The sequence below is a fragment of the Pipistrellus kuhlii genome, unplaced genomic scaffold (genome assembly GCF_014108245.1).
Source record: "Pipistrellus kuhlii isolate mPipKuh1 unplaced genomic scaffold, mPipKuh1.p scaffold_m20_p_3, whole genome shotgun sequence".
NCBI classification, from domain to species: Eukaryota; Metazoa; Chordata; class Mammalia; order Chiroptera; family Vespertilionidae; genus Pipistrellus; species Pipistrellus kuhlii.
The window spans coordinates 3,088,328-3,145,542 of NW_023425529.1; the positions used below are offsets into that span (position 1 = coordinate 3,088,328).

Below are 57,215 nucleotides of genomic sequence, written 5' to 3' on the forward strand. Positions count from 1 at the left end.
CTCCGGGGAGGCGGGCCCCGTACCGATGGGAGGCACGGGGCTGAGTGTCAGCTGGTCTCCAGAATGCATTGGGAAGGGGATGCTGGATGGCCAACTGCTTTCTCTCCAAGCCAAGGGCTTTGTACAACGCCCCACTCTGCTGGCAGCGTCCCTGTCCCCAGGGCCCAGCTCAGGCCCCACGCCGGCAGGCACTTGGCAGGCTTGTGTCATTAGGAAAGTAGGAGTTGTGCGTTCAGGTTTCTCCAGGGCCTTGGTTTCTGCACACGGGCTAAACGTGGCAATGACGAAAGGGTAGTTGTGGGCAGAGAGTGAAATAATTCGTGGGACGCTGGACGCGGCACCTGGCCCGTAGTCCGTGGTCCTCACAGCGTCAGCCAGGACTGGGATGTCCGTGGTCCTCACAGCGTCAGCCAGGACTGGGATGACCGTCATCATGAGGCTGCTGTGAGTGTGAGGGTCACCGCTGCTGCCCCACCCCCACTCCCCCAGACCTGGAAGGGAGAGAGAGAGAGAGAGAGAGAGAGAGAGAGAGAGAGAGAGAGAGAGAGAGAGAGAGAGACAGAAAGAGAGAGAGAGAGAGGAAGGAAGGAAGGAAGGAAGGAAGGAAGGAAGGAAGGAAGGAAGGAAGGAAGGAAGAAGAAAGAAAGGAAGGAAGAAAGAAAGAAAGGAAGAGGAAGGAAGAAAGGAAGAAAGGAAGGTGACCTTTTGTGAGGCCTCCATGTTCTGGGCAGAGCACCTAGAATGAATCTTTCTGCCTTCAACAGCCCATCACCCCATCCACAGGTGACGAGGTGGCCGCCTGGGGGGTCTTGCCAGGTCACCAACAGGTGGAGGGGCTGGGATTCGGCCACCTCCTCTCCCTCTCCCACTGCCGGCTGGATCCTGTCACCGTGAGGTGGGCACCTGTGGCTGACCTCCAAGCCTCCCTGGCTAAGCCTCCAGGCCTTTTCTGGAGACGGGGTGGTGGGGTGGGGGCGGTAGCGCTCGTGTGAAAGGCAGGTTCCCGGAGGACAGGGCGGTCCTCCCATGTCTGTGTGGGAATATGTCCCTCTGCTGCAGCGACAGGCGCGCCCAGGCACACAGACGCCCTCTCTCTGTGGCAGGCGCCCCCCGCCCATGGCTCTCTGACCCCTGGGGAGGCGGCCCTCGCTCATGCTTCCCAGGGCAGCTCCTCCCCCACGCTGTGCCTGGTGGATCGATGGCTGGGTAGGTGACAAGTACAGAGGACGCCGATTGTGCAAGCTCTGCTTTTCAGACCATCCAGCTCCACAGAGCTTACGCCCAGACCCCTCTGTGCACGGCTCTCACCCCTGACGGATGTATCCCGGGACACGTGTGGACCCCACATGCCCCTGCCATTTGCACATAGCAGGCTCCTTCCAGAGCACACGCAGGAGCATGCACATGGGTTGGGACGCATGTGAGGCACCACACAGTAGGTGTTGTGCGGGTACCCTTCCTTACCCTCACCCGAAACTCCTTGCACATCCCGACTAGGCAGACACACTGGGCACGTGCACACACACACACCCACACACACACACACACACGGGGACCCACGGGTCACGGCACATGGGATCTCAGATGTGCAACTTCCTCTTTGGGACAAACACGGATTAGCCTGTCCACACCCGAAAACCCTGGCGCCCGTCCTGTGCTTGGAGCACGCGGGGTCAGACCCACCGTCCTCTGCCACAGCTTTGCTCACTGGCGCTGCAATTCACACTTGTGAATTTCAATGTTCTACTTGTGGCCACACTTGGGATTTCCATGTTCTAGTAGTCACACTGAAGAATAGGAAGCCACGCAGATGAAATGAAGTTTCATAATATACACTGAGTGGTCAGATTATGATGATCTCTGAAGGCATAATAATCTGGCCACTCAGTATATATTTATTTATTTATAAGAGGCCCGGTGCATGAATTCAATTCGTGCATGGGTGGGGTCCGGGTCTGGCCAGCCTGGCCGGGGAGAGAGGACATGGGCAGTTAGCGGGCCTGCCTGCTGGTTGAACTCCTGGTGGATGGGACAATTTGCATATTAGCCTTTTATTATATAGGATATACACTGAGTGGCCAGATTATTATGCGTTCAGAGATCACCATCATCTGGCCACTCTGTGTATTTTCTTTAACCCAACATTGTCAACATGTGACCATTTCAACATGTAACCAATGCCAAAAACTCCTTTCTGAGGTGTTTTACGTTCTGCGTTCGGACCACCGCTTTGAGCCTGGTGTGCGTCTCCGTCTCAGGTCAGCCTGGCCCATCTCAGGTGCTGGAGAGCCGCCTGGAGCCAGTGGCCGCCCAAACGGCAGCACAGCTCTGCAGAACGAGGGAGCCATTCACAGTTCCCACTGAGCAGAAAACGGCCCCAAACCCCACCCTGCCCTCCCCCCTCTTCTCCCCTGTCCCGGAGCACGTGGGCCCCGCCTCCTTTTCTCCCTCTCAGGCCACTGGCTTTTCTGTTCTCACCTGTCCAGGCATGGAGACCCGTGGGAGCCCCCGAGTGCACCACACAGGCCCCTCGGCAGAGCCCCCCGTCCCTGCCACCCCCTCCTGCTCTCGGGGACCAGGGACTGTAACCAGGCAGGAATGTCACCAGGCAACAAGCCTCAGGAGACAGCTCAGGTCTCCTGCACCTGCCCGCCGGCCTCCGGGGTGCCATGGGCGGGGCGGGGCGGGCCGGGGCGGGCACTGCCTGTCTCCTGCCTCCGGACTGTTTACCTGAGCGCAGTCACAGTGCTGTCCTGAGCCTAGCGCAGGCCCATGGCGCCTGGGGCCACAGGCCACAGAGGACAAGGGCCAGACTCCCCGGCCATGGCGCTGGGCCATTGATCTGGCGCTCGCTGGCCAGGTGGGGGCGGGGAGGCCTTGGCCTGGACAAACAGAGGCTGTGAGGTCTGCGTGCAGGCCCGGCACCCACTTGCCAATCCCAGAGGTAAGCGGGGGGCCTCCAGGAGAGGGGACCGGATCTATGCGTGACCCGGGGACAGTGTCCACTCTGAGAGCGGGGCCCGGCTTCCTGGAATTTGAGCCATCTGCCCTGCTGTGAGGCCAGGTGTGCAGGGCCTCCTCGGCCAGGGAGTGACCAGGTGAGCAGTCGGCAAGGGGTCCATGAGCTGGGGCTGGCAGAGCGAGGCCAGGCGTGCGGGCAGCATGGGGCAGTGGAGGAGCTGCCGGCTCCAGGTGTGGGAGATCCGGGTTTAGGCGGGGCTACTGGATTCCGGGACAGGGACAAGGCAGGGGGAGGCCTGATTTGCCGGCTGAGCACCCCATCTTTACCCTGCAGGGCTGGACGTGCTGCCTGCTCCGTACCCAGGTACCCCACCTGGCTGTACAGTGGGGAAGGCAGGCCCAGAGGCCCACACCACTACACAGGGACCTTAGCGCAGGGCTCAGCATTGAATGGAGCTGGGTGTGTGTGTGTGTGTGTGTGTGTGTCTATGAATCTGTGTCACAGTAAGGAGTGTGTGTGTGCCTCTGTGTTTCCATGTGTGTACAGCAGTGTGTAAGCTGTTTGTGTGTGTGGAAGGGACGTTCCCCCACACCCCCACATTTGGGAACACGTGGTCACAGCAGCTCAGAGCAGAGAGTTGCTCTAGGCCCAAAGGGCCTCCCTGGGAGGTGGTAGATGAGGATTCCAGCTCTGCCCTGCCCTGCTCTGCTCTGCCCTGGCTACGTGACCTTGAGGGAGCAATTTTGTCTCTCTATGCCTCAGTTTCCCCATCCATCAAATAGAAACAGCAAGGCAAGCATCCCTGGCTGCGGGAGGCTGAGGGGCACTGTGGCTTGCGGTGTTGCCTGGTACGGGGCTGGCATGCAGGAGGAGGTGCGGCTGGGCCCCCGTGAGCTCAGACTCCAGGGGGCAGACTGAGGTCCCTCCGATGGTCAGAAGGGCAGGAGGGAGAGGAGCAGGTTCCAAGGTGGGGTCCAGGTACTCCCAGATCGGAGCAATTGGGGTACACCTGGTCCCTCCTTCCTGAGCTCACTGTCAGTGGGACAGCGAGAATGCCCCCCACCAAGCTGAAGTATTGATGGATGGGGGTGGCCCAGGACACTGCACAGGGGCACCTGCTCTCCTGGGGCACTCTGGGAGAACTTCCGGGAGGAAGTGAGCGCTGAGCTGAGGTGTGAGAGCCGTGAGAGAGCTGGCCGGGCAGGATGTGGGCAGCCCTGGAAGGAAGGGTGTGTGGGAAAGCTTTCCGTGTTCCAAGAACCAATCCGCGCTCTGCTCTTCGCCCAGAGCTGGCGAGAGCCCTCAGCCAGTATGGCTTTTACCATAGTTATTAGAAGTGATAACCGCAAAGTCCGATGTCACTGAGGTGCAACAGGGAAGAGAAGTGGGGTGAAAGGAGGCGGGAAAAGCTGGCCCGGCCCCGTGTGGGGAGGAGGTGGGATCTTGGCGTTCATTCATTCTGCAATGGTTACGGAGCGCCGAGTTCTGCTCTCAGAGCAGGGCTCACAGCGGGAGCAGAACAGAGCCCCTGCTCCCCGCAAGGAGACAAAGGACACGTGAGCACCTCATGCAATTCAGGCCCAAAGACATGCCACAGAGAGAGGGCCACGGGCGGGAAGGCGTCGCCGACGAGGTCACGTTGGAGCGAAGACTTGAAGGAGGTCAGGGAGCTGCGGGCCATGAGGCAAACGGAAGAAAAGTGCTCCTGGTGGTGGGAACAGCAAGTGGCGTGCTCTTGGCATGTTGATAGTCTGGCGTGTGCTTGGCATGTTGATGGTCTGGCGTGTGCTTGGCATGTTGGTGGTCTGGTGTGTGCTTGGCATGTTGATGGTCTGGCGTGTGCTTGGCATGTTGATGGTCTGGCGTGTGCTTGGCATGTTGATGGTCTGGCAAGGAGCTGGGTGGGGCTGCAGCAGTGGGCAGGGAGAACAGGAAGATGAGCCAGGGCTGAGACACGAAGGCCCCGTAGGCCGTGATGTGGCTTTGGGCCCCGTTCTGGGTAGACAGGAGCCCTGCGGGGCTTGTGAGCGGGGCCCCTGGAGGAGGAGCCACGCTGGCAGTTGTGTGCCCTACTGAGGGTGGCCAGACGCCTGGTGATTACAGGAGTCCGGGTGCCAGCCGTGGAGGCACCAAGATGAGGTTGGGCTTGGGGGCATTTGGAAGGGAGGGCCGCAGGCTTTGTTGGTGGACTGGGCCTTGGAACAATGGGGAGGCCATGGTGTGACAGGGAAAGACGGGAGCAGTGTGCTCATCCTCTCAGCGGGCAGTTGTCACTGCTGTCCCTCTCCTGCTGGGCTGTCAAGCACGAGAGCATGAGAATGGGGTCCAGCACACAGCCCGGCCTCAAGCACATGAGCTCAGCAAACATGGGGTGGCTCTGAAACTGAATCATGACGTGTTCACTAACAGCCCATTTACAGGAAGCACCCAGTAGTGGAAGGAGCAGGGAGTCAGACAGCTAGACACACACACCCCTTACCCTCCCCCCCCCCCCCCTCTTACTCGCTGTGTGACCTCGGGCGAATGGCTTACCCTCTTGGGACTTCAGTTTTTTTTCACTATAAAATGGGGTCAGTGGTGAGTGCTAGATATTCAGATCCCATTGGAGAAATGAGGCCAGGCCGGGAAACCCTGGACTGAGTTACTGCTAAAACACTCTGGGTCTCCATGTCCTCATCTGTCCAATGGGTGCAGAACCTTGACAGGTGGTGGGACGTTTAAGCGGGCTAATCCATGTGATGTGTTCCCAGAGAGTGGCCCTGGGGAAGGAGAATGCCTGGGGACGATGGTCCCCACACCCCTGGATTACGTGAGGTGATACCTGTAGACACTAAGTGAATATTCGTTTTCATCTCCTCCTTCCCCCGCTGAGAGAATTGGGAGCTGGAGGGGAGACAAAAGGAATAGCACTCTGAAGGGCAGATCGGCTGGCCTAGCACGGCCTCGGGCTGCTGGGAGAGCGCTGGGTGAGTGACTGTGTGGGTATGTGGGAAGCCCTGCTGTGGAAAACCAGAAGGCGTGAAAAGCATCCCCTGGGTGAAGGTAGGCGGGTGAGTTGTACCCAGTGTGTATCCCTCAGCTCCATCTGTGGGTACAGGCTCTGGGGGGCTGGGTTCAGGCACGGAAGCCTCCACCTGCCCTCTGACCGCAGAGAGGCTGATGCGGTGCAAAGGCGAGGGTTCCAGAGCCAGACAGGTCCAGCTCTGCCACGCGTGCCCGCTGGGTGAGAGGCTCCGTGCCCGCTCTCAGTGCTGACCACGGGGCCATACGATCCTCCCACTCCACAGGGCTGGCTGCCTTCCCTCTGTGCATCTTTGGCATCTGGCAAAGGCTCCCTTGCGAATGCCAGGACGTTTTCAACCCCGGTCTGTTTCCCTGCCAGGATGCCGGTGGCGGAGGCCCCCCAGGCGGCTGGCGGGCAGGGCGACGGAGGAGATGGCGAGGACGTGGAGCCGGAGGGGATGTTCCAGGCCTCCCGGAAGAGAAAAGTCCGGGGCTACCTCCGCCTGGCGCCTCTGTGGCTGGCCCTGGTCGCACTGGCTTCAGGGGGGTTCCTGCTCTGGTATTTCCTAGGTAACGGCGTGGGCCTGCCTGGAGAGGCACCGGGGAAGAACCTGGGGGTGGTTGTGGGGAGCAACAGCAGAACGGACCAGGGTTCTAGGTCAGCAATACCTAGGCCCTCACCTCTGTCCGGCCAGCACTTCCTCTCTGTCTGCCTTCCTGTCCTGGGGGATGGGAGTGTGGCTGCACCTAGTAGTATGTTCTGGGTCCTGGGGCTCAGGCCAAGCGCTCCCAGTTCTCAACAGCCAGGGAAGGAGTGCTCTCCCAGCAGCTGGTTCTTGCAAACAACAAACCAAAGGAGTATAAACATCGCCTCCCCTGCCGGCAGCCCTCTGGGGTTGCCCTGGGGGCTCTGAGCCAGCTGGCTCTTCGGGAGAAGGCCAAGCGGTGCCCAGGGCTCCTGGCACCCATGAATGCTCTGCTCACTGGAGCCCCACCTGGGAGCTCCTCGAGGGTAGGGCCCCAGCTCTGTCACCTCTGTCATGAATGGGGTGAAGGGGAGGAGGACACGGGACTCGGGCACCCAGGGGGCCGTATACACACAGAGGGCTTTCACACCCCAGCTCGGGCACACGGGGATTTGAACACACAGAGCAGGTGGCGCAGAGCCTCTCCCAGGTTCTGAATTTTGGCCTCCCTCTCTGGTATCACAGCCTTTAATCAGTCCCCTGGAAGCAACGGGCCCATGTGTCCACCTTCTCATTCATTCATTCATTCATTCATGCATGCATGCATTCATTCAATAAACACTCTTGAGCACCTACTATGTCTTTCTCTAAAGCTGATGAAGACTGTACCTCATTCTTCCCACTCTTGGCATGGCTATGGAAAATAATGAATGAATCAAGTTAGATGGAACGTGTGAAAATGCTTCGTGCATACTATGGAAGACTTCCTTCCTTCTTCTTTCATTTCTGAGCACCTCCTACATGCCAGCTCTGTGCCAGCCTCACCATAAAGCATGTCATGTGCCAGGACAGAGGAAGCTGAGGGCCTGGGGGGCCATAGCAGGGACAAATGATCCGAGACTTCCCATTAAATGCTCTTCGAAAGTGAGATTGTATTCTCACTGGCTGACTCTCCTGGTGGAATTTCAGGCCCATTGAAAAGTACTGGGACCCGCCCTAGCCAGTGTGGCTCAGTAGATAAGAGTGACAGCCTGCCGAAGCCGGTTTGGCTCAGCGGTAGAGCGTCGGTCTGCAGACTGAAAGGTCCCAGGTTCGATTCCGGTCAAGGGCATGTACCTTGGTTGCGGCACATCCCCGGTAGGGGGTGTGCAAGAGGCAGCTGGTCGATGTTTCTAGCTCTCTATCTCTCCCTTCCTCTCTGTAAAAAATCAATAAAATATATTTAAAAAAAAAAAAAAAAAAAAGAGTGTCAGCCTGCGGACCGAAGTGTCCTGGGTTCGATTCCAGTCAAGGGCACATACCTCTTGCAGGCTCCTCCCCAGCCTGGGCGCTGGTCAGGGCAGGTGCAGGGGGGCAACCAATCAATGTGTTTCCCTCACATGGACGTGTTTCTCTGCCTTTCCCTCTCTCTTCTACTCTCTCTAAATCACATGTGTCAAACACAAGGCCCGCGGGCCAAATCCGTCCCGCCAGGCCTTGCAATGTGGCCCGCACCATGCTGTCATCACTGCACTCTGCTGCGTTTCCATCACAATAACAGTTTATGACTGTTCAGTAAACCATTCGGCCCGCGATTTAGGCTGGATTTTGGATTTTGGCCCCTTCTCTGATTGAGTTCGACACCCCTACTCTAAATGATCCATGGAAAAACATCCCCGGGTGAGGATTAATAAGAAAACAGAGGAAAGGAACAGGGAGCAGTCATGGGGAGATCAGCCTGGGCCCAGCCCCAGACGGGGTTGGGGGTTGAGGTGATGGGAGTCTGGAACCAGCCTCAGGGCAGGCACCGTTAGGAAACCCAGGTCTGATGTGAGTCTGCCTGCCGATGCTCAGGGTGGATGGCAATTCTGCTCAGGACCGGGCAGTGCCAGCAGGGAGTGGTGCTGTGTGCGTGCCGCCATGGGCAGGAGGCCAGCACGGGCAGCCGAGGCCGCCTCGGGCTGCGGGGTAATTGGTCTTTGGGGTAAACCACGGAGTGTCAGGTGCAGGGCCAGAAGCTCACCTGTCAATGGCCTTTCTTCGCAGATGAGTCTAATTTCTCCTCGTTACGCTCCAGGAGAAAACCACCCCCTGAGAGTGTACTCCAGGGGGCCGAATGCCCCCCAAGTTTCAGCTGGGGGGAGCCAATCCCTGCTCAGAAAAGGGATTTCTAGGGGGGGGGGTGGGGAGGCACTTGAGGAGAAGTTTGAGCCATTCCTCCCGCCCTGGCCAGCGGCGCTCCAAGAACTGGGCACTGGGTGGGGAGATGGGTCAGAGCTGCGTCCTGCCCGTCTGGAAGGGGAGATGGACCACGTCCCAGGACCTGCTAGGATAAGCCCCAAGTGAGTGGCGAGCTAACCCTGAAAGTGGCCCAGGAGAGGAGAGGGCAGGGCTTCCTGAGGCAAATGGGCCGGGGCCCTGATGTAGCCTAACTGTGTCTCCCTGGTCTTCCCTCTCCTGCTACCCTGGGTGATGTTTTATATATATTTGATATTTTTTATAGAAAGGAAGGGGGAGGGATAGAGAGTCAGAAACACTGAGGAAAGAGAAACATCGATCAGCTGCCTCCTGCACACCTCCTACTGGGGATGTGCCCGCAACCCAGGTACATGCCCTTGACCGGAATCGAACCTGGGACCTCTTGGTCCGCAGGCCAAACCTGTTAGGGCTGGGTGATGGTGTTACCCACTGAGCCAAGCCGGTTAGGGCTGGGTGATGGCATTATGCTTTCTTCTCAAATCTCCTGCACCTCCACCCACGTGGCTGCCTGTTTCAATGACAAAATGGAAGGAGTCAGAAGAGAAGCCACCTAGATGTCCTCCCAGCTTCAGCCACGTGCTCTGCCCCCCTGCCCGTCCCCAAGGTGAACCATCCCTGCCCATTCTAAAGCCTCCTGGTTCCCCTGCAATGTTCCTTCTCAACTTGCCAGCACACCCACCTAGTCATCTCTAACTCCGAAATACAGCGGGACTCCACCCACCTCCCCCTCCCCGCACAGCCTGGCCCAGGCTCCACCTCCTCTTACCCAGATGGCTCTCACCTGGATCGCTCTCACCTGGACCCCTTCCTGCAGCTCCCGCTGCTCCTGTCCTTGCCTCCTCAGAGCCTGTTCTCAACACAAATCCAAGTTCTCTGCTCAACATCCTCCAGGGCTCCTGTCTCACTCAGGAGAGCCAAATCCTCACCCACCTCGCCTCCTCCTGCTTTTCCTTTACGCACTCCGCCATTCCTAGCTCCTCACACTCACTCACACACAGATAAGCCCTGCCTCAGGGCCTTCGCACCTGCCGGTCCAGGTGTCTGGAAGGCTCTTTCTACAGATGAACATCCACAGGCTGACACCATCCTTTCTTCTCAGGCCTCATGTTGCAGACCCCCCCTCCCCCCCGATCCAATATCCCCCCGGCCCCCCACTGTCCCTGCCGCCCTGGTTTCCACTTACGCGTCTGTCATTTGTACAGCTGTTTGTGGCTGGGCTACCAGCTCTTTCGGACAGGGGTGTCTTTTCTTTATTGTTATACTGGTCTGTTCCCAGGTGCTCACGTAGTAGGTTCTCCACAAATATTAGCTGAGTGAATGAATACATGACTAGATAGAGATATAAACCCAGGCCATTGGATCTGTCCTCTTCACATCAACCAAAAAGCCTTTGCAGAATGGGAATCGGACAGGGCCATCCCTGATTTTAAACCTTTCGTGGTGTCCCTTGCTCATCTGGTAAAGACAAAACCCTGCCGCGCTGATGTCACCGCCTCTTGCTGCCCCGATCTGACTGTGCCAGCCAAACAGGTCTGGGCCCTCTTCTTCCCCCGATCCCTCTGCCCCAGGGCCTTTGCACACACTCTATGTCCTTCTCTCTCCTCTTCCCCATTTCCACTCCAGTCCTCCCCTCCCAGCTGGAGGGTCCCTCTGACCTGGTCACGTCTAGCCCACTGGTTTCTTTGTCATGTTCCCTCAATTGCACCTCGTGCCGCTTCTCAAAGGCCCTTAACCCTCATGGGAGACATATCTGTCTTTGTTTACCAGTGTCCCCCACATAGTAGGTGCTACCTAGACAACCTGGTGGAGGTTGTAACCCATGAACTTGACCTGGACCCATGGGGTTCCCTGGCCTTTATGTCATCATGTCGGCACTGCATCAGCTTTTGAGACACCACCCACTTCTCTCCTCTCTGGCACCTTGGGGCCAGATTGTCACTAAACAAACGATGGATGTTGATGATGACAATGGCAAGGATGAGCATGAGGATGGGGCCTTGGAGGTCCAAGATGCTGGAGGCCGAGCTGAGGTTCCGGGGGAGGAGAAGGCGTGGGGGAGGCAGAGCCTTGCCCGTGGCGCCGTGGTTAACCTCTGGTTTCTCCCGGGCAGGGTACCAGCCAGAGGCGACCGTCAGCCAGGTGTACTCCGGGAGCCTCCGTGTGCTCAATCGCCAGTTCTCCCAGGACCTCGCCCACCGGGAGTCCAGTGCCTTCCGCAGTGAAACCGCCAAAGCCCAGGAGATGGTAGGGAAGGGACGTGGGGGCCAGAGGGAGACGGAGGGGCCTGGTCATGTCTAGCCCACTGGTCGGTCCATTTGGGGAGCAGAGGCCTGTTCCAGGAGTGATGGAGGGGATGGCGTAGGGTGGGGGGAGAGTCAGTGGACTCTGGCGTCCAATGCACTTGGACTAAATCTTGACTGTGCCACCGACATGGGGCGTAGCCCCGGGAAAGTTAGGGGCGAGGCCTCGGGAAAGGCAGTGCTAGGGCTGTCAGGGCCCGCTTCTCCCCTCCCCTCTATGGCGCTGGCTTCTGTGTGTACCCTGCAGGCTCCCTGTCCAGCGGGGCTGCCCGGAGGTCGGAGGGGCTTCCCCAGAGGCTCACCAGGGGCCACCGTTTCCCCTCCCTTTAGCTTAAGGCCCTGGTCACCAGCACCCGCCTGGGCGCTTACTACAACTCCAGCTCCGTCTACTCCTTCGGGTGAGTGGCCCTCCGGACCCGCCCCCGCTAGAACCTCCAACTCAAAGGAGGGGAGAGGAGTTGGCTTCTGTTGCCATGCCCTCATTTTTGTTTGTTTGTTTGTTTGTTTGTTTTAATGGGGAAATGAAGGCATGGAGAGGCAACTTGGCTTCCTGTGTGTGACCTTCCTTCACTGCCTTGGTTTCCGCATCTGTAAAATGGCACAGAGGTGGGGTAGGGATTCCCTAGCCCAGTGGTCAGCAAACTGCGGCTCGTGAGCCACATGCGGCTCTTTGGCTTCTTGAGTGTGGCTCTTCCACAAAACACCACGGCCTGGGCGAGTCTATGTTGAAGGAGTGGCTGTCAGAAGAAGTTGAAGTTTAAAAAATGTGGCTCTCCAAAGAAATGTCAATCGTTGTCCTGTTGATATCTGGCTCTGTGGACGAATGGGTTTGCCCACCACTGGCCTAGACAATGGCTACGATGTGTTCACCGAGGGCCTGGCTGTATTGGGTGAGGCCACGGGGTGGCCCAGCCTGTCCACTCATTCTGGCTGTGCCACCTCTGCCATGGTCTGTGGCCTTGGTGTCCTCACCTGCAGAATGGGGCTGAGGGGAATACCTGCTGGGGCGGTAGGGGGCCGCGCTGTGAAGGTGGAGGGCCATGTCTGGGGGGCGGTCAGCGCCAGCACGCAGGAGCCCCAGCTGGTCTGGCCCCTCCAGAGCAGGGGGCTGGCCAGGGGGGACAGCAGGCCCCAGGCCCCAGCGCCTCTCCCTTTGCCCGCCTCAGGGAGGGACCTCTCACCTGCTTCTTCTGGCTCATCCTCCAAATCCCGGAGCACCGCCAGCCCATGCTGAGCCCCGAGATGGTGCAGGCGCTGCTGGTGGAGGAGCTGCTGTCCGCGGCCAACGCCTCGGCCCCTGCTCCCTACAGGGCAGAGTACGAGGTGGACCCCGAGGGCCTGGTGATCCTGGGTCAGTACTGGGAAGGCTGCCCACGGGGGCCCCGGGAGCCAGGACCAGGCCCGGGTCGGGGAGGGCTGGCAGGCAGGGGAAACCTCAGCCAGGCTGCCTCAGAGGGCTTCTTCCGTTTTTATTTTCAGTTCACTGACTTACGATTTGTCTTCATTTATGTGTGTGTCCGTTTCCTTTTAACAGAAGCCAGCGTAAAAGACATAATTATGCTGAATTCCACGCTGGGTATGCCACTCCGCTTCTCCACTTCTGAGCTGGTGTTTGCTTGGCTCGGCCGCGTGCCAGGGGGACCGCGTGGCTCCTGTGGTGGGGGCAGGGGCCTGGCTTAGAGTCACCCAGGGGTATCCCGGCGGGCTGGGGCCTGGGGCCTGTGGGGAAGGGGAGTAGGAGCTGTGCATGTGTGAACATGTGTGTGTGTGTGTGTGTGTGTGTGTGTTGTACACAAGTGTGCATGTGTGTGGTGTGAGGCTGTAACTCCACTTTTCTATCACTGAGTTCCATTTGCCCACAAGCCAATGATGGCAGAAAATAATCCTGCCAACTCAAGGTGTGTCGGCCACTTGGGCTTAAAACTTGGTCTCCTGGAGGCATTTCTGCTGCATTCAAGGATGCTCCCTCCACCCCTCCCTTCCCCTCAGCTCCCTCCGCCCCCCCCTCCCTGCCCTATTGCTCCTCACCTCGCTTTTTCCAAGAAGCTCTGCTGTCCTCTGCTGAGCCCCGGGAGGCAAGGCCGCAGCGGGCCATCGAGCTGCCCAGGCCAGGGGCGCCCTCCACGCCGTGGTCCACAGGACCTGCTGCCCCATCTGCACGCTGTGTCCCCCGGTCCTGAGCCCCGGTCCTGAGCCCAGGCCCCAACATGGTTGGGTTCTTCCCACTCTCCCCAGAGCTCCCCGCCGAGCTGAGGCCTCCAGCTTGGCTGAGGGCCTCCCTGCCCTCTCGGTGAGGGAGGCAAGTCTAAATCCTGGCTGGACCTTCACTGACCTTCCCCTCCCCCCTCTGGCTGGTCAAATGCTTACTTGCTTGGTGGATGGAGGTAATGGGGTCAAGTACAGCTTTCAGAGAGTTCAAGTCCTAATTCTCCTCCATAGATAAAGTCAGACAGGTCAGAGATTCACTTTGTGGGTCTGTCATTTATCATCTATCTATTATCTATCATCTCTCTATTCTATCTATGTCTCTATCACCTGTCTCTACCTCTCTATCATCTGTTATTTGTCTACCATATATCTGTACCCTATTAGCTATCATCCTTTTATTCTATCATCTATCTATCTATCTATCTATCTATCTATCTATCATCTATTATCCATCATCTGTCTATCCTATCCATATCTGTCTGTCTATCTATCTATCTATCTATCTCCTGACTATCACCTATCTCTACCCCTCTATCATCTGTCATTTGTCTATCACAGTGGTCGGCAAACTCATTAGTCAACAGAGCCAAATATCAACAGGACAATGATTAAAATTTCTTTTCAGAGCCAAAATTTTTAAACTTAAACTTCTTCTAAGGCCACTTCTTCAAGATAGACTCGCCCAGGCCGTGATATTTTGTGGAAGAGCCACACTCAAGGGGCCAAAGAGCCGCATGTGGCTTGCGAGCCACAGTTGGCCAACCACGGGTCTATCATATATCTGTAACCTATTAGCTATCATCCTTTTATTCTATCTATCTATCTATCTATCTATCTATCTATATATCTATCTATCTATCACTATTATCTAGGATCTGTCTATTCCATCCATCCATCCATGCATCCATCCATCCATCCATCCGCGTACCTTACACTGCATTGGGACTTCGTAGCATGGACCCTTGGTCTGGGATGGGCCTTCCTGTTGCCCTTGCCGTTGCCAGGGGTCCAGGGCCCCCATGTTTCTGGCAGTTTCCCTTGTTTGGTTGCATGAATGCCTGGAGCCCAGCCCTCGGGGAACACAGTCCAGTGGGATGGGGATGATGTTGGAATCCTGTAAACAGTCTTTTGAGCACTTTTTCCATGCCGGCCCCATGCCTGAGCTGGTTCCCCAGGTGGCCATGTCCTCACCCCTGCCCTCGGTGGAGCTGAGCCCCAGGAGGAGATAGACTCACAGACAGCCACTCAGAAGGTGCCAGCGCCAGAGCAGAGGCCCCTGGGGATAGGGCCACCAACCAAACAGAGGATGGGACGTGCCTCTGGAAGGAGAGGGGAGCTGCTCCTGTCTGGGGGGAGGGGTCCTGGAAGCCTTCCTGGAGGAGGGGGTGGCGGGCCCCGGCAGGAATCTGTCAGGCTGAGAAGGGGAAGGGCAGCTGGGCAGAGGGATCCATGTGAGCACGGCGGGGTGAGGAAGAGCATCAGGCAGGCTCCTGGGCTTCCTTCCACACCCAGAGGCACCAGGCTCCCTCCCTCAGGGGGTTGGATTGTCACCAGAGACCAGCACTTGCCTCTCCGTGTAATTAGCCTAAAAAAAAATGGCAAAAGCAAAGCATCAGCTTGGAGCAAGATTTGAGGAAGACAAACACCTGGGGACAGCCAGGTACCTTCCCCAGCGGCTGGCTGAGGCAGGTGTCGCAGGCCCTGTCCCTTCCCTGGCAAATGGCAGAAGTCTCTCCCGGGGGGAGGTCAGCTCCCCACGGCGGGCAGGATGGCCAGGGGTCAGGGCCGGGAGCCGAGCAGCAGGCAGCATTTCCTAGCAAAGCAGCCACCGCCATTGCCTTCTTGTCTGTCAGAACCACTCAGAGACGGAGCTGGGACCGGAACTATGCTGTGTCCGTTGACAGAACTCTGAGTGGCTTAGTGACTGGCCCAGAGTCACCCCGCCTAGGAGAGGGGGTGCTGGGGCTGGGGCTGGGGCTCAGAGAGGACTCCCTGCACCTCAGGCTGACTCCCGCAGCTGGGCCTCAAGCCCACATCCCTTCTGCTCCCTGCCAGGTCAAGCAGCCTCCCTGCTTCACAGGCTCGCAATGAGGGTTAAACACGATGCACATGCTCCACGGACGAGATTGGTTGGCTCCCTGCTGCTCCTTGGTGCCTCAATCAAACAGAGGAGGTTCCCAATGAATGACTGAATGGTGTAGGTCAAGCATGTCAAACGCAAAGGCTGACACGGGCCAAATAAACGATGCATGCGGCCCGCGGGCCGAGAGTTTGACATGGTTGGCGTAGGTGGTTCTGACCGCAAAACTCAGGGATTAATGTGAGAGAGGAGGTGCAGTGGGTGTGTCCATGTGATGGAGGAGGTGTGAAGGGAGGGAAGCCAATGAGACAGACCACGCCGTCTGAGCCTCAAGTGGAGCCAGCTGAAAGGTGAAACGTCACAGGACTTTTTAGAAATATTATTTTATTGATTTTTCACAGAGAGGAAGGGAGAGGGAGAGAGAGTTAGAAACATCCATCAGCTGCCTCCTGCACACCTCCTACTGGGGATGTGCCCACAACCAAGGTACATGCCCTTGACTGGAATCGAACCTGGGATCCTTCAGTCCACAGGCTGACACTCTATCCACTGAGCCAAACCGGTCAGGGCAGTCACAGGACTTTCGCTCCAGTTTCACCTTGGCCCTCTCCCCACAACCAACTTAAGAACAGTCACTGCATATACCGAGCACCTGCTGGGTGCCAGGGACTGTGCCGAGCACCCAAGCGTGCATCACTCCTAAGCTTTGTGCCCATCCTGCCAAGTGATGCCATTGTCCTCATTCCACAGAGGAGACAGCCAAGGCCCGGAGAAGACGGGGCAGAGGTCAGGCACACCGGCCTGTCTGTCCGGCTCTGTGAAATGGGCAATGACAGGAACTATTTCGCTCTGTCTTCCGATGAGGTGGTGTGTGCACAGCCTTCGGCTCGGTTCCAGCCTCTCTCAGACCCGTGCCCGTGCAATGCTCTCCTTCTCCTTCTTCGTTGTCATTAGCTGGAGCTCGCTCCCTCTATCCCGAGCCGCCCAGTCCCCCGGCACACACTCCCCTCTCTCCCCTGAAATGGAGCCCTCACCCGGTTCTCTGATTCAGCCGCCTCGCTGGTCTCCAGCCTCCTCCTCGTGGCTCCCAGCGGCGGGGATGTGCCCGCAACCAAGTTACATGCCCTTGACCGAAATCGAACCTGGGACCTTTCAGTCCGCAGACCGACGCTCTATCCACTGAGCCAAACTGGTGTCAGCATCACCGCTGGTCTTTGTTTCTGTTGTTCCTGGTGCTCCAGGCAGAGCCCGGGCCTTGCCCTGGCACTCAGCCAGCTCGGAGAGGGAGCCGAGGGAGCGCTAAACGAATGAATGAATGAATGAATGAATGAGCCCACGGATGAGCGCGTGCGTGAGGAGACAGAGATAAAGGCACAGGGAACAGAGAGATGGGACCCAGCACCTCCGGGCTGACCCCTATCCAGTCGCTCTTCCCCGCGAGGACCTGCCGGGGCTGGCTCCCCTCCCGGCTGCTAGAGGGCCGGGGCCTGTCCCTCTCCCCCCTCCAGGCTGCTACCACTACAGCTACGTGGGCCGGGGCCAGGTCCTCCAGCTGCAGGGGCCCGACTCCCTGGCCTCCAGCTGCCTGTGGCACCTGCAGGGCCCCGAGGACCTCATGCTCAAGCTCAGGCTCGAGTGGACGCTGGCCGACTGCCGGGACCGGCTGGCCATGTACGACGTGGCGGGGCCGCTGGAAAGGAAGCTCATTACCTCGTGAGTTCCTGGGGAGGTGGGGGTGGGGGGTGGGGGTGGTGATGGGGGGGTGGAGGAAGGAAGTGGCGATGTGAGGTCAAAAGTCACCCCGAGCATTCTGAGACCAGGGGCTGTGTGACCTCAGGTTCACTGTCAGGGAGACAGCCAGGCCAGCCCAGAGGGAGACGGGGAGAGGAAGTTGGAAATGGCTGTGGTCTGTCAAACCAGGGGTCTTCCGCTGCCAGTTTCCCCATTTGTAGCAAAACCGTTGGACTAGAGACCCCTGAGGTCAGTCTGGGAGGCCATGTGGCTTGTTAGAAGAAAGCTTCTGACTCTTCCAACTCCCAGGCTGTTGCTTCCTAGCTGCGTGCCCAAAGGCAAGTCATTTTGCCTCTCTGAGCCTCAGTTTCCTCACCTGTGAAATGGGAGCACAGTCGTGCTTACCTTGCAGGGCTATTGTGAGGGTTTACATCAGCCCGTCTGTGCCAAGATCCTCACACACGGTGATGCTGTCCAGATGGGGCAAAGCACCAAGGGCACTGAGTGCCAGGAGCAAGTTCAACGTCAGCCTGTGGGAGGCTGAGCGTCCCTGACAGAGGAGCACAGGGGGCTGTGGGGCACAGGGTGTGGCCTGGAGTGCAGAGGTGACCAGAGCGGCCCTAGCCAGTTTGGCTCAGCGATCAGAGCATCGGCCTATGGACTGCAGGGTCCCAGGTTTGGGCACATGTGCAGGTTGCAGGCTGGATCCCCAGTAGAGGGTGTGCAGGAGGCAGCCGATCCATTGTTCTCTCTTAGCATTAATGTTTCTCTCTCTCTCTCTCTCTCCCTCCCTCTCTGGAATCAATACAAAATATATACTTTTTTAAAAATACGGAAGTGATGAGGGCAGAGGGCAGGTAGTGGGGGATGGAGAGGCCAGACAAGGGCTGGGAGTGGCCTTGGTCTCGGGGAGCCTGGTCACCTGCCCACGGGATGGAGGTGGTGTTGGCCTACAAGGCTCGGCAGGTGGGGAAGACGCTGGGCGCCCGGCTGCTGCCTCCTCTGCCCTGCTTCCAGGAGGGCGGGGTGGGCCTGCGTGTGCAGATCTGGGCAGCGCTGGAGGGCGAGCTGGTGCCACTTCCTCCCAGCTGGCCGGCTGCGGGGACCCGAGCCTGGGCGTGCGTGGGCGGTTCCGGGAGGGCTCGGGGCAGGGCAGGGCTGCCAGGCCACATCTGTCTGACTTTCAGGACTTCCCCTAGGGTTTCTCTGAGTGCCACCCCCCCCCCCCCAGCTGCTGGCTGGCTGTCCCTGCCCACTGAGACTCCCGGGCAGTGGCTCACTCCACCTCAGGCCCTAGGAGAAGGCTACAATGACAGAGGAGTTTGGGGGTCCTCACACGTGCGCCCAGGAGCATGGGCGGGAACGTTAGCAGTGATGGAAGACGAAGCAGACCCTCGCCCATGTGGGGCCTCCTGGCCCGTTTTCTTGGGCCCCACACCCCGGAGGCCGGAGGCATTTTGGTTACAACAAGGCTCTGCTGCTAAGTCAACCAAAGGAAAGGGAAGACACCCCAACACCAAAAGCTGGAGCCCCCCTCAAGGGTGACCTCTAGGTCCCTCTTGACCCAACATTCTTATCTCCCAGTTCTGGGGGAAGTGAGCAGGGAAGAGAGGGGGCACCCAGCAGTGAGAGCAGGAGGGACGAGGACCTGGGGCGGCTGTGCCATCTCCCTGCCTGACGAGAGCCGAGGCCAAGGCCAGAGCCCCTCCCAGGATCCTCCGGCCCAGGACCCTCCCGGGCCCTGCCATGGGACTCCTCAGTCCTCTCTGGGCTGGAGGTTGTGCCTGGCTCTCACACAGGCACTTGTGGAGATGCCTGCAGTTCCCCATCGGTGCCCCTCCCTCCGGGCAAGTCCACGGCCAGCATGTGCCTTGCGGCTGGGTGGGGACCCTAGGAGAATGGTCAGCAGCTGCCTGACAATTAGTCTATGAATTAGCAATGGCTCAGAGGGTTCTGTCGGAGGCAAAGGGTAGTCTGACAGAGGTTGATGAGATGGCAGACCAGGGCACACCTACTGGGAGAGGGCCCAGGCCCTGTCACAGGCAGTGCCCAGCGCACCCTGACCTTGCCTTTGAACCTGCCATGGGGCCTAAGCCTCAGCTGCCCCACCCACAGACCGAGCAGCTGACTCCAACAACCTCTGAGAGCTTCTGCAGGGCTGACATTCAGACCCCGAGAGCCTAGAATTCTGCGATCCCATCATTTACCATGTGCACCCGGGCACCAGACTCCGGGCGGCATCTGGGGTGCCCTGGGGCCATATGCCCGCCTCCTCTCCGTCCCAGCCCAGAGCAGGGAGTGGCCAGCTCGAGGCTGTGGCTCCCACAGGTGCCATCTGGTCTCCCTGCGGGCGCAGGCTGGGCACTCAGAGGCCGTGATGACTGGCAGGGAGCAGCGGGGTCTCTGGCAGAGTTGATGCAAAGCTGCAGAAGCCTGAGCTTCCTCCTGGCTTTCCTCACCTGCGATGCCGGCCTGACTCTTACGGGGTCTCCAAGCAGCCCCCTGGGCCAGAGCGGGTCAGCGACTTGTCTGTGAACTCACAGCAGGCCGGCTGCACGGCCGGACGCCCTGCCCGGCTCCCCCAGCCCACCTTCCTCCATCCCCCAGGGTCTACGGCTGCAGCCGCCAGGAGCCGGTGGTGGAGGTCCTGGCGTCGGGCGCCGTCATGGCGGTGGTCTGGAAGAAGGGCCTGCACAGCTACTACGACCCCTTCGTGCTCTCCGTGCAGTCCGTGGCCTTCCAGCGTGAGGGCTCAGGTCCCCGGAGGCGGGGAGGGGGCAGAAATGGAACCCCCTGGGCGTGCCCTTCGCCTTCTTCGTCGGTGTGGGATGAGGGAGAGGGAAGGTTCTGGAAGAGTCTTTGCTGTCCACCCTGCCTTCCCGCTCGCAGCCCACCCCTCTTCCCGCCTCTATTCACCGTCCACGCCCCTCATCTTCCCTTCACGCTCCCCAGAGAGGCCGGCTCAGCTCTCATTCCTCCCCACCGCCCCTCCTGCCTCTGATGTTCTTTCCTGAGCTCATCCTCTCTCTCTCTCCTCTCCTTCTCTCATCCGGGCACTGGCTCCTCTCCTTGGCCCCTCCCCATCCCTCTTCCCTTGGCACCCACCTGGAGAGTGGGTCTGGGGGGCCGCATGCCTCCTTTAGGAAGAGAGAGGAAATGGGTGGGGGCGTGGAGTCCTGTCAGGCCTGTACACAAGGCATGTGGCCCCCCAGCCGTGAGTTTGACATGCTTGCACGTAACCGTCAATGTCAACGGCTAATGTTAGCTGAGCATTTACTACATCCCAGGCGGCTTGAGTGTTTTGTGTCTGTTTAACCCTTCCAACCACCCTAGGAGGAATGTCCTGTCATTGTCCCCATTTCACAGATGAGGTAGCTGAGGCCCAAGGTCACACAGTCACACTCCGCCACTGGGCTTTCCTGTTGGGTGGCAGCGGGGAGGTGGTGGTGGGACGGGGCCGAGGGACCCCATGTAACCGCTGTTCTCTGGGCCAGCCTGCGAGGTGAACCTGACCCTGGAGAGCCAGCTGGAGAGCCGGGGCGTCCTCAGCACCCCGTACTTCCCCAGCTACTACTCGCCCAACACCCACTGCTCCTGGCACCTCATGGTGAGCCCGCCCACCGGCTGCCTGCCCGGAGCACCCTGAGGACTGCTGGGACCCCTGCTGGGAGGGGCTGGCGGGTGTGGCCACCGCAGCGCCTGTTTGCTGAGTGACGGGCGGACTTCGGCCCCGGCCAGCACTCCGTGCGGCAGCCTCTTTCTCTTTCTGTCATCCTAGAAGGGGGGGGGGTCGCCAGGTCAGCCATAGCCCGCGGGCCTCCTGGTGACCAGCTCCTCCGTCACAGGTGCCCTCCCTCGACTACGGCTTGGCCCTCTGGTTCGACGCCTACGCACTGCGGCGGCAGAAGTACGACCTGCCGTGCACCCAGGGCCAGTGGACGATCCAGAACCGGAGGTACCTCCCCCCAGCACCCTGCCTCTCCCCACAGGCACCCCCCCCCCCACCCAGAGCCCGAGCCCCTAGACCTCAGAGGAACAGTCTGGAAGAACAGCCGGGGGCGGGCCGCTCAGGCCTGTGGCCGCACCCCTTGGCCCAGTCCCTGCCCCGGCCGGCCTGCCCCCCAGCCTCCCAAAGGTCTCCACACACATGCCATCGGACACCCGGGATGCTGACCCTGGTTAGAGTGAAGTGGTTTCATTTCCTGGGGTGCTGTCACCCCTGCTGGGAGGGCTCCACTGTCCTGCCTCTTGTCCTCCTTGTCTTTTGCCTTCAGGGTGCAGCCAGGTGGGGTGGGGTGGGGTGGGGGGTGGAGAGAGGGGGAGGCCTGACAGGGCTCCACATCCCTGTCTGTTTCCGCTCTCTTCCTAAGCCTCTCCCCTTCTCATGGAGGCCGTATGGTTTCTGCCTGGAACTCTGGGGACACCTCCTTCCTCGCCTGTAAAACTGGAGGCTAGGCCCACCCAGGGCCCCCATGTTTTATATTTATCCACTAGAGGCCCGGTGCATGAAAATTCATACACTGGAGGCAGGGGGGGGGTTTCCTCAGCTCAGCCTTCCCCCTCTCACAGTCCGGGAGCTCTCAGGGGTGGGAGGTGACCTGGCAATCAGGGGAAGGTGACCCCCATCACACCTCTGCTGCTGCCACTGCCGGCAGCGCAGTCCTCGGCTGGCCCTGGTTACATGAGCCACGGGTGGCCCTGGGTGGCTGGGTAGCTGCCATCTGAGGCTTGCCTGTACCTCAGGCTGGCCCTGGGCAGCTGGGAGGCTGAAGGGACTGGGGGACTCTGGAGGCAGGCACATTGCAAAGCTGAGGGGACTGGGTGCTGCCATCTTGTGGCTGTGGGCACCACCATCTTTGAGGGCGTGGCAGTCAATTAGCATATTCCCTCCTTATTGGTTGTGGGTGCTGCCATCTTTGCAACAGCATGAGGGTCGATGAGCATGTTCCCTCTTTATTAGATAGGGTTAGAGAGACACGCCCTGTATGTTGCGTTTGTTAGTTCCTAGTGGAATGTTGCTGTGAAAAGAGCTTAGGTGTGGAAACCAGGCAGAACAGGGTTCGAATCCAGGCTCCTCTCCTCCCCACTCGGCAAGGACTCCCCTCTCCCAGCCTCAGGGAACTCACCTGGGAAATGGGCATGAACCAGAGCTCCACCCAGGGAAGGCCATGGAGGTCATGGATGGAGGACGCTGGCTCCTGCAGGCTCAGAGAAAGCCCCAGAAGGCACGGACCATGAGTTAATAACCGGTTGTTGATTGTGCCAAGCAGGCCCCTAGCCAAAGGGTTTCGGAGCCAGTTCCTTCAGCCCCCACTGAGGCCCCTGAGGCCCAGAGAGGCGGAGTCTTCTCCACGAAGCCACCCAGCTGTGCCTGGAGCAGCCGGAGTGGAGCTAGGTGGCTCGATCCACACCTGTGTGTGGGTGTGCATACGTGTGCCCGTGTCCGTGCACACATGTGTGTCTGTGTGCACATGTAAGCACTCATGCTTGGGCAGGTTCCTCCCGCGGAGCCTCTGAGCAGCCGTGCCAGCTGTTCGCTCTCCTGGCCAAGGAATTTCCCACCAATCCAGTCTCGGTGGCTCTCGCCCGTTCCGAGAGCAGCCTGCAGAGTCCCATCTCTGTCTCCTCAGACCTCCGTAAGGGCCCAGGGTCCCCACGAGGAGACGCGTGTCCCCCTGACCCCGGCTTCTGTGGCTGCTGTTCACGGCAGCGTGGACGGGAAGGCAGAGGCGTACCTCCGAACCGTGAGCTCCGGACAGGCTGCTTCCTCTGACTGTGATCTCCTCTGATAACGATCGTCCTGTGTAGCTGCTGGGAAATTCTTCGAATGAGCACTTGTTGGAAAATCTGCGTGTGTGGGCGGCGGAGGCGTGAGCGGCCTGGGGCAGGGTGTGGATTCCAGGCAGGGCCTGTCGGAAGGGGAGGCACAGTCCTGGGCCCAGAGTGACCATGGACGGGGAGGGACACAGGATGGGGAGGGGAGAGGTGTCCTCTTATCCCTCAGCATCCGAGGAGCCGAGGCTGGCCTGTGCTCTCCACGGTCTGGGCATCCTTGGGCACCGTCTCCTCACTCCCCTGAGCGCTTTCTAGCTGCCCACCCCTGCCTTCTACCCAGCCCTCTCCTGTGCCCACCTGACTCTGGCTGAGGCCATGTGCCCTGGGGAGGGGCCTGGAGGCCAGCAGGGAGGGGCTGCCCCAGGTCCAGCCGCCGGCTGCTTGGTTTCACAGAACCCACTCTGGCTGGGCGGCACCGTCACCGCAGCCCGGCTTCCCCCTTTCCGGGAACCTGCGCGCCAGCTTCCTCCCCTGTGATGTCACTGCTCCTGTCATCTGTCCAACGCGTCTGCCTCTCCTCCTGACGGGCAGGCAGGGCCCTGGCCGGGCCTGCTGGAGCGCCGCTGGCCTGCCCTGGCTTGGGGGGTCCTTCTGCTCCCCTGGGCGGCCAGCACTGGCCGTGACCACGAGGCCCCGGGCACTGCCCGGTGAGCTGAGCGCCTGCGCTGGCGCTGGCAGCGAGGGGGCAGAGCCCCAGCTGGTCCCCAGATGAACTCATGGCCTGACAGCGTCAGCAGCTGGCTTTCAGAGAAGTCCTTTTCTCGTTATTCCGTAGCACACCCTGCACGGAGATAGCATCACCTGGGCCACAGACGTAAGACTGAGCCATGGGCCAGGTCACAGGGCACTTCTTCCTGCTTGTCCTCTGCGACCTCCTTCTCGACAATGAATCTGTGTTTAGGGAAGGAAATGCATCCTCCTTCCCTCCCTCCCTCTCCCTCCCTGTTCCCTTTCTCCCTTCCTACCCCCTCCCTCCCTCCTCCCTCTCTCCCTCATCTCTTCTCCCTCCCTTCCTTCTTTCCTTCCTTCCTCCCTCCTCTTTCTTCCTTCCTCCCTCCCTTCCTTCTTTCCTTCCTCCCTCCTCTTTCCTTCCTCCCTCCTTTTCTTCCTCCCTCCCTCCCTCCCTCTACCCCCCTTTCATGCACCTACCAAGCTAACCACTCCACCCTTACTTTCTTCCACCTGCTCAGTCATTCATCTATCCATCCATTTTTCTTCCTTCTTCTACCACCCTGGTGTCCATCCATCCATCCATCCATCCTTTCCACCCACTCATCCTTCATCCATCCGCCCACCATTCTATCCGCCCATCCAGTCTTTCTTGAATTCCTCCCTGTGTGGAGCTGCTGCTGTGTAAGATGATGGACAGGGGGCCTGCTTACCAGCTGAGACAGGGAGGTGAAAAAGCAAGGCTGGCCCTGTGCCTTCCAGCTGTGTGGCTGAGAGGAGAGGGGGCTCCCCAGCCTTCAGGTGTTGGTGCTCCCTGGAGAGGCTTGTGGGGAGGAGGTGGCACGCAGTGGGGGGGGGGGGGGAGGATCGGGAAGCTAGAGGTGCATACCCTCCCCCAGAAGGCTCTGAGCAGGAACAGGAAACGCAGATGTGCAAAGGGCCGGCAAGTACGTAGGCCCTGGGGCAGGCGCTTGGGGGTGGGGGGGGGGTTAAGGGGAGGGGGGGACACGGATGGTAGCAGGCCACATGTGCCTGCCTAACTCCCTAACTCTGGTGGCCTCAAAGGCCCGCCAGTGCTTCTGGGGCTTATGTTTTAGGAGAAGCAAGGATTTAGATAATGACGTGAAGTTAGCTAGCTCCTGAATTTGAAAAAACTAGCGCTGGGTAGACTAAATTGATCATCTCCAAGCTGAGTGACCAGACTGAGGAACTGTTTGCAGCCTGTCTGGCCACCTGGGAACCAAGAGGCTGCTCAGGAATTCCGTCCCTCTCCCTCCTCCCAGCCCCCAAGTCTCCAGAGTGGGAACCAAATGCTGCCCCAGTTGGGCAGGTTCCTGGGCATCAGCTGAGCCAGGAGCGGATTCTGGAATTCTCTCGTGGAGGACACATCCTGTCCGCAGGGGCTGTCTGCAGGAGAGACCATGCAGCATTCTAGATTGAGCTGTTTCTGCTCCCCTCACCCCGGCTCTGGTGCCTTGGGGTCTGCACAGTCCCCTGGACTGTGTGCGGACAGCGACCCATGTCCCTGAACTCTGAGAGGGTCAGGGATGCCCTTGACTCCTCATCCCTGCCCCCCCGCCCAGTGTTTCCCAGGCCCTGGCCCCTGTCCGCTCCCGGGCCGTTCTCTGCGGATAACAGTCTATGTAACATTTGTTTATCCTCCTTGAAAACAACAAAATCCCTTTGTTTCCTTCGGTTTAAAAGGACAAGAAGGGCCAGGCTTGCTCGAGGGTGCCCCCTGGTGGTGCCTGACGCCAGTCTGGCTGCGCCCTGGGCTGTGGCGATCAGATGCAGAGACGTGGTTTCCAACTTTTCCACCTCGGGACCGCTTGACGCTTTGTAAAATTACTGAGCACCCCAGAGCGTTTGTACACAACTTACATAATCTGCATTCGCAGTATTATAAATTAAAACTGGGGGAAATCACATAGTTACCAATCCATTTAAATAATGATAAACCCATCACATGTTAGCATATCTTATTTTTAAAAATTATATTTTCCAAACCAATAGCATTCGGTGAGAAAAATAACACCACTTCACACTTTTGCAACTTCCTTTACTCACTGGCTGGCCAGACCACTCTGGATCCCACACTGGCTTCTGCGTTTTATCGGTTTAATATCACACACCATGCAGTCTCTGGAAAATTCCTCCGTGTTCTCGTGAGAGAGAGTTAGGACGGCAAATGACATCTGAGCCTGGCTATGAAAATGAGTTTTTCTCTGGAACCCTCAGGGGTCCCCAGACCTCACCTTGAGAGTGATTTGTTGGGGTGGGGACGAGGACAAGGTCACTGTGGCCACGTGTAGGCAGGCTGCACCTGAGGCCAGGACTGTGGGGGGACACGGGGAGGGGGAGGGCTCAGCCCGGAAGCTGGCATTGCAGTGAGGGTAGGGGGGCCCACCTCCCGCTGGGCAGGCTGGTGTGTCCTCCTGGGTCCCCAGGGGACTGGATTCTCGTCTTGGAAACTACTCCTCCCTCACAGGGCGATGTGGCTTCGAGACTCTCAGCTCCCTCTGCAGTGAGGCCTTGCCACGGCAGCTGCTGAGGGAGGAGTGGGAGAGGCCCCAGCCCCGGCTCCAAGACTGGGCGGGGGGGGGCACAGGGAACTTGAGGGCTCATCCCCCAGCCCCAGCCCCAGCCCGTCCTCCCTGGCCCCAGCCCCAGCCCCAGCCCGTCCTCCCTGGCTCATTGACGAACTCCCTGGGTGGTGCACGGAAGGGCTTAGCTTGTTCTGGAAGTTCTGAGGAAGTGCCCGGTGCCTGGGATGTGACCTGATCCGTGGGATGTTCCCAGCATGCTTTGGGGCCTCCCCACCTGCTCTCTTGACTTCCTCCCACCTTCCCTGCTGGGGCACTTTTGCCCTCTCCGCCATCTTCCCACCGTGTCTGGCTGTGTTCCCCTCGTCTGGGAAGGCGTTCCTACTTGCTCTGCGAGGGGACCCCTTCCCTGTGGGGGCGCTCCCAGCAGCCTCCCCTCTGTCCGTGAGGGTGCCCCACCTGGGGAGGCAGGGACCCCGCGCTGCTCTCCGGGAGGGTCCCGCTGCTCTGGGTGTGGTTTCTTTCACTCCGTGGAAGTGCACCCACTTGTGAGGCGAGGGCCACCCAGGCTCCATGTGGGTGAGCCCCCTGCGCCCCACTGTGCAGATGCTGGGGTTCCCGCCTCTTCCAGGGGAGAACGCTGCCTTCCCGGGAGGTTCTGTGGAAATGAGAGCATCTTTAATCCCTGGATGACCAAACCACTCTGGATCCCACACTGGCTTCTGCGTTTCATCAGTTACCCTATCACACACCATGTAGTCTCTGGAAAATTCCTCTGTATTCTCGCGAGAGTTAGGACGGCAAATGACATCTGAGCGTGGCTATGGAAATCAGCTTTTCTCTGGAACCCTCAGGGGTCCCCAGACCTCACTTTGAGAAGGTGAGGGGTCAGCAATGACCCCTTGGCAGTGGGGATGTGGGGGAGCTCCATGGCTGGGGGATGGTTCCCCCCGGGTGACCACGCATCCCATCAGCACTGCGTGAGCGGCCCCGGAGCAGGACGGTCCCTCCTTGTGCCCAGAGGGTCCCGGGGAACCAGAGGGCTATGCAGGCATCTCTGTGGGAGGGACAGGGCCTGAGCGGAAGGGCTGCCTCCTTCCCCCACCCGACACTCCCCGGAGCACAAGGGGGCTGCCCTCTCCTGTCCACAGAGAGGGAACAGCCAGCACTTCTACTGGCACATCGGAGCCCCCTCCCCCCTTTTTAAAAAATAATTTTTATTGATTTTTTACAGAGAGGAAGGGGGAGGGATAGAGAGTTAGAAACATCCTTGAGAGAGAGACATCGATCAGCTGCCTCCTGCACCGCCCCCCCCCCCCCCACTGGGGATGTGCCCGCAACCAAGGTACATGCCCTTGATCAGAATCGAACCTGGGACCTTTCAGTCCGCAGGCCGACGCTCTATCCACTGAGCCAAACCGGTTTTGGCAACAAGGGAGCCCTTTTGTTAGATTTCAGGTCAAAGAGACCAAATGGCCCTTGTTTTGTAAGGGAGGGAAGTGAGGCTCCGAGGGGGACGCTAGCTGGCGAGGTCGCGGGGACTGGGGTCCAGACTGAATGGCATCCTGCGGAGCCATATTGGTTCTGAGCAGGAGCGAGCTGGCCAGGCTGCTTTGGGAAGTGATTCTGGAAGGGAGAGGCCACCCAAGGGAGCAACCAAGACAGAGGAGGGGTGCAGCTCCCCTCCCTCTCTGGCTGCCCTGCCCCTGCCGCGCCTTCCTCCGGCAGACCCCGGGGCCCTGAGCATGTCTTCTGTCGCCCAGGCTGTGCGGCCTGCGCACGCTGCAGCCCTACGCCGAGCGGATCCCCGTGGTGGCCAGCACCGGCATCACCATCAACTTCACCTCCCAGATCTCGCTCACCGGGCCCGGCGTGCAAGTGCACTACGGCCTGTACAACCAGTCGGACCGTGAGTACGAGCAGTCCGCCCCTCCCCCCCGCCCTCCACCCCGCCACCTCCTCCGGCCTCTGCCATCCCTGGGGGTGCCTAGAGGCTAAGCATAGGGAGTATGTGTATGCATGTGTGTGTGTGTGAACGTGTGTGTACATTCATGTGCAGCTTTGTGTGTGCAAGCAAAACAGTGGCGTGCGTGCGCAAGGTATACACACTCATTCATACCTGAGTGTGTGCTGCATGTGTGAGACTGAACATGGCTTCCACGTGGGCCATGTACACAGCATGTGGGTACAGAGAGGCTGCGTCTACATGTGTGTTCCCGATGACACATCCTAACGGGATTCCCCCTCTCCCCCGCAGCGTGCCCCGGGGAGTTCCTCTGCTCGGTGAACGGGCTCTGTGTGCCCGCCTGCGACGGGGTCAAGGACTGCCCCAACGGCCTGGACGAGAGAAACTGCGGTGAGCAGTCGGCCTGCCGCACCCCTCCCCTCTCCCCGCCTCCTCTGCGCTGGGCTGAGCCCACCCTTTCGAGTAGAGGCCCCCACGTGCAGTCCCGGGAGGGGCGTTCCCTCTCTGAGCTGGGATGGCAAGGTGGGGGCACAGCGTGGGGAAGCAGCCTCCCCATGGGGCCGTGGTGGGGACACACCGGGACCAGGCCTCCTGACTCCCAGCTCAGGGCTTCTCTCCACGTGGCCATCACCCCCAGCCTGTCCCAGCCAGCCAGCTGGAAGGAACCGAGCCGGGGCAGGCAGACCCTGGGTGGCCCAGGGGAGAGCCGCCCATCTCCCTCCTTGGATGGGTTCTCACCCTCCCCTCAGAGGTTCAGACTGGAATTGCCAGCTCTCGTTGGCATTGCCCGGCCCTGCAGAGGAGCTCAGGGCCTGGCAGTCTCCAAGCCTTTTGGGGTAACACCTCTTCCTCTGATCCTGGTTTCGGATCCTCCCCAACAGGGTAACCTGCTCTGGTCTGATCCCCCAGCCTCCCTCCTCCCTCCTCCCTGACCCGTTAAAGTTTTCAACGTGTGGGCAGAGATGAGGAGGGAAGGGTGTGTGCCTTCCTCTGGGGTGATCCTGCCTGGGTGCTGGGGAAGCTGCCTCATTTGTAACCAGAACATCTGGCTTCACGTTCCGGCTGAGCCAACTGACCTTGGACACGTCACTTCACTCCTGTTTTCATCAATGAAATAGGGTATCACACCTGGTATCTCACTCCAGTATAAAGGAGCTGAGAGAGACTTGCCATTGTGAGGTGCGATCAATGTTCTAGACTCTAGGCAAGAGAAGCCCAGCTGTCCCTCCGGCGCCCCCTATCGGCCCCTCGTGTTCCCACAGTGTGCAGAGCCACATTCCAGTGCCAAGAGGACAGCACGTGCGTCTCCCTGTCCAGGGTCTGTGATGGGCAGCCAGACTGTCTTAACGGAAGTGATGAAGAGCAGTGCCAGGAAGGTAGGCTGGGGTGTGACCAGGCGTCTAGAGGGAAATCAAAGAATGGGTCTCAGCCAGATAGCCCAGCCCTTCCGCACGCTTCTTTGGCAAAGGTTTCTGCTCTCTTGTCCCAATACTCACCAACTCAGCTGTATGTATGCCTGCATGTCCATCCGTCCCTCCATCCATCTTCCGATCTCTCCAGAGAGAACTTGAGTGTATATCCATCCACTTATCCACCATTGGCTTCCCAACCACCACACTCTCTACTGAACCATCAATCCATTTATTTGTTCACCCAACCATCTGCATGTTCACTGTCCCACCCTCCATCCCTGCATCCGTCCACTGCTCCCTCCCACTGCCTGTCTAGCCATTGGTCTTCACATCCTCTCAGCCATCCATCCTTCCAGCTGCTTGTCACTCTCCCTGCTGGACCATCAATACACCCATTTGCTGGCCTTCCCAATCTCCTACCTGCGTCTATTGGTTTATCCATCCACCCATCCATCCAACTGGCCACCCAGCACTTGCAGACTACCCAGTGGTAGGTGAGGCAGAGGGAGGAAAAGATAACAGAGCTATGACCCCTGCCCTCCGGGGACGGTCTGTGAGCAGGAAGGCATGGTGGGCAGCTCCCTCTGCCTAAAGCCCTCTGGCCACTGCGTCCAGCAGCAGGGGAAGACCGGAGGGCGGGGAGTGCAGGCGGGGAGCTTCCTAGAGGAGGCAGGCTTGGACCGGGACTTGGAGGAGGGTGACATTCAGAGAGGGGCACGGAGACAGGAGGTGGAGCAGAACGTGGAGGTGGTGAGGAACAGGTGGGTGGCTAGTGGGGCCAGCGCCGGGAGGTCTGGGGCCAGTGCAGAGCCCAGGCTGGAAGTGGAGGCACGGTTCTACTGCTGGGTACCGCTCAGAAGTGGGAGGCAGGGCCCTGAGGTCAGGGCCGCCGTCTGAGCGAGGAGACACAGCCTCGCTCCCCGCAGAACAGTCATGCGGGGCGGGAGCAGGGCCACCGCTGCCTTTGGGAGCCGCGGGGACCCTTCATTGGCTCAAGAGGCCCCTCAGCACGCACCTCCTGGCTCTTCCAGGCTTCGTCTCCCTGGGCCTCGGTTGGAGGCTCCCTTGGGCTCGGGGACCCATCCTCTGTGCCCTGCCCCCACCCCCTCTATCCAGGGGTGCCCTGTGGCACGTTCACCTTCCAGTGCGAGGACCGGAGCTGCGTGAAGAAGCCCAACCCGCAGTGCGACGGGCGGCCCGACTGCAGGGACGGCTCTGACGAGCTGCACTGCGGTGAGCCTCCTGCCCAGGGCCCGAGGGCACGGGTGGGTGGGGGCAGGGGGCCCTGTCCATCCACTGGGCCCTAGAGCGTGGGAGGGCGGGAGGTGCCCACACTGGCAGCAGGAGGTAAAGCTCACCACGTGTCTGTCTCTCTCCCCCACCTCTGCCCCCGCACTCTGCCCTTCCTTCTTTCTCTCCGTGACTCCCTCTGCTCTCCCTCCCCCTTCTCTGTCTCTGTGCCTCCCTGGCCTGCCCCCTGCCCCTCCCTGCCCCCTCCCCCCAGACTGTGGCCTCCAGGGCCCCTCTGGCCGCATTGTGGGCGGGGCCGTGTCCTCAGAGGGGGAGTGGCCGTGGCAGGCCAGCCTCCAGGTCCGGGGCCGCCACATCTGTGGGGGGGCCCTCATCGCGGACCGCTGGGTGATAACAGCCGCCCACTGCTTCCAGGAGGACAGGTGAGGGGGGCGGCATGGGGACGAGACTGTAAGGGGGCGGGCAGGGGAGGCCGTGCAAGGAGGCCCGGGGTCCCCACGCTCTAAGCACACAGAGCAAAAGCCGGTGAGGAGCCCCCCAAATGGCTGTTTCCACACTTGGGTTCAGTCCCGGCTCCGCACCAAACATGCTGTGTGGCCCTGGACAGGTTGCTCAGCCTCTCTGTGCACTCCTTTCAGCATCTTGTTTTGTTTTTTAAATATATTTTTGTTGATTTCAGAGAGAAAGGGAGAGGGAGAGAGAGAGAGAAACGTCAGTGATGAGAGAGAGTCATTGATCAGCTGCCTCCAGGCACCCCCTCCTCGGGATCGAACCTGCAACCCAGGCGTGTGCCCTGACTGGGAATACACCCGTGGCCTTCCGATTCATAGGTCGATGCTCAGCCTCTGAGTCACACTGGCCGGCCTGGCATCTTGTTTTAAGCTGGGTCAGCCATTCACTCACTCACTCACTCACTCACTCACTGATGCATCCACTCGGCAATGTATTGTGCTCCTGTTCGCGCCAGGGGTGGCGCCTGACACTGGGGTACCGCAGAGAGCAGAGCCTTCTCCTCCAGGTGCTCACCTGGGGAAAGCTCACCCAGCCTCACAGACATCTTCCTCGCGTGCATGGTGTGGGCTTACAATGTCCCCCTTTCACCCCGGACCTGTCTTCTGGGCCCCAGCACGGCCAGCCCTGGACTCCTCTCCCCACACCCCCTCTTCCGCCCTGGGGCTACTCAGTCCTCAGCCAAGAACTTGGCTCCACAGGTGTCCCTCCTCCCACCTCAGAGCCGCTCAGAAGTCTCTGCTCCGGGCGAACCCTCACCACCGCCCATCTACACTGGGCCCCGCAGCCCAGAGTCTCTCCCTTCCGCATCCACGGCCCAGGTTCCCAGGGGGCTCTTCCCCAGTGCGGTCCGACCACCACACTCTTTCACTCCACCCCTCGCTCCCCTTTGCCCAAAGGTAAAGAAAGACCTGGCCTCCAGGGGTCTGAGAGGCCCAGTCTGCAATCCCTACACACACACACACACACACACCACACACACACACACCCAGGAGGCCTGACAAGTCTCAGGGATCCCAGCAGCCCCGCCTACAAAGCACAGATAAAAGGAGGGGCCCCTGTCAGCTGCCAGCATGTGTTTTGTTTTGTTTTATTGATGTCAGAGAGGAAGGGAGAGGAACAGAGAGCTGGAAACATCAATGATGAGAGAGAACCATGGATCGGCTGCCTTCTGCGCGCCCCACACTGGGGAGAGAGCCCACACCTTGGGCAAATGCCCTGATCAGGAATCAAACCGTGACCTCCTGGTTCGTAGGTCAACGCTCAAAACCACTGAGCCACGTCAGCCAGACCCCAACACAATGTTAATATTTTTACATACAGTCTTACTACATTCCCCCCCGCAAAAAAAACCTGAGTAGAAGATGCTATTCCCATTTCACAGATAAGGAAACTGAGGCTTAGAGAGGCACACAGGAACCCAAGCAGGTGGGCCTCAGAGTGGACAGTGAACACTGCACTGGCCTCCAGCTGCCTGGCCTCACAGAGCAGCGGGGGACGGGTGTCGGAGCCATGTCTGGGGGAGGAGGGGTGAAGCCAGCTACTGCTGAGCGGACACCCCCACCCCCGCCCCTGCCCCCAGCATGGCCTCCCTGGCGCTGTGGACGGTGTTCCTGGGCAAGGTGTGGCAGAGCTCGCGCTGGCCGGGCGAGGTGTCCTTCAAGGTGAGCCGCCTGCTGCTGCACCCGTACCACGAGGAGGACAGCCACGACTACGACGTGGCCCTGCTGCAGCTGGACCAGCCCGCGGTGCGCTCCGCCGCCGTGCGCCCCGTCTGCCTGCCCGCGCGCTCCCACTTCTTCGAGCCGGGCCTGCACTGCTGGATCACGGGCTGGGGCGCCCTGCGAGAGGGGGGTGAGCGGGCCTTCGGGGGTGGGCCTCTCCCAGCGTCTGGCTTAGAGGGAGGCGGGGCAAGGGGCCCAGGGCTCCACCCCTGAGGCCTGCAAGTCCCAGGAGTAAGTCCAGGTGGAGTTCACAGAACAAAACCATCTTTTACTGCCTGTGGGCTTCTGCCCTCCTGCCCTCCTGCCCTCGCCCTCCTCCTGGAAGGGCTTTGAGGAGATCCGATGTCATGGGAGGTGATCTCGATTCTGTGTGGGGGAAAGAGACAGGCCAGGGCCTCGCAGCCCACAGGCAAGCTCCAATCCTCTGCTGCTTGGAGTGGGAAAGTGGAGAGGTATGTTTGTGTGTGTGTGTGTGTGTGTGTGTGTGTGTGTGTGTGCACGTGTGTGCACGCGCGCACGCGCGTGTGTATTGGGGGGCAAGGCAGGAGAGGATTTTAAGGTTTGATTTTAGAGGAACAGGATCTAATTTAATCCATGCCATAACCCTAGGGTGAGTAGTACGGCCCCATTTTATGGATGGGGAAACTGAGGCTCAGAGACATTTCACTGTTGCCAAAGACACACAGCCATGGAGGGCTGGAGCCGAGACTGGGTCTCAGGACTGCCTGGCCCCGGAGCCCATGCTGTTCCTGCCACAGCCTCTCAGGCACAGGGGTCCCTCCCCTCCCTGCCTGACCTGGCGGGGCAGCTGTCCTGGAGGCCATCTCAGCTCTGAGAACCAGGCCCGGGCTGGCAGAGCCCCAGCCACGCCCTGCCCTCCATGGCGGTGGCTCTCAGAAGGAGTACAGGGGTTTACAATGTGGGGGCAGCACTGTCGGAATCACTCATAAATGAGCAAACAGGCCCGGGTGAAGGGCGACTTCCCCAGAGGACGATGGAGAGCAGAGGTACAGCAAAGGCCGCTCCCTCGCTCGTCCATTCACCCGTCTCCTCCCACGGCTCATGTAGGAGCAGCTACGCCATGCGCCATGCCAGCAATGGAGATGGCTGAGGGGTGTGAAGAGGGAAAGAGCGTTGGCCAGGGAGACAGTGCTAGGAGCTGACCTGGGCGGGCAGGTGCAGGCAGCCCCGAGGCGGTGGCCAGGGGAGGGGCTGGGCTGAGGGAGGAGTGTGAGCTGGCAGGGCCTGGCGGAGGGAAGCATCCCCAGGACGGCAGCGAAGCCAGCGGAGGGCAGGCAGGGAGCTGGGTGAGGACTGAGGGCAGGGGGCTGGGTGAGGACTGAGGGCAGGGGGCTGGGCGAGGAGGACCTGAGGGCAGGGAGCTGGGTGAGGACTGAGGGCAGGGAGCTGGGTGAGGACTGAGGACAGGGGGCTGGGTGAGGACTGAGGGCAGGGGGCTGGGTGAGGACTGAGGGCAGGGAGCTGGGTGAGGAGGACCTGAGGGCAGGGAGCTGGGCGAGGACTGAGGGCAGGGGGCTGGGTGAGGAGGACCTGAGGGCAGGGGGCTGGGTGAGGACTGAGGGCAGGGAGCTGGGTGAGGACTGAGGGCAGGGGGCTGGGTGAGGACTGAGGGCAGGGGGCTGGGTGAGGACTGAGGGCAGGGAGCTGGGTGAGGACTGAGGGCAGGGAGCTGGGTGAGGACTGAGGGCAGGGAGCTGGGTGAGGACTGAGGGCAGGGAGCTGGGCGAGGACTGAGGGCAGGGGGCTGGGTGAGGAGGACCTGAGGGCAGGGGGCTGGGTGAGGACTGAGGGCAGGGAGCTGGGTGAGGACTGAGGGCAGGGGGCTGGGTGAGGACTGAGGGCAGGGAGCTGGGCGAGGACTGAGGGCAGGGAGCTGGGCGAGGACTAAGGGCAGGGAGCTGGGTGAGGACTGAGGGCAGGGGGCTGGGTGAGGACTGAGGGCAGGGGGCTGGGTGAGGACTAAGGGCAGGGAGCTGGGTGAGGACTGAGGGCAGGGGGCTGGGTGAGGACTGAGGGCAGGGGGCTGGGTGAGGGCTGAGGGCAGGGAGCTGGGTGAGGACTGAGGGCAGGGAGCTGGGCGAGGACTGAGGGCAGGGGGCTGGGTGAGGAGGACCTGAGGGCAGGGAGCTGGGTGAGGACCTTGCCTGTGCTTTTGGCCCACCCGAGGGCATGGAGAGAAACACTGGTGGCCGCCCTCCCCGGGCGAACAGTCTCCGAGAGAGACCAGGCCCCGTGCTCGTTGGAGCTGCCTGGGGTTCCACGCAGCCCTGAGCCTCGCGGAGAAGCGCTGGGCTGGAGGGGCAGGTGCCGAGAGGTCAGAGGGCGCGTGGAGGGTCAGACGTGTGCTCTGGAGACTCCCCGGGGCTGTCACTGAGCAGAGGGGAGGCGACATGGGGCTCAAGCAGGAGGCAGAAGGGAGGAAGAGCTGGAGACAGGCTCTGGGCAGGGGCTCTGTGCCCGTGGGCCGCACGGGAGGAGCTTGGAGTGACCGTGGGCGGAGGTGAGGGCTGGGCAGGCGGGAGAGGGCTCCTGGGATGCGGAGGGAACAGCGGAAGGAAGGGTGGGGACTCCTGGGCACCTTGGATCCTCTGACCTCTGCCCTGTGGCCTTGACCCTGCGCGTGCCGGGCAGGGCCCACCAGCAACGGCCTGCAGAAGGTGGACGTACAGCTGATCACGCAGGACCTGTGCAGCGAGGCCTACCGCTACCAGGTGACGCCCCGCATGCTGTGCGCCGGCTACCACACGGGCAAGAAGGACGCCTGCCAGGTGACTCCCGGGGCTGGGGGACCGGGTGGGGGGGGCAGAGGGGCAATGCCCACGACCTCCAGGGTCTGGTCCTGTGCTTACATCAGCTTGCCCCAGCAAGGTGGCGATGGCTGTCCTCATTTTACAGATGACAAAACCGAGGCTCAAGGAGGTTGAGGGACTTGCCCCAGGTTGTAGGCCACAGATCAGAAGAGACTGTGATGGGCAGGCAGGCCTGAGGCTCAAACCCAGTTCTGCTCCTCGCCCACCGCAAGGCAGTTTGCCCGAGGTGACACGGGAGAGGGGACTAGGAGCCCCCAGAAGGAGACAGAGGTGGACGGGGCATGTGGACACACCCCCAGTTCCAGGCCAGCCAGGACACGCTGGAGGCCAGGCCAAGGTCCGGGGAAGCCGAGGCTTCAAGAGGGAATGCCACGACTACATACAGTCTTACTGTCACTCAGAAACCCCCAGCAGCCAGCCCCCTGCCCTGATGCAGCCCTGTCTCTCCTCTCCCCTCTCAGGGCGACTCGGGCGGCCCGCTGGTGTGCAGGGAGCCCAGTGGCCGCTGGTTCCTGGCGGGGCTGGTCAGCTGGGGCCTGGGCTGCGGCCGGCCCAACTACTTTGGCGTCTACACCCGCATCACAGGTGTGATCGGCTGGATCCAGCAGGTGCTGACCTGAGGAGCTGCCCCCTGCAGAGCTGGCGCCACCTCTTGTACTCGGGGCCAGGGCACCCTCAGGCGGGGAACAAGTACTCTGGGCAGCGGGCCCTGTGGAAGCCAGAGTGGCATCTTGCCCCCCAGCCTGCTCCCTGGCATCACCCCAGAGAGCACAAGCAGGGAGGAGCGCCCGCAGCTGGTCAGTGCTTTCCGAGAGCTTGGCACGGTCACCAGGCCTCCCGGTTCCCTCCCTGCCCCATCTCCCCTGAGAACTCGGGGGACTGCTCAGCAGTGAGGATGTGGCTTCCGGGTCCCAGTAGGAGTGTCTGAGCCCCGTACCCCACCCCACTCCCTCCAGTACAGAGGCTGCTTGGGGGCACCCACTCCAGAGAGCAGATTCCAGACTGAGACACCCCGGCCTAACTTAAGAGGTGGGGGTGCAAGGTGCCCCCGGGGAGGGGCCCTCAGAATGGAGACCGCCAAGCAGGCCAGCTGCCACCGTGAGCCAAAGGGGGTGGAGCCACCCACCTCCCTGCGCCTGGGCCTCCACTGCCCACTCAGCTGGAGGGGAGCTCAGCTGCCTGGAATAAAACCTCTGATCCAAGGCTGTTTTGCAGATTGAATGGGGCACCAACCTCAGGGCTAGGGAGGGAAAGCTGACACCAACTCATTATTTTCCTCCGCATTTGGCAGGCAGGAGGCGGCCAAGCTTTCCACCTGCCCTGGCCTCAGCTAAGGTTATGGAAGATAAACAAATGATGGAAGATAAACAAATCCCAACAAAAATGGCTGCGGCCACGGAGGAGTGGGAGGCTGGGCTGGGCAGAGTGGGAAAGAGAAGCCGGAGTCTAGGCTCTAAGACAGGCGTCCTCAAACTTTTTAAAGTGGGGGCCAGATCACGGTCCCTCAGAGAGCTGGAGGGCCGGACTATATGAACTACTAATTCCTACTGTAACACCTCGGCTGCGCTCACTGCCCAAAAAACCTGGCGGGCCGGATCAGACTCCTCTGTGGGCCGCATGTGGCCCACGGGCCGTAGTTTGAAGACGCGGGGCAGGTGCCTGGGTGTTTCTATTTCCTGGGACTTGGGGCAGAGGATGGAGCAACAGGGAGGGGTGGAGGCGACCAAGAGCTGTCACAGCGGGGAGCAGCGGGGCCTGGGGGCTGGGATGGAGAGGGGGGCCTGGGGACCGGGATGGAGAGGGGGGCCTGGGGGCCGGGATGGAGAGGGGGGGCCTGGGGGCCGGGATGGAGAGGGGTGGCCTGGGGGCTGGGATGGAGAGGGGTGGCCTGGGGGCCGGGATGGAGCAGGGGTGGCCTGGGGGCCGGGATGGAGAGGGGGGCCTGGGGGCCGGGATGGAGCAGGGGGGCCTGGGGGCCGGGATGGAGAGGGGTGGCCTGGGGGCCGGGATGGAGCAGGGGGTCCTGGGGGCCGGGATGGAGAGGGGTGGCCTGGGGGCCGGGATGGAGAGGGGTGGCCTGGGGGCCGGGATGGAGAGGGGGGCCTGGGGGCTGGGATGGAGCAGGGGGTCCTGGGCTGGGATGGAGAGGGGTGGCCTGGGGGCCGGGATGGAGCAGGGGGTCCTGGGCCGGGATGGAGAGGGGGGCCTGGGGGCCGGGATGGAGCAGGGGGTCCTGGGGGCCGGGATGGAGCAGGGGGTCCTGGGGGCCGGGATGGAGAGGGGGGCCTGGGGGCCGGGATGGAGAGGGGTGGCCTGGGGGCCGGGATGGAGCAGGGGGTTCTGGGGGCCGGGATGGAGAGGGGTGCCCACGAGCAGCAGCTGAAGCCAGCCAGCAGAGGGCCATCTGAACCGCAGCTGAGTGGGAGGCAGGTAGTCTCCCGGTGCCCAGCTCCCTGCCCCTCAGCAGCCCAGCTGGCCTGGCCCAGGCCCTGGTTGGAGATGAGGAAAAGGGGGCCCAGAGAGGGGTGGGCACCAGCGAGGCAAGACTGATGCCCTTGACATCTGAGCAGAGGATCCCGCCACGAGTCCCCTAGCCTATGGGAGTGACACAGTAGGGCAGGGCCCCGGGTTTTAGGAAAAAGGCCCTTACCTTGGGGTCATCATCCCACCTCGAGTTTAGCCCCGGCCCCCAAAAGCGACCCCGAGAAAGAGCGAGGCAGCCAGGCCGCTGTTTCCTCAGGTTTTATTTCACGGCGGTGCAGACACAGCTGGGAGGTACCCCGCTGAGAGGCAGACAGAGGCCCTGACGGGGAGCGGCCCCCTTCCCGTCTCCCTGGGCCCTCAGTGGCCTGCCCGCTCCTGGCCTGGGCTCTGCCCACAGCGTACGGAGGGTGGGAGTGGTCCAGGGGAAGGCCGAGGGCCACCCCCCCTCCACCCCCACCAACACCGAACCTCATCTGGGGCCACACTGTCCTTCCCCTGGAGGGGAGGGTGAGGGGGCTGCCTGGGCCTGGCACCTCCTCCCTGAGGGAGGGCTTTCTGAGTCCCTGCACCTCACAACAACCCTGTGAGGTAGGTGGGGGGGGAGTGAACCCATTTGACAGACGGGGAAGCTAAGGCTCAAGGAGGTGACGTGACCGGGCCGGGAGGGACGGTATCCGCCATGCAGCTGGGGGTCTCGGGGGAAGGGCCGTAGGGGCCTGGGAGACACAGCCGGACAGCGCCACACAGGCAGGCGGCTCTGCCCAGGGGTGCCAGGGCCCACCGGGGGGGCAGGGGGCGGTCACGGCCCCACCGGTGTAGGCAGAGGTGGCAGTGGGAAGGGCACTTCCTCCACCTGGAACCGGGGGCCCACCCCATGGTACAAAAATAAAGGACTTCGGATCGGAACCCCAAGTGCCTGGAGGTGATCTGGGGCCTCACATCCGGGTGCCTCTGGCTTGTAACAGCTAGAAAATAAAGAGGGAAAGGCAGGGGGGCAGGTGTGGGGTGGTCAGAACACCGGGAGAGGGGAGAGGGGGAGGTGAGGAGGGTGGCAGGGTGGGGGGACCAGGAGGACAGAAAGGAGATTGAGATGGAGGGAGGGGAGGGGAGAGAGGGAGAGAGAAAGAGGTAGGTGAGTCACAGGGTCCGATCTGGGAGCGGGGAGGCGGCTGAGGCCCGGAGAAGGTGGATTCAGACAGAGCCCAGGAGGAGGGGGAGAGGGAGGGCGCCCAGCTCCCCTGTCTGGGAGCCCCACGCCCCATTCTGGGCTGAGGGTGGCTGCCTACCCAGGAGGCCAGTTTCTGCCAGGACTCTGGCCAGGGGCTCAAGGCCAAGAGCGGCGGGTCAGAAAGCAGCCCTCTGTCCCCACTTTAGAGAAGCAGGGATGGCCCTGAGTCACGGAGCAGGCGGACAGGCTGAGTGGGGGCTTTTCCGGCCGCACGCCGATCCCTGCAGCCGGCTTTGGCTGGCTCCTCACGGGCCAAGGGAACCCACGTGTGGCCTGTCCTTCCCTCCCCGCAGGACGGGAACCCAGGCCCCGAGGCTGTGGGGCAGGAGCTCGTGTGCAGGGGGAGGCCAGGGCATCTGGCTTACATCCCCCTCCTGCCCGGCCTGCTCTGGCGCCGATGGCACCGCGTCCACCCCTACCTTCCTTCTTCCTCACAGCCTCCTATCCAAGGCCAAGATCAGCTGAGGTACTTTGGGGTGGGGGAGAGAAATCTGCCAGAAGTCTGGCCCACGTCCAAGGAACAAGATCTGAGTACCCTCCTGGCTTCTGCCCTCCCTCCAGCTCCGCCAGGCTACCGGCCGGGGGTGGCGCCCTGGGGGTGGGCGGGGGGCTGAGGCCCTCTCTGCCCGCGCAGCCTCGGGTCTGAGGGGTGCAGACGGGAACCTGCAAGGAGGAAAGGTGAGGAGGAGGCGAGGAGGGGCGGCGCTGGGGCCGGGGGGCCCAGCCTCAGAGGTGCCCGGTGGTGCAGGCGGGCCCCGAGGAGGTGCGGCTGCATCCCTCCTCCCCAGGCCAGGAGGCGGGAGCTGCCGAGAGGGAGGCAGGAGGCGGCAGGCAGGATGCTCTGAGATGCAAGGCTGGGGCGCCTGGGGGGAGGGCGCGGGAGGCTGGGACCAGGGCGGCCCCGGGATGGAGGCGTGAGCAGGCAGAGAGGAAGCCCGGACAGGGGCAGAGAGGGAAGAGGCAGGGTGCAGAGATCCAGGAGGAGGAAGAGGTGGATGAAGATGAGGCAGGACCTCCAGCGGGAAGCGGAGGAGGAGGAGGAGGAGGCGGTGGTGGGAGGGAGAAAAGGTTAGCGAGATCCTGAGATGACTGGGCTGCAAAGAGAAAGTGAGAGAAGGGATGGTTATGCAGGTGAGGTGCCAGGCGAGGCGGCTGAGCTAACCCTGGCGGCCCGTCCCCACCCCCCACACCAGCCCTCGGCCCCCCCAGTTCTGCGCTGGCTCCAGCAGGGAGCAGGCGGGAGGCTCCGGCTTGTGTGAGCAATCATTCTCCTCGGGGGTTGGCTGCACCTTTCTCCTGTGTATCTGCCTCCACCTGCACCTGTTCCACCTCCACCTCCTCCTCCTCCTGCTGCTGCTCCTCCTCCAGCTGCTCCTCCGCGCTCTGTGGACCAGCCGGCGGACCCAGGGAAGAAAGAGTGGAGAGCTAGCGCGGGGCCTGAGGGCGGCTGTCCCCACGGGCCCCAGCGCAGGGCGGGCAGTGGGCTGGGCGGGCCAGGAGAGGGGAGGGCTACAGCGAAGAAGCTGGGCAACTGGCCAGGCCCCTGGGCAGCCTGGGAGAAACCAGCTCAGGAAGGGGGCCAGTCTGGCTGCTGGCATAGGACGCAGGCTGGGCAGGGGGAGAAGGGGCCGGAGAGGGCGTAAGACTGGATGGCAGTGTGGCTGGGGTGTCCTTGGGGGACGCCTGGGAAGGCTTTGTTTTAGGAGGGCAGCCCCGGTTGAAATGAGGCCGTGGGAGACCCAAGGCAGACACCACCCCATTCTGGGCTGCCAGCAACAGGCGCAGGCCCGGGGGCAGGAGCGGGAGGCTCACTGTGCACCCTGCAGGGCAGCACCAGCCGCCGTCCGGAGTGGGGTGGTGGGCGAGGGAAGTCCCGGGCCAGGGAAGGCAGACAGACAGACAGGAAGCCAGAACTCATACGTCTCCAAAGCACAGGGACAGACCCCAGAAGGAATGGCCTCCCTGGCCCTATGGACGGCGCCCGAGGCATGTGGCCAGCTGTGGGTCCAGGGTGGCTGCTGAGGCGGCCTCGGAGGCCAGGGTGAAAACACAGGAGCCTGGGAAAGGGGCCCAGGTCGGCTGGGGACACTGGCCTGCCCCTGGGGATAAAGGGGCCGTTGGGATCCCGGAAGCTCTGAGCTTGACGGCACCACAGAGAGGATGTGACCTGCCCCCCTCCATTCTCAGACAGCACAGGGAAAGTGCCGGGGGGACGGGACTTGTCCCGGATCACCCAGAGCGAGGCACGCCATGCCAGACGCCTGGTCCAGAGCACCCTCCCACCCACCCCCCCCACCCCCGCCCCGTGGCCACCATTCAAGTGGCATCTAAGTCACTCCTGCCGCGGCCTTGGGATGGTCCCATCTCACTGCTCCCCAGCCTGGGCCTGGGCGACCAGCATGAACAGACAGGACCGTGGGTGGCATGGGATGGATGGCGTGGACTATGAGGGGGGTGATGCGTGTGCGGCGGGAGGGAGAAAGAAGAAGCAGGGGTGGCCACGTGGAGGGCAGGGGGCAGGGGGGAAGCGGCGAGGCTGGGGCTCACCTTGGTCTTGCGGCTGGACTCGGAGCTCAGCCCGTGGGGGGAGCTGTGGAGCTCCTTGGACACCACGCACAGGAACTCGGCCTGGTCCTCCCCGCTGTAGTTGTAGGAGGATCCGATGTTCACCAGCTGCAGGGTGGCCATGGCGGGGAGAGAGAGGATCAGTCCAGCAGGGGGCAGTGCGGAGGGAGGAGGTGGGCATCGGCGCTTGTCAAGATACCGTGTGCCCTGGCCAGATTGCTCAGTGGTTAGCGAGTCAGCCAGCCAGCGGACCGAAGGGTGCCGGGTTCGATTCCAAGTCAAGGGCAAGCACCTCGGTTGCAGGTTCAACCCCCAGCCCCTGGTTGGGGCGCATGCGGAAGGCAACCAAGGAATGTGTCTCTTTCACGTCCATGTTTCTCTCTCTTTTTCCCCTCCCCCTCTCCCTCCCTCCCACACTCTCTAACAAGCAAAGAAAAAATATACCCTCAGGTGAGGATTAAAGAAAAAAAAAAAATACCAACTTGTGCCCTGAGCTGGCTGCTCTGCTCAGGCGCATCCCTGGGTTTGTTTCCGGGATTTCCAGAGCAGCTCTGGGCTGCGAGTCCATCTCCTCCCCTCCCCCTCTGCGCCCGGTGTGCTTTCAGACCAGCCGCCCTGCCGGGCTGGGCCTGTCCTTGGAGGGAGGCAGTGGCAGCACGGCTGCTCCTGGCCCGGCCCAGCCCAGACCTAGCAGGCCACCTCCTAAAAGCAGGTCTGCAATGGGCAGGCTGCCCTCCTGCACCAGATGAGGCTGGCACAGCCCTGGGACCAGGTGGGCAGGAGGGAGCCCACAGAACCTTCTGTTCCCTCTCGGAAGCAGAGGCAGGACAGGATGCCCACTGCTTAGGCCAGACCGGTCGCCCCTGGCCTGCTGGCTCGGCCTCTGAGGACACAGGCAGTGCCCAAGGACTCCCGGGGGCTCGCAAAGGCAGCCCTACTCCCACCGGCCCCTCCGGCTCACAAAGGACCCGCACCGACAGGCCTCCCTCCGCCCGGGACCCTCCTTCAGCAGCAGAGCGAGGCTTGGGAAGGGGGTGCCCTGCTGACAGCCCTCAGCCAGGACGAGTGGCCAGGAGTCAGCACCTGAGGCCCTCCGGCCTCTCTAGGGTCTCACGGACGTAAACACGTCTGACTATTTGCACGATGCCAGCTCCTCCCAATGGCTCAGGTCCACCCTGCATGAGGGACTCAATCAGCGGTTCTTCTCATCTCACGGCAGCGCTACATCCCAGGTTAGGAAACTGAGGCACGGGGTGGAGAGGCGACCTGCCCAGTCACACTGCATGTCCCTGGGAAGGCCTAGAGGTGGCTCAGGCCTCTGGCTCCTGCAGGGGGCTCCTTCCTCCACACGGCCCGGCCACCCCAGGGGGCCCAGCCTGCTCCCTGCGCCACCTCCCCCGGGCAGCGTGCGTGTGGGTGTGGGTAGAGGGCCAGCCAAACCCTGTCCTCCTCCACGGGTCAGCCTGACCCCGGGCTAGCACTGGCTCCGTTCCCCGGGAACCTGAGACGGGCGGGACCTCTGCTGTCAGCCGAGGCCAGCACTGCTGGGATGGGAAGCCTGCCTCTGGCCTGGGAGGAACGACAGGTTACATGAACGCCTCAGGCCGAGCCACGGCTGCCGGCTTCTCTGATGTGACGGGGCATGTCAGCCCCAGGTGGACTCTGGTCCCCTATGTGGACCTCAACTCCTGCCTGAGCTGCCACTTGGGGGCCGGAGGCTCGCTCACACCACGGTGGAGACCAGCCCCCGGCCGCCGTGAGCACGGAGGACGCCCAGAAATGCCGGCAGCAGGTGGCATTCTACCCTCTCTCGTCCTGGTTCATCTGCTGCCAACGGTGGCCTATCCTGGTTGTGCTTACTTTCAATATGTTTTTATTGAGTTCAGACAGAGGAGGGAGAGAGAGAGGGAGAGCTAGAAACATCAGTGATGAGAGAGAACCATGGATCGGCTGCCTCCCACACGTCCCCACATGGGACTGAGCCAGCAACCCAGGCATGTGCCCTGACTGGGAATCAAACTATGGCCTCCTAACCACTGAGCCACACCGGCCACGCTGGTCTTTGTGCTGTAACTTAAGAGGACCCTTCCGGGGGGGGGGGGGGGGCAGCAGTATGAGACCCAAGACTGGGGCTACAGGAAGGGAGGGGCCTACTTTGCCTGGAGCCTGGGAGGCCCTGGGCACGGTCCCCCGCCCCCAGCCCACCTGCTCGAAGCGCCAGCCGTCAGACATGGTGGAGACCATCTGCGTGAGCTCCTCCTCCTGGCACTGCAGCACGCGGTACACGTGCTTGGGCGGGACCTGCGGGCAGAAGAAGGGCAACGTGGAGGGCAGCCAGGAGGGGGTGAGCCTCTTCTGTCCTCCCACACCACATCCCCGAGGAGGAGAGGAGAGGAGGCGGGGAGAGGCAGGATGGGAAGACGGGAGCCACATTCGTGATCTCGATCCTTCCAAACACTCTCTGACTCATGGAATTCTCATGAAGGCTCACAGGGGGTCAGTTCTTGCCCAAGGTCACCCAGCTGAAGAGGGGCAGAGCCAGAACTGTGATACAAGAGGGAAGGGACGGGCCTGGGGGACATTCTGGGTCATTAACTGAGGCAGTCCTCCAGGAGACACGCACGGAACCTCCCCCTTCAAAGTGGGCCCAGGAAAGGGTGCCTTGGCACCAGGGCGGGCCGAGCATCTCACAGCTCCCCCTACTGACTGGCCACGGAGGCCCAGGGTCCACACTGTGCTGGGTTGTGCCCCCCAGGGGACCGGCTGATCTCAAGAAATATGCGATTGACTAACCCCTCGCTATCCCCCGAAGGGCCCCTGTACCTCCACACTGGCCTCATTTGGCCTGAGGAAGGGAAGGGGTGGGCAATCCCCAACATCTCTGTATCCCACCAGAGGGATCCAAGGTTTAGAGAGGGCATGCGCGGCCCCAGGCCACACAGCAGACAGATCCGGGCAGGGAAGAGCCAGTGTTTGGCTCCCAGTCTGGGGCTCGGTTGGGCAGTGTGGGAGCTGGACAACTCCCCTCCCTGACAGGCCCGCTGGGACTCCCCGAGGCAAACACTGTCCCGCCTCCCCCCTCCTTCCGCCCGCCTCCCTCCCTCTCCCTGTCACCAACCGCTCTGGCCACGGGGGCGGCCCTGCCACTCCCTGCCCCCTGACCTGTGTGACGGGGTAGTCCTTCTCCTCCATCCGGTCCTTGATGATGCGGATCAGCGGGCCGATGTTGTAGAACTCGGCTTCCTCCAGGACCCCTGGCGGCACAGACAAAGCCGGCCCGGGTCACGCCCGCTGCTCCCACTCTTCCCGGGTCCCCTCCTCCTCCACACCTACCTCCTGCTCCAGTCACACGAGGGTGACGAGCATCTCTCGAGGTCAGGGGTCAAGCAAGAGGGGACATCTCCTTCCTCGCGTCCCACGCTCTCTGTGGAAGGGGCGAGATACTGCCGCTCAGCAGCCCGACATCTCTGCTGGGCCGAGCGTGGTGACCGGGGGTGCCTGCCCGTCCCCTGATCTGGGGGCTGCTCTGGGCTGCCAAGAGGCAGCAGGCTCTGCCAAAACCGGTTTGGCTCAGTGGATAGAGCGCCAGCCTGCGGACTAAAAAGTCCCAGGTTCAATTCTGGTCAAGGGCATGTACCTTAGTTGCAGACACATCTCCAGTGGGGGGGGGAGGGGGGGAAGGGGAGTGCAGGAGGCAGGCTTGCTGGGACTGGGCCCTGGCACGCTACATGTGCCTGCCCCCGTCCCGCACCTCCCAGTCTGCAAAGCCCCTCCCGTGCTCACCGAGGCCCCGGGGACAGAGGGAAGCAGGCATTATCGTCCCCAACCCGTTCAGGGAACTGAGTCTTAGAGACTAAGTGGTGGCCTCTTCATTGATGTGGAATAGCCCCTGGCCTCTGCACTCCCCTAACCCCCTTCGGGGCAGGGACCCCTCTGATTGCTTCCTTGACTGGCCTCTGGGCTCCCTGCTGCCCCCGGTGCCCACACAGCACCTCACACAGAGCAAGCGGGCAGCGAGTGGCGCTGCATCAGTGCCCGCGTGGGGCCCTGCGGGGGACGGACAGCAACCATTGCGTCACCGGCCCTCTGGTGCCAGATGCTGCGCTGGGTGACGCACTTGTTTTAGCTCCCTTCCTCCCCGCGGCAGCTCAGCCAGGTGGGTGCTGCTGTCACCCCGTGACAGTCACGGATGCGGCACGCAGGCACACAAGGAAAAGTGACTGTGCCGGTGTCACACGGCTAGTATGTCTCCTCCCAGGTTCCCTAGCGCCCACATGGGGCCCTCACCCTGTCTGAAGGCGCTGGGAGTGGCCAGACACGGAGAAACCCAGAACCTGAACGTAAACAGGTGTTGGCTGTGAGGCAGCCAGAGTGCTGAGTCCCCTCCCCTCGGAGCTGCTCCCGGCCCAGGCCACACCCGGGCACCTGCTCCTGGAGGGGCTGCCTGGAGCTGGGAGCTCTGACTGTGAAGTCCTGGCCCCTGGGGACGCACCAGGGAGGAGGGTGCCAGATACCAATGGGCTACACGCACAGGGACTCGTGGCATTCGCTGTTGGAAAATATGCTTCCACCTGTGTGGATTCCATGTACATGTCACATACAGGTGGAGACTCAGAAAGGAGAAGTGACATGTCCAGGCTGGCCTGGCCAGGTCAGCTGACCCGGAGCCACACCCTGTGCCCCAACAAAGAGTTGATGTGGCACTGACTGTGCCAGGAGGCCACCCCCCAGGCACGGCTCCCCCACCTCCGCCCACAGCCAGCACTGATGTTGCCGCTCCACCCACCTGCTGCCAGCAGGCAAGCCCTCGCTCGCCAGGCATCGGAGATACCGGATCACCCTGCCCAGCTTCAGCCCGTTCACACCCAGGAACCAGGAGAAAGGGCATCCCTGCCCACAGTGAAGGCTGCCAGCCTCGCTGGCTCCCTCTGACCTCTGCCTGGGCATTGCTGTCACCTCCCCAGTGGCAGCGCAGGCTGGTCAGCCTGGCAGAGCCCCTGGGATTCAGCCCTGGCGTGAATGGGAAGAGGCAGGGAGCACAGAAGAAAGCAGCATTCGCTGCAGGCTGGGAGGCATGGCTTTTGACCGCCACGGAAGGCCTGGCTGGCCGGCCCCCCCTGGACCAACTCACCCTCCTCGGCCATGTCCTTGTCCAGCACCAGCTTGCCATGCCGGAGGAAGTTCAGGATGGGCCCGAAGTAGGTGGGGTCCCGGTCGATGAGGTAGGCCCCGGTCTCATCCTAGAGGAGGGAGGGCACAGGCTATGGCGGGAGAAGAGTGAGGCCTCCCCCTGCCCACCCCTCACTTCGGGCCCAGAGAAGGGTGGGAGGGAGGGAAGGAGTGAGAGCGTAGAGTCTGCTCTTCCCTGGAATGAGAGAGCATGATGGAGCCGAGAGTCCGGATCCCGCCTCTGCCTTTTCCTGGCTGTGTGACCTCAGGACAGTGATTTGGCCTCTCTGAGCCTCACTCCTCTCCTCTGTAACGAGGGGTCACTGTGAGCACCCAGTGAGGTCTCAGTGGCACCCAACCCAAAGTAGGGCTCAGTGATCGTCCCTCTTAGTGGCTGTTCCCCTGAAGCCAGCACTACTCTGTTTCCAGAGGAGCCATTACCTCACCGCACACCCTCAGCCTGCAGGAAGGCGGGCAGGCAGCAGCACAACCCTACAGAGAGCGAGGAGTGTCAGGAGGTGAGGGACTTGCCCAAGGTCACAGCATCGGATGGTCAGGAGAGAGGGTAGAAAGGGGCCTTAGGGGCCATCTCCAACCAGCCTCCTCCGGCCACAGACAGGGGGCTGAGCCTGGCACAGGAAGGATCCGATGCGGGTCACACAAGAGCGAATGGACCCCCCAGACGTGGTGCCTGCCAGGCAAGCTCGGCTCCCAGACAAAGCCCAGCTCAGAGGGCAGCCTGGGCCTTCTCTCCCAGCTCCCTGCACACCCAGGCCTCTCCTTCTTCCCCAGAGGCCGGGATTAGCAGCCGCAGGCACTCCGTCCCCAGGCAGAAAGTCCCGTTTGGGGGGACTGAAGGCCCTGCGTGCCTGCCTGTCCCCAAAGCTCCAGAGGAGCGGGGAAGGCGGACCCTGATCCACCTGCCTTCTGGGGAGCGCCCAGGGCAGCTCTCTAAGCTCCAAATGGCCGTTGCCTGGCGTGGTGCGGTTTCCAAGGCAATGGGCACAGCCCTCACCCTGGATCCACTTCCTCCTCCCCGCCTCCAGCCCGGTCTTCCCGCCTCCGGCTCTTGGGAAACAAAACCTGCCGGCTTCCCAGCCCGCCCGGCGGGCGTGCCAGGCCGGACAGCCCCGATTCCAGCAAGCTGTCCCCCTTTCCCCCCGCGCCCCGCCGCCTCCCCGGCCCCCTCCGCCCACCGAGGGCCTCACCCGGTCGGACTGCAGCTCTTCCCCCTGGCACAGGCGGCTGAGGAAGGACTTCTGCTCCCGGCACAGCGTCTGCCGGGTGGTCAGGAACACGGTGCCCCCCACGTTGAGCCGCACCCACTTGCTCCAGCCGCCCGCGGCGCGGCCGCCCGCCCCCGCCGGCGGCGCTGCCTCCCCGGCCTCCATCCTCATTGCTGGCAGCGGCTTCTGCATCCTCCCGGCTCCCCGGGACTGGAGGCGGGGAGGCAGCGCGCGCGGGGCATGCCGGGAGTTGTAGTCCGTGCCGCCCGGAGCTGGGGCGCCCAGGGTGAGGGTCTCTGGACACCAGCCATTTGCCTTCCCCCCCAGCCCTGCCCTACTTTGCCCTTCCTGGGAGACCCACAAACCGGGTCTCTTGAAGAAGCTCATTGGCCAGACGACTGTGTATTTGGGGAAAGATCAAGTTTAAGAGTCCCTGGGGAAATAGCGGGTGATAACCCCAAATCAGCAATCCTCCCATTTGTTCTCCACATTATTGATTCCCGTTTGTCCATAGATGATAAATATGGGGAGTAAATGTTTTCCTCCCAGAATCTCCATACTATTCCCTGTATGGGTTTTCTAATATTGTTTTATTTTGCCTTTGGGTGTGTGTTGGGAGGGGTAAGGGGGGGGGGGTATTGGGGAAGGGAGGGGAGCTGGTTCTTTCCCCATGTGTTTTTTTAAATATGTTTTTTAATGATTTCAAAGAGGAAGGGAGAGGAAGAGAGAGATGAGAATAATTGATCAGTTGCCTCCTGCATGCCAGTCCCACAACCTGGGTATGTGCCCTGACCAAGAATTGAACCGGGACCTCCTGGTTCATAGGTCGCTGCTCAAAGTTGATTGAGCACCCGCTGTATTCCAGATGCTTCCTGTTATTCCCTGAAACTCTCAGCAGCCCTGTGAGGCTGTCATTACTGGACCCATTATGCAGATGAGGATTCAAGTGAGGTGACCTCCCTGGCTCACTGCTGGTGCCTGGCAGGCTGGCACGAACCCACGTGGTTTCCAAGTGCACTTCCACCAGCGAGGCCCCTCTCCCACTTCCCTGCCTGCCATGGATTGTCAGCACTCCTTGGGCAAGATGTCTAGGGAGGAAAAGTGGATGTGGCCCTAATCAGTTTGGCTCAGTGGATAGAGCATCAGCCTGAGGACTGAAAGGTCCCAGGTTCAATTCCGGTCAAGGGCATGTACCTTGGTTGTGGGCACATCCCGGTAGAGGGTGTGCAGGAGGCGGCTGATAGATGTTCCTCTCCCATCGATGTTTCTAACTCTCTATCCCTCTCCCTTCCTCTCTGTAAAAAATCAATAAAATATATATATATTTTTAAAAAAGTGGACGGGACACTGGATCAAAGTCAGGAGAACTGGGTTCCATCCTGACTTTGGTAGGATGAGGTTCGATGCTAGGGAAGAAGGGGTTGATTGTGTGGGTCCCTTTCTGAGCCTGCTAGCTCAGGGGTGGGACTGGCATGGTGAGTACTGCAGGACAGGGGCAGAGGGGCAGCTCCTAACGCCCCCTGGGGCCAGAGAGGCATCAGGGCTGAAGAGGAAGTGGTCCTCCTTAACTTCCTATCCTTTCCCAGGATGCAGTGCTGGTCTTAGACTGAGTCGGCAGGCACGGAGGCTTCCCTCATCCATCCCAGTGTCACACACACACACAGGCCCCACACCCTGGGCAGCCCGGCCCTGTGCTGGGGAGAGGGTCTCTCACCACCCAACGCTCTATTTTCTCCTTCAGGCCTTTGCTCCTGGCAGGGAATAGGTCACCATGCTAGACTGTTTCCCAAGGACTCGCCAGCGTGTTCCAGAGCAAGTCCTCTCTGGACCTGTTTCCTCTTTTGGGGGTTGGGAGGTATAGTAATCTAGAGCGAGGTTGTGGAGACTGACATATTACGTGTCTGTGAAACACCTGGCACAGTCCCTGGTCATAGTACATTGAATGGACGGACCAACAAATGAATGAGTGAGTGAAGCGGGGTATAAACTGGTCTCAAAAGACCAGCAGCGCCCCTGGCGATCAGAGCGCCCTCCGCTGTTGTTAGCTGAGACCAAGCTAGAACAGGAAATGCTTTTAAAAACCAACTTAAAGTGTTGTAGGCAGGGAGGGACCTGGTCAGCTTTGCAACTTAGGTCGTCTTGGGGCTGAGCCCCGTGCCAGGGCTCACTGCCATCCAACACAGGAGCTGCCCTGCGGATGGTGGCCCAGGGGTGTGTGCGGAGGCTGAGCCAGCATCTTTGGTTTCCAAGGGGAGGGGGGAGCTTTGACTGAGCCAGTCTTGCTTCCTCCTTTCCCAGAGTCCGCATCCCACCCCCCAATTCCTGGATACTGGTGTCCCCTTGGCAAGTATCTGAAATATTCCCACCTGAAGCAGCAACCGCATCGATGAGGGCTCGGCTAAGAACCAGGTGGCAGGACCATGGTCCTTACATAGAGCTGACAGATGCCACCACATCTTGCCTGTGGCTGGGTTTTATCTGGAGGAAGCCATGTTTCGGTGGCAGGGATTGGGGGTGGGGATACCCCCACTGCTGGAAAAGGACTCCTGACCCCTATGTCCCACCAGCCACCATTCAGTGCCATCCCTATTTGCTGAGCCACAACTAGGTGCCAGACACTGAAACCCAGACATGAAGGAAGTCGTCAGGGGGCCGCTGGTCTGGAGGGGGCCTCTGTGAAAGGCGGTGCGTGCAAGAGGCTTGGACAAAACTCAGAATCCCAGGCAGTCCTGTTTGTAACCACACAGGGACTGACGTTCCTCAGAGCTGTTTGCTGTTCTTCCCCGTTTAGAGGATCAAGGCAAACATTCCTTAGATGCTTTCTGGGGTAATGGCTATCCTGGAGGCGAGCCAAACTTCCGCTGGTTACACTGCCCCCTGCTGTCCCCTTGTGGGAAGAGCAGATGCTTTTTAAAATATTATATATATATATTTTATTGATTTTTTGCAGAGAGGAAGGGAGAGGGATAGAGTCAGAAACACAGATGAGAACACCAATCAGCTGCCTCTGCACACTCTCTACCGGGTATGTGCCCGCAACCAAGGTACATGTTCTTGGCCAGAATCGAACCTGGGACCCTTGAGTCCACAGGTCGACGCCCTATCCACTGAGCCAAACCAGTTAGGGCCAGATACTTTTGAATATGGCTCTGAATTGGGCTTGAAAGTAAGCTGAGAGAGGTGCATTATGGGACAAAGGCTCCCAGGCAAGGATGCCAGCCCCGGCTTTGTGGCTTGCTAGCTGGGTGGCTTGGGAGCGTCACTTACCCTCTCTGAACTTCATTTCTAAGTTGGGAATGCTAATAGCTCTATCCAGCCTCCTCCGGGGATCCCACTATTCCACGCAAGCGTCCTTCTGGCTCCTGCGGCTGTCCTCCCACAGCCTGAAACAGGAATCACTCAGAGCCAGGGCTCTATTAACCACCCCCTGGGCCTCTTGAACCCCCACCCTGTCGCCAGAGAGTCTGCACCAAGCATTTTTGTGGATTATCTCTCTCTCCTGGGCCTGGGTCCCTCCCAGCCCACGAGGCCCAGAATCCAGGACACACAGGTCTAGGTCCACAAACGGCCTCCTTGAACCCCTCTTATAACCGGACAGTCGACGGGTCGGTGCTGCCCATGAAGCAGAGACAGGGTTGAATCATACATGAACATTTTTTCCAGTACTGCTGGCAGCGTGGGAGAGCAGCAGGTCACCCACAGGAATCTGCTCTGCAACTAAGGAGCAACTAAGATTTGCAACTTAGATCACCTTGGGGCTGAGCCCAGGGCCATTGCCACCCAACACAGGAGCTGCTGTACCCCTTCCTCCTCTCCTCTTCTTCCCTGCCCCCACATAAACCAGCTACTTATATAGGGGAGGTCTAGGATTGCTTGGAGAGTAGGGGTTACAGGCATGGGGAAATGGGAGGTTATGGGTGGGAGGACTCCATTGTTTGGGCAACAAGGTTGTTAATCCTTCCATGATAACAGGCAGTTCTCGGATGAGCACGGACCACATTCCAAGGTTGACGCCCAGGTCCTGGCGGTGTCCAACTCCCAGCCAGGTCAGAATGGCCTTTCTTTAGCCAATGCAAGGCAACCGGGGTTTCCAGAGCATGACTAATATTTCCCATAACCATAGCTGGTCCCCAATATTCTATTTTTACCCCTAACATTCTCACTCAGTCTGCAGAGGAGGAAGAGGCACCCCCCCCCCATCCCAGCCCCCTAAGGCAGGGGAGGTAAAGTGCCACAGCACCCAACCCTGCTTCTTTTTAAAAAAAAAATTCTTGCCGAAACCAGTTTGGCTCAGCGGTAGAACGTCAGTCTGCGGACTGAAAGGTCTCAGGTTCGATTCCAGTCAAGGGCATGTACTATGGTTGCAGGCACATTCCCGGTAGGGGGTGTGCAAGAGGCATCTGGTCGATGTTTCTCTCTCATCGACATTTCTAGCTCTCTATCTCTCTCCCTTTCTCTCTGTAAAAAATCAATAAAAGTACATTAAAAAATTTCTTTATTGATTAAGGTATCACATATTTGTCCTCACCCCCCTCCCCATTCTCATCTCAAACCCCTCCCCAAGAATGCCCCCATCCCCCTGTTGTCTGTGACCACTGATTAGGCTTACATGAATGCATAGGTTGATCTCTCCCACTTACCCCACCTTCCCTCTGAGGTTTGACAATCTGATCAATACTTCCCTGTCTCCGGGTCTGTTTTTGTTCAACCCTGCTTCCAGAGAAAGCCTGTCTGCTTCCAGAGAAAACTGCTTCCAGAGAAAGCCTGTCTGCTTCCAGAGAAAACTGTCTGCTTCCAGAGAAAGCCAGCTGCTCCTGCTGGCCTCCCTCGCGTCTCTGCCATAGGCAGGAGGCGTGTGGTCTCTTAAGTTTCTAAGCTAGCTCTTAGCCACCTTGGCTGGAAGAACTACTTCAGATAGTCCAGCACCGTGGTTTAGAACGTGGGTGCAGTGAGCAGCCCCGGCTGACACGAAGTAAAAAAATCCCGTGTTTAAAAATTAAGGGCAGAGGGTGTGGCAGGAACCTGGTGGAAGGGATCTATGGGGTGGGGAGAGGGGGGGAGAGAAACAATTGTGATAATCTGAGCAATAAAGATTTATTTATTTAAAATAAATAAATAAATAAATAAATAAATAAATAAATAAATAAAAGAAAAAAAGAAACAGGAGATCAGGGCATTTGCCCAGGTTTTGGGCTTGATCCCCAATAGGGGGCGTGCAGGAGGCAGCCAATCAATGATTCTCTCTCATCATTGATGCTTCTATTTCTCCCTCTCCCTTCCTCTCTGAAATCAATTAAAAAAATACTTTTCTTAAAAAAAATAAAAATAAAAAAATAAAATAAAATAAAAATAGCATTCTGGCCGAAACCGGTTTGGCTCAGTGGATAGAGCGTCAGCCTGAGGACTGAAAGGTCCCAGGTTCGATTCCGGTCAAGGGCATGTACCATGGTTGCGGGCACATCCCCAGTAGGGGGATTGGGCCTTGCCTGCAGTGGTTTTCCAGATCATCCAGGATGATTCTCTCTCATCGATGTTACTAACTCTCTATCCCTCTCTCTTCCTCTCTGTAAAAAATAATCAATAAAATATATTTTTTTTAAATCCTATGATTTAAAAAAAAAATAGCATTCTGTTTTGAAGTAATTTCAGGCTTAGAGAAAAGTTGCAAAAACATCCTGATTTCCATCACACTTATTTGTCTCAGTAACTGGAGGATGCACTGATGATTCTTGCCATAAGCAAGTATGACTATGCAGATTGCCAAATAGTGATTTTTCTATTTTCAACATGCCTTCTGCATTTATTAGGCCTGTCCTTCAGGGTGGGCTGAAATGGAGGGTGGGACAGGCTGTGACTGTGAGCGTCTTGGGCGTGATGGGCAGGGGACCAGGACCAAGGTGGTAGGAATAGAGGTGGAAATCCAGAGATCTCAGTGCTGACTGGCTGGGGACAAGACGGGGGGCTGGAGGAGGCAGCCTTGGAGAGCTGCCAGGACTGGGCACAGATGACCCTGCATGGTGGCAGGGAACGTGGGCTGAGGAGCAGGCAGTGGACACAGGGATCGAGTCCAGCCAGAGGCTGCAGGCCCAGACTCCAGTCCCAGCTCCAGACAGTGAAGACACTGGGATGGGTGGCATCATGGAGCGCAGGCCCACCTAGAAGCAGGCGGGGGCTCTGGGGGCGTCAGCAGGGCCGACCTGAGACGGTTGCGAGGACGGGAGCCCAGGAAGGCACATCAGTCGGAGCCATTTAGTTCAGGACAGACAGTCCCTGAGGGCATCGATGTGCAATAACGTGGGGAAACAGAGCCTTGGAGCTCAGCAGCCTCTGTACTGTGCTCCGTGCCCTCACAGCTGAATGCGTTCAAGATTTCGGTGCATGCCCTAACCAGTTTGGCTCAGTGGATAGAGCATCAGTCTGCGGACTGAAAGGTCCCAGGTTCGATTCCTGTCAAGGGCATGTACATTGGTTGCGGGCGCATCCCTGGTAGGGAGTGTGCAGGAGGCAGCTGGTCAAGATTCCCTCTCATCGATGTTTCTAGCTCTCTATCCCTCTCCCTTCCTCTCTGTAAAAAAAAAAAAAAAAAAATCAATATATTTAAAAAAATTTTTCGGTGCTTAAACTGATCAAGTGTCCGTTAACCTAGAAACCTCATCTCCTCCAGAAGACCATGCGCCAGGCGCTAAGGATGAAGCTCCGCTCTGCGTCCACAGCTGGGTGATCCCAGCAGGAGGGCACCTTACATCGGTTCCAGCTTTACCCTATTTGCTATCACACCCACATCACAGACACTTCAGGGCTGAGTTTGCTCCCATTTTTCAGAGACGTTGACGACAGAGGCCCCGGCCAGAGAGGTCTAGGAGGCAGACGTGGGGCCCTGTGCAGAGCTGACTCCAGTGTGGCGCGGGGGCTTCCTCAGGCCACGACCCCTCAAGGGGGTGACCCAGGGAATGGCCGGGTCCCAGCACACCTGGTTGGACGAGGCTGGGACACTTCTAACGGCCTGGCACAGAGTGCGTGCTCAGCAAATATTTGCCTAGCGACATACATTTCATCATCGCCGTTATGTGGTGTGGCAAGTTCCTGCCCGCGGTGCCCGGGTGCCTGGGAGGTGGGCCTCTGTGGCGAGTGGCTCCTTGTTCTGGAGTTCAGGCTTGCCAGAGGCAGGGGGAGCTCAGGGCTCGCCAGCTGTCAAGTTCAACCCAAGTTCTGAAACTCTGGAAGGCGCGGCTCCACTGAAGCTGTCTAGACCCATGAGGACCTTCCCAGGAAGAGAATGCCCTGGTTCACCCTGGGCACCTTGCTGGGGGTAAGGGGGCAGGGGTGGTGGGACCTAACCAAACTCCCTTGCTGTATCCCACATCTCAGGATGTCTCCCCGTGGAGACACTTGACCATCTCACATGAGCGTCTCACGTGTGTTTCCAAACCCCAAGTTACACTCCATTCTCCTCTGATGTTGAGATCTGGAAAACCACTGCAGGCAAGGCCCATTGGAGAGGCTCCTACCCTGAGAATTTTAACTCGCTTTTCCAGGCAGGAACCCAGTTCTCACATTCCTTGCTCTTCCTCGGCCCCAGGGCCGGAGTATGGGAGGCACTCACCGTGCTGCGTAAGTAAACGTCTTCTAACAACTAGTAACTGTCCATGTTTGCTCTGTGTCCGGCACCAGTTTCTATGGTTCTCTCACTCAATCCCCATATTGCTCTAAGAAGGTACTCTCGCTGCCATTTTAAAGATGAAGAAATCGCCCTAGCCAGTTTGGCTCAGTGGATAGAGTGTCAGCCTGCAGACTGAAGGGTCCCGGGTTCGATTCCAGTCAAGGGCACATGCCCGGGTTGCAAGCGCCATCCCCAGTAGGGGTCATGCAGGAGACAGCCAACCAATGATTCTCTCTCATCATTGGGGTCAGTGTCCTCTGCTCCTACATCTGGGCATGTCTGGAGATGGCTTTGGTTGTCAGGGGCCCACTGGCATCTGGTGGGTAGAGGCCAGACAAGCTGCCAACCATCCCACAGCCCCAGGACCAGGGGTGATCCGACCCAAAGGCCACAGAGCGGAAGATGAGCAACCCTGAGCTGGAAAGACGGGACTCCCGGTCTGAAAACCCTTCTCCTGAACCGCGTATTGTTCCCATCTCACAGGTAGGAAGCTGAGGCTCAGCGAGGCTGGGGTTTCCTTGGGAAAGTCATGGCCTGCTGGTTTTTTCCCCCTCCGTCTAGGGTTCCCCCTATACTGGCTGACACTGGCCCTTTGCTACTGACGTGCCTCGGTGGCTTGTAGGTGGGGAGGGTGACCCAGATGCTGACCGGAAGCCTTGGGGATATCACACCCCTCTGTCCACCTCTGCACAGAAGACACAGACAGAGGGCGGAGAACAGAGTGGCTCCCCAGGGGAAGCCTGGGGAAGAGGTTCTCCGTGGGCAGAAAGGACCGACCCCTGGGTCTGCCCACCCCTGGCAGCTCCAGAGACTAGCCTCCAAGTGTGGACTCGGAGTCTAAAATTAGATTCTCCTCCAACTCAGCCAAATCCGGCCCTCCTCCAGTGCATCCCCAGGGGCCGGGGCGGCCCCCTCAGCGAGGGCAGCCTCTGGT

The 57,215-nt window shown here is 60.3% G+C and overlaps 2 protein-coding genes across 7 annotated transcripts; one reads left to right on the top strand and one right to left on the bottom strand.

Annotated features, from left to right (window-relative positions):
• The first annotated feature begins 2,751 nt into the window (after positions 1–2,751).
• On the top strand, positions 2,752–36,794 carry TMPRSS6 (transmembrane serine protease 6). 4 transcript variants are annotated; one of them, XM_036458452.2, is made up of 18 exons: positions 2,752–3,098; positions 6,345–6,535; positions 11,000–11,133; positions 11,520–11,587; positions 12,356–12,540; positions 12,724–12,765; positions 16,986–17,190; positions 19,816–19,952; positions 20,703–20,815; positions 21,054–21,163; positions 28,019–28,164; positions 28,513–28,611; positions 29,484–29,597; positions 30,750–30,866; positions 31,138–31,306; positions 32,977–33,248; positions 35,771–35,907; positions 36,411–36,794. In XM_036458452.2, exons 2-18 carry the CDS (start codon positions 6,346–6,348, stop codon positions 36,567–36,569), a joined length of 2,397 nt encoding a protein of 798 aa, XP_036314345.1. In that variant the 5' UTR covers positions 2,752–3,098; position 6,345; the 3' UTR covers positions 36,570–36,794. The 4 variants fall into 4 exon arrangements, with proteins under 4 accessions (XP_036314345.1, XP_036314346.1, XP_036314348.1 ...); XM_036458453.2 differs by having other exon boundaries at positions 2,752–2,944; XM_036458455.2 differs by lacking the exon at positions 12,724–12,765.
• Positions 36,795–38,676: 1,882 nt separating this feature from the next.
• Positions 38,677–48,832, bottom strand: KCTD17 (potassium channel tetramerization domain containing 17). 3 transcript variants are annotated; one of them, XM_036455756.2, is made up of 7 exons: positions 48,604–48,826; positions 47,358–47,466; positions 45,389–45,480; positions 44,432–44,527; positions 42,209–42,334; positions 40,951–41,044; positions 38,677–39,398 (listed from the first exon to the last, which is right to left on the bottom strand). In XM_036455756.2, exons 1-7 carry the CDS (start codon positions 48,811–48,813, stop codon positions 39,070–39,072), a joined length of 1,056 nt encoding a protein of 351 aa, XP_036311649.1. In that variant the 5' UTR covers positions 48,814–48,826; the 3' UTR covers positions 38,677–39,069. The 3 variants fall into 3 exon arrangements, with proteins under 3 accessions (XP_036311649.1, XP_036311651.1, XP_036311648.1); XM_036455755.2 differs by lacking the exon at positions 38,677–39,398 and adding an exon at positions 40,183–40,755 and having other exon boundaries at positions 48,604–48,832; XM_036455758.2 differs by lacking the exon at positions 40,951–41,044 and having other exon boundaries at positions 39,222–39,398; positions 48,604–48,824.
• Positions 48,833–57,215: the final 8,383 nt, after the last annotated feature.

Excerpts from the sequence above, each read along its gene's own strand:
- TMPRSS6 (XM_036458452.2), top strand. The coding sequence starts at position 6,346 with ATGCCGGTGGCGGAGGCCCCCCAGGCGGCTGGCGGGCAGGGCGACGGA. Across the intron at positions 6,536-10,999 it reads CCTGCTCTGGTATTTCCTAG|GGTACCAGCCAGAGGCGACC; the intron begins GTAACGGCGTGG and ends TCTCCCGGGCAG. Across the intron at positions 17,191-19,815 it reads GAAAGGAAGCTCATTACCTC|GGTCTACGGCTGCAGCCGCC; the intron begins GTGAGTTCCTGG and ends TCCATCCCCCAG.
- KCTD17 (XM_036455755.2), bottom strand. The coding sequence starts at position 48,813 with ATGCAGAAGCCGCTGCCAGCAATGAGGATGGAGGCCGGGGAGGCAGCG. Across the intron at positions 42,335-44,431 it reads ACGGCTGGCGCTTCGAGCAG|CTGGTGAACATCGGATCCTC; the intron begins GTGGGCTGGGGG and ends GCCACCCTGCAG. Across the intron at positions 41,045-42,208 it reads AGTCCAGCCGCAAGACCAAG|AGCGCGGAGGAGCAGCTGGA; the intron begins GTGAGCCCCAGC and ends GCTGGTCCACAG.